This window comes from Desmodus rotundus, chromosome 6 (genome assembly GCF_022682495.2).
Source record: "Desmodus rotundus isolate HL8 chromosome 6, HLdesRot8A.1, whole genome shotgun sequence".
NCBI classification, from domain to species: domain Eukaryota; kingdom Metazoa; phylum Chordata; class Mammalia; order Chiroptera; family Phyllostomidae; genus Desmodus; species Desmodus rotundus.
This window is the reverse complement of record NC_071392.1, coordinates 86,019,211-86,090,811: the sequence shown is the minus strand read 5'-3', so window position 1 is coordinate 86,090,811 and position 71,601 is coordinate 86,019,211. Positions and strand designations below refer to the sequence as shown.

At 44.4% G+C, this 71,601-nt stretch overlaps 3 protein-coding genes across 7 annotated transcripts in view; 1 reads left to right on the top strand and 2 right to left on the bottom strand.

Moving 5' to 3' along the window:
• Positions 1-5,251, bottom strand: part of LOC112308388 (olfactory receptor-like protein OLF3) — an 8,822-nt gene extending 3,571 nt beyond the window's left edge. Inside the window, exon 1 of one of the 2 annotated variants that reach the window (XM_045198805.2) lies at positions 5,184-5,251. The gene's annotated coding sequence lies outside the window, so the exon portion shown is untranslated. Of the gene's footprint in view, positions 1-4,666; positions 4,883-5,183 lie in introns of those variants that run through there. The other variant, XM_024564583.3, reaches the window with a different exon arrangement.
• A 4,042-nt stretch (positions 5,252-9,293) lies between these two features.
• On the bottom strand, positions 9,294-10,247 carry LOC112308391 (olfactory receptor-like protein OLF3). The gene has a single exon (XM_024564587.2). It carries the CDS (start codon positions 10,245-10,247, stop codon positions 9,294-9,296), a length of 954 nt encoding a protein of 317 aa, XP_024420355.2.
• A 12,577-nt stretch (positions 10,248-22,824) lies between these two features.
• Positions 22,825-64,944, top strand: TCAF1 (TRPM8 channel associated factor 1). 4 transcript variants are annotated; one of them, XM_024564562.4, is made up of 9 exons: positions 22,825-22,962; positions 44,963-45,596; positions 53,899-54,893; positions 55,185-55,282; positions 56,222-56,435; positions 56,740-56,979; positions 57,763-58,100; positions 59,558-59,808; positions 62,365-64,944. In XM_024564562.4, exons 2-9 carry the CDS (start codon positions 44,977-44,979, stop codon positions 62,372-62,374), a joined length of 2,766 nt encoding a protein of 921 aa, XP_024420330.1. In that variant the 5' UTR covers positions 22,825-22,962; positions 44,963-44,976; the 3' UTR covers positions 62,375-64,944. The 4 variants fall into 4 exon arrangements, with proteins under 4 accessions (XP_024420330.1, XP_024420331.1, XP_024420329.1 ...); XM_024564563.4 differs by lacking the exon at positions 22,825-22,962 and adding an exon at positions 36,241-36,526; XM_024564561.4 differs by lacking the exon at positions 22,825-22,962 and adding an exon at positions 38,510-38,636.
• The last annotated feature ends 6,657 nt before the right edge of the window (positions 64,945-71,601 follow it).

The window sequence follows — 71,601 nt, the reverse complement described above, 5'->3', positions numbered from 1 at the left end:
TCTCTGAGCAGAAAGGAGAAGATTGCCTACACTTCAAAACTCCTATCTCACAAAGGACAAAAACCACACACACACACACACACACACACACACACACACACACACAAGGAGTTCGAGAAATGGCCATCTCTTCTTTCATGGTTCGGACACACACATTTTTTTAAATTTCTTCCCCAATTTCCTCCCCCAAACCTGACTTCCCCTTTCAACTGTCCCTCCTGTATATCTCTACACAAGATCCTTACCCCACCCTTCACTTAGCTTTCCTTCAGTCCCGGGCAGAAAGACAAAACATCCACTTGACCCAAAGATGACACTCAAATTTGACTCTAAAGCCTCAAGAAAATACTTAATTTTAAATATATGATAGCTATCCTTATATATATATATATATATATATATATATATATATATATATATATATATATACACATACACACACATCAGATCTGCAGCAGAAAGTAGACATTTCTTTTAACTTTGAAGTAAGTTATTTTTCATTTTTCAATTATAATTTACATTCAACATTACTTTGTATTTTTCTATGAGTTTGGCAAATGACTCTAGAGTCCCATCTTTGGTAGATGTTCCTGTTTTGTGGTGAATATTATACTTCCCTGTGCCCAAACCCCTGACCCATCCAAAGAAGAAAGGGCACAAAACAGACCATTACATCATTTGTTCCCATTTCATGTGTGACTTGCCTGTAGAACATGGCAGCTGATGATGTCCCATGTCCTTTTTACCCATCCGCACATCACCCCATGACAGCCTTGGCCACACTCCCAGGGAGTGGCACTGCCTCATCTTAGTGCCAGTGTGAGCTTCAGAGCTGAAGTCTCTCTGCTTTGCATCCAATCTCTTTGGCTTCCTAGGACCTGAAGCAAGGCCTTCAGAAATAACTCTTGTTCTTTGTTTAAGTCAAGTTAAATATATTTCTCATGGTGAATTCTCAGGTGGTGATTTTGGTAAAATTTGTAAATATCTGGTATTTTGGAGGTATGGCAATGGGGCATGTCCCAACTGGTCCATTACAATGGGCAGTTGATCTCCTGGAAGGGGCCCCTTCCATGCCTGGCTCCCTGCAGCTCTGCAGTTTGCCTGAGAGGAAAGGGCATCAGTAGCCCCAAGTGACAATATGGCTTCTCAACATAAGGCACCCTGTTAGCTTTCCCCACACCCTACCCACACTCCTGCTCCCGCAGTACTGGTGAGGCCTTGGAGAACGATGAGCTACTGCTCATCTAGAGAGATGAGCACCCTGACCCACAGATGAAATCGAACAAACACTGACAGAACTTCTCACACGTTGGTGCCACACAGACAGGGTCATCACTTGTGGTTCTCTGGAGATACCTTCAAATCCTGCTGCTCACATATTTAATCGGTTTTTAATCAATTTAGATTCCATTGCCACTCTGTGGAACAACACTCCAAAATATTCAATTAAACTTTGCAAGGATGGAGGTGTTCAGGGATTAACACATGGGTGCATTTTCCATTTGTAACATTCATTACCATGTTCTATTTTCTTACCCTGGTTAGTGTCTTATATTTTAAAACCAAAAAATCTTTACTTCTATTGGCTGGCTGCTTCAATACATTATCTTCTCCCCCTCCTCCTATATTACAAAGAAAGAAGTATTAATTTGAAAAGACTCAGGAAGTGTACATGTTATAGAAAGATTCCCCAGCATCTCAACTTCCAGAGTTCTGTTGTATTTCAGAATAATAATCCTTTCCACTGCTTATGCTGATTCAAAGGGTGCACGGATGGACAAAACTTTGGACCAGCTTTGAAAGTCCCATCTGGGACCACTGCCCATATTATCTCCTATTCATTACAGAGATGAAGCTCTAAGCTGAAAGTCTGTTTGTGTATCACCTTTTATAACACTCCATTGAGTCTTAATTGTATTTGCTCTTCCCATAGGAGTCCTCTGCAATCTCAGCAGAGACACACAGAAGTCCTGAACGCAGACTCAGGGCACAAAAAGTAACTCCCACAACCTAAAGGTGTTTCTGTCCTGCTGGTCAAATAAACCAGAACCAACCTTTACAGAGTTGAGTTGGCAATAAATATGTAGCTTTCAATTAAAGGAGGAGTCTTCTGACCTCCGGCTGAATACACGGATGTTGTGTACACCAAATGCCTCCAGCGTGGCCAGGAATATCTGCATCGTCCTAATGCCTGGGACAGAAAACCAAGGACCACTTCACTGGGCGATTTCCCAAAAACAGTTTTGTATCCTCAGAAAACACCTAGTTTTCTGTTTGCTCTCTGGATTTGCTTGCCTGTCTTTTCACATAATCAGCAATTTGATATGTTTCACTAGGACTTCATGTTGTAAATGCTCACCTTTTTATGCCTCGTCCACACAGGTGAGACTAGGGCAATTCACTCAGACTGCCATGCCTCCACCTACAGTGGATGCTAGAGGAACCAACCCAGAAATGAGTGTCAGGAGACCTCAGCTCTAGTCCCAGTTCCCATTCTGAGTGTCTGACTTTGAGCAATCCATTTTCTAATACTGAAAGGAAAATTCCAAGCACTTTGCATACATACCTTCAGGGAGATAATTGAGATAAGAGGGATTGACAATTTTTCCTTTTTGAAATGTAATAGTCTCCTACAGGTTCATGAATATTAATCTCTAAGTATCATTTCACAGATCTGGGCTTGCCCCTTAGCATCTCACCCAAATTACATGTAGAACTCATCTATGGAATCTCCCGTATCTGAACACTAAATCATCCTGTTCCTCACCTCCCTTCATTTCACCCTTCCTCTTTCTCTCTGCCAGCACTAAAGTTCAGAGGAGGGAACCCTTAGAACATAAACATGCCTAAGCCTGTCATTTCAGGAAAGCAGAATAAGTAGACTACATTGACCATACTATTTAGAGTGAGAAGATTTCAACATCCGTGCTTCCTATCTCTGATCCAAACTCCCTAAAGATCAGATGAACCCACCCTCTGTTGATACCCCTATTAGAACTCTCAAATATTGAATAGTGGCAGCAGAAAAATAACAAGGAGATATATACTTCAGTCTAGGTTTATGATGGTTTCTAAAGACTGCTGCCTTCCAGCGAAGTGACACCATGGAGAGGACATGACATCTCCCAGGCTCCTGGACTCCTGGGCTGAGAACTCACCGGTCAGACTAGCTGACACGGTGAAGGCCACTGCTGGGAGCAAGTTCACAGGGGCCCCGCAGTTGGCTCAGACACAGCCCTAATGAGGTGGAGCGGAGGCTGAATTAGCCATGGGGGCTGACAGATCCCCCAGAGCTCTCTGCATCAGTGTTAATTGCTGTCACCAGGCCCAATTCTCTTATGCTGCCCCCTTCTCCCTTGATAAGCTATTCTCCATCCTCCTCAGCCTACGAAAATCCACTGAAGCCTAAGGTCATTCTAAATAAAATCACAGAAGTCATTTTTCTGGGGTTTTAGAATATCCTCCTCTACGCCAATCTGGACATTTACCCTCAGGCCTTTATTCTAGTGAGCAGGGACCAGGTGTGCCTCCAAAGCTGGTGAAAAAGCAATTATCCTCCTCAGCTCCAAGGTGCCCTCACCTCTCTTTCTGGAGTCGAGTTGTTTTCATCCTCTGAGATCTGTGCAAAGGGCTGCCGTGAGCCCTGCAAGTGTGGTGGACATCTGCGTGCATGTGTCCTGGTACTACTTCAGTTCCGAAAACAACAGCCAAGTCTTGGGAGACTTTCAGGTGTATCTGATAGAATGAAATTTGAAATCTACTACAACAATTCACTCTGTGGAACACTGTCCTGTTAATCTTGCATCACCACCCCCTATTGTACCGTGACCCACTGCCAAAGACCTGCTCTGAAGTCCAACAGCTTTACTGCCCAACCTCCACAAACTCAGAGTGAAGAGTTTCAAAGTCACCCACAATTTCAGTCTTTCCCCACCCCCTGCCCCATGTGAGCCCCACCCGTCCTATAATCCCTGCTGCTCCCCAAACAGGAAATACTCTCTCTTCTGCCCAGGAGTCATCCCATTGGTGTCCACCTGAAAGTTCCATGTTCCTTCAAGAAGGCTTTGTGACAGACATGCTAATACATACTCTCAATGTGCAACCTGGGTTTGCAAGAACAGGAATATAAAGAATTATTTGCTCCAAACTCCATGCATACAGTTTGGGTACACTGCCTCCAGATAAATGGTTTGTTGTACTTAAAATTTATTTGCTTAGAAATCATTATTTGCCATTGCTATATTTTCTTTACCTGTAAAATTCACATCCCCCATTTATAATTAATTTATCTGTTAAAGCAGACCTTTAAAAGTAATTGAAAATATACCAGTCTGGTGCAGGGTGTTAACAGTGGGAAGGGTGTGACATGGACAAAGTACCTGCCCTCTTGCTTATTTTTGCTATATAAATCTAAAATCACTCTAAAAGTTAGAGTCTACTTAAAGGGAAAAAAGAAGTGATTGACCCTATTCTAGCTTCCACTGAGGTGGTAGAAAGCTGAAAAGGGCATTGTTCCACCCTGAAACAAAGTAAGGTTGATAATCTACAAAATCATAATTATTCTTGAAATCCCCAGTAAGATGAGACTGCAGGGCAACCAAATAGTGTGTAATCTCAGGAAAGACAGGTACATCCAGAGAGAGATATGATGTGAGCTCTTACTTACCTGGACCAGAGTCCGGGAGGAAAATAGGGCATCCTAACCAGTCACTGAGAATGGCTCTAACATAGGGCTGAGGTTCGAGTGTGGAATACTGTAAGTATTGAATGGCCGAGAGCTACAGCAAAAGGAAAAGTCCCCATCACTTCTCAAGATTTCTTGACAGGCTTGGCACAGTCGTCAGAAGGATGGTGAAGGGTGGACAGCCAGACCCAGCCTCCTCCATGGCGCAGGTCTAGCAAGAGCAGTCCCAGCCTCTGCAGTGAGGAGCAGGCATGCTCCCACCACCAAGCCCGCCTCCCTTATGGAACAAGAGCCTGAAGCCACTGGGGAAGGACAGCAAACGCTGTTTCCCTCAGAGACAGATGAGGACTCAGTGCTGAGGAAGAGAATGGAAAACACACACACACAGACACACGCACTCCAGCCCTGGGATTTCCGCTGGGCAGGAGACCACTCTGCTGAGACCATGATGCATCTGCTCACACTGTGGAACACCAAGATCACAAAGCCCCAACCCTACCTGAGACACATGGAGAAAGGGTCTGCCTAAGACTGAGACAGAAGCAGGACAACACAGAACAAGCCCTCACCATCCACCGAGCAGGACCTGAGGAACAAGGAACAGCAGTTAGCCCTGGCAGAGAGGCGGCATGTGGGAAGACACACTCTCTCACATGCAGTCCCACAGGGGGAGCTGGAAACTAAGGGAGGAACAGTGATGTTGGGAAAACCCTCCCCCGACTGATCACCCCACGCGGGTGATGCTAGAGGAAATGGAATTGGTTGGTGCACTGAGGATAACCACAGCCACAACAAAGCTCAAACCCAGCCCAAACCATGGCTGCATAATTCACACCCCCCACACACTCTGAGCTACAGAATAAACAGAAGAGATATACCCACTGCAAAGCACAATACTGTTTACCCTAGAGTCTGTTATTTGACACACAAAATATCCTGTGTTCAATCCAAATTGAATTTCAAAGGAAGAGCAAGAAAAATTGCTATGTCACTGAGCAAAGAAATTAACAGATGCAAAGTCACATATACTTGGGTACAGGAACTACCACACAGAGGGTTAATTTAACTCTCATAAATAAGTTTAAGGAAAATGTGGACCACATCATCATTGAGGAATTTCAATAGAGAATTGAAAACTATATTAATGGATTAAATGGAAATGCTAGAATATGAAGAACACAATTAAAGAAATAAAGATCCCTTATGTATGAGTTGACTCAAAAGAGCCAAGGAACAAAAATCAACCTGTGAGGATAAAGATAAGTCAATAAAAATTAATTAAACTACATCATACAGGGAAAAAACAATAAAGATAAAAAGAGAGGAGAGTCTCCCAGCACTGTGGGACAATATTAAAGCATCTAACATACACAAAATTGAAAAATCACAAAAGGAAAATGGAGAAAAAAGGAGTTCAAGAAATATTGGAAGAGATGATGGCTGAAAAAATAGTGAAAGAAATTAAAGCACAAAATAAATAAAGTTAGCCAAAAAGTATTTTAAAAAAGGAAAAGCCTAGACCCATCACATTCTCTGTCTAAAAGCCAAAAATGAAGAAAAAATCTTGAAGGCAGCCTGAGATAAAAAGACTCCACATACAAAAGAACAAAGGTCTAAAGCACGGCAGAATTCTTCTCAGAAACTGCAAGCCAGATGGCAATGGAGTGACATCTTTACAGCCTTGAGGGCAGAACAACTGTCCACAAAGAATTCTCCATGTACAGAAAGTACCTTTTGAGAATGCAAGGGAAATAAAGGCATTTTCAGACCAACGCAAACGGAATGAGTATGTTTCCAGCACACCTACATCACAAGGAATGTTAATGGAAGTTCTTCGGAGCTTCTTGGAAATATAATTCCCCTTATAAAGCAGTAAATGTAAAAATATGAGAAAGGGAGGAAGGTGTTGAAGTTTACTAGAGTCATATGGAAAAACTAACTGGCCAATTTGACTGGGTCCTGTGGTAAGCTAAAGAAGGACCCCCAAGAGATGTTGAGAACCTGTGAATATGCTGCCTGATATGTTGAAAGTAACTTGCACGTGTATTCAACTTATGGATTTTTTAAAAAGGGAGACTGTCCTAGACAATCTTAGGGGTCCCAATACATCAGAGCAGTGCGAGAAGCCCAGTGTCAGAAGAAACAGATGTGAACCTGGCAGTGGAGGATCAGATTCAGCGAGAGACTTCCTGTGCTGCTGACCTTGAGGTGGGGGAGGGGCGGTAAGCCATGGAGTGGAAGCCATGTGAAGGCAGAGGGATTCTGCAATGAACGGTGGAGAAGAGTCACAAGCATTTTAACCACTGGAAGAAATGAGGATCCAGCACGAACGCATATCTTCTTCCTTGAGGTGTGTATTTGCATTTTCCACCCATTTTCTTCTTTCGTCCCTTTCTCCACATTTCATATAGGGCGTGTTCATGATGGCAAGTTTTATGGTTTACTCCACAAGTTACAAAATCATGACATTTTAGAGGAGATATGAGGTCCATAGAGGAATTCCATTCCGGGAGAAGGTGAAGTGTCCTTCTGAAATCTCTGTTAAATCACAGGACTTCACATGACTTCTCTTTCCCCATTGCTACTTCTTCAGTTCTGATTCCTCTGATGACTCATGAGGCACCATGGTGCAGCCTCCTAGGTGGTCTGGTTGGTTCCAGTGTTTCTTGCTCTGATTCACTTGCAGTTAAAAAATGTGAGTTTTGTCATGCCCTACTCTGGCTTAAAAATTGTTACTCGTTCCCTGTTGCTATTAAAGGTGATATTTTGGCATCTGGTGCATGATAAGATGGGCCCATTCTTTAGCTGCCTGCTTCATCCCTACTACTTCATCTCCTCTGCCCGGCAAGGGCAACTTCAGGGCATTACTGAACTCGCACACTCTCTCCCAGCTCAGCACCCTTCACAGGTCAGCCTTTGCTCAGGCTCCCTTGTCATCTGAGTCACTTGTTCTCCTTTTCCTGGTCTCGAGCTGGACCTCTTCTTGTCCTTTCATACAGGAAGACTTCTGTGATCACCCCCAAAGGCTCACTCTCTCTCTCTCTATGACACAAGTCTGCATTTTAACTGCTTCATGGTCTCTCATTCCACTTGCAGTCCTGTCATTGGGAAAACTGTCATATTGACTCTTCTGTCTCAGGAACCACTCATTGCTACAGGCACATGGGAGACTCTCTTATAACACTCCCCCAATTGACACCACGAGAAATAAGCTAATGCGGCACTAGAATTCCTTGCCTTCTTTGGGATGCTTGCCTTTATGGCAGACTTTAGGAATCAATTATTTTAAGGTAAAATTAAAATACTAAAAGGGCTCCACATTAAATGAGCCTTCAACACCACTTGCACGCTGAGAGTCTGTGATAATGAGTCGCCAAATGGAAGAGCTGCACACCAACCAACTCAAACAAGAGACGACGGGAAGAAAGGGCTTTGAGGCTTCTTCAAAAGAGGGAGCAGATGGCTGGCACACTCTTTCTCCTGCTTCTCCTTCCTTTCCCTTGTGCAGCTATTCCTCCCCCCTCCTTTACCTTGTTTAACTCAGGCTTTCTCTCAGAGGGGCCGTCACTCTCTGGCTGTTCCAGCTCAGACATGTACAGGATGGAGTAGGGCCAGTGCTGTGTGCGGAGGAGAGTGGGGGGCAGGCTCCCTGGGCAGACAACAGGGTGCTGTCTACACAGGTGACGGAACCATCCTGATCCCCAACTCATGTGAAGATTGTCTTATCTTCATGGCCTTTCCTCAGGAATCTTTCCCTCCTTAGATAACTATATGTATGCATTACCTCATATTTTGTGTGTTTATGTTGTTTCTAAAGTCTAGGAAAAAGGGTTAATAGATATTTCAGAATTGAACAGCTTAAATGTTTAATCGGTGCACTTACACATGCAGTAAAATTCCTTTCAAACGATTTGAGTACTCAAGCAGTGCCTGAGACAGCTTTCCCTTGGCCAGTCATAGCCGCGTGTACTAACAACCTTTACTTAGCTTCCTGTCGGTGTAAAACTACACCTTCTGTGGAAATCTCTCCTGTGTTTTCACCCACACTCACACACACACGTTATGTCCCCATGATGTTGGTCCAGCACAGAAGCATTTAATCACAAGCATTTAATCAGCCTTGATGGCAACACTCTCCTCAGAAGACTGACACACAATTATTGGATGTGCTTACACATACCACACATTTAAAAAAGTGAAATGTGAAAGTGATACGTTCCCAAGGGAAACACAATAACTGTGTGCAAAATGTGGATGAATAGGAACCGGAGGCCCAAATTAAGATCCATGACGAGGTCCATGATTACAAACAATGTGACGAATCAAAACAGCAAATGTTTTTTTAAAAAATTACTCTCAGGCCACGTGAAGGGAAATTCAGTGAGGGAAGTCCTGTTTCAGCAGTGCTTGGCTCCACTAAACATGCTCCCAGGACCTAAAAATACCCCACATCAGCCCAACCCAACCGCTCAGCCTCCTACCCACATCATCAGTACACTTCTCATCACCTGCCTCCTGGTTGCCAGGGCGATGCAGTTGATGCCTGTCCTACCTGAGTTAAGTGGGAGAGCACACAAAGCTCTTCTCTCTAAATGATGCTCATGATTCTTCAAGTTGCCAGTTTCGACATTAGTCCAGATAATTGCCCTAAGAGTTCCTGCCAGGCCCCCCTCACCTCCTTATTCCTTAGACTGTAAATCATGGGGTTCAGCATGAGCATCAACATGGCATAAAAGAGAGAGATCAACTTCTCCTGAAGGACTGAGGGGCAGGAGCGGGGCTGGATGTAAGTGACAATAGCCATGCCATAGCACAGGACCACCACTGAGAGGTGAGAGGCACAGGTGTGGAAGGCTTTCTTTCTGCCCTCTGTGGACCTGATGTTTAGGATGGTGGCAATGATCTTGATGTAGGACAACAGAACCAGGCAGAATGGGGACATCAGCAGAACAATGCTAGAAACCATGATTGCGATCTCATTGGAGGAGGTATCCACACAGGCCAGTCTGACCACAGCTAGCAGTTCACAGGATATGTGATCAATGACCTTATTTGAGCACATGGGCAGCTGAAAGGTGATGGTGGTATGCATGAGAGAGTTGACAGAGCCACTGACCCAGGAGGCAATGGCCAGCCTAGTACAGAGCCCTCCATGCATGATGACCAAGTACCGCAGGGGGTCACACACAGCCACGTAGCGGTCATAGGCCATCATCGCCAGGAGAACAAACTCAATCCCACCCAATCCCAGGGAGAAAAATAACTGCGCCCCACAGCTCACGTACGGGATCACTTTCTCTTCAGCAAGGAAATGAACCAGCATCTGGGGGACGATGCTCGTGGCATAAGACACGTCGATGAGGGACAGGTTGGTGAGAAAGAAGTACATGGGCGTGTGGAGCCGGCTGTCCAGTCTGATCAGAAGAACAATGAGGAAGTTCCCCAGCACTGTCACCAGGTACATGACCATGAACAGGACAAAGAGAGACACCTGAGTGACCCAGTCCCTGGACAGGCCGAGGAGAATAAACTCTCTCACCCACGTCTCGTTGTCTGTTCCCATTTAAGAATGTGAAGATTATGAATCTGCAGAGAGTCAGAAAGAACAGAAGCTTTTAAATTAAGGAACCATAAGAATAACTTCTTAAAAGAATGCATATTTTATATGACCTGCAAGACATAAAGATTTCAGATCTTTTATGGGCCAACACAAGGCTTTTTGCCTGTATGTGTTACATCTATTCTACATAAGAGAGAGGGGCTTGCCTATCACGAGAACATGATGTGGTCCCAGGGAGTCAGTTGAATCCTGGAGATAACGCAGTGCATTTTTGGAAACTCTATCTTACTTCAGTGTCCAGGGCAGGAGGTGATGGTAGTTGACAATGGAAGGTAAAGTGATACACAGTGAAGAAAAATATTGTTCAAAGTTCAAGAACTACCCTACACATATGTGCTATGCCAATTCACACACACACACACAAAAGATTTGGAAGAGATAGATGTATACTGTAAATAAGGCTGCTGTCTCATGGAAACTTCTGGAATTAGAAAACCTTACAATGGATTCTCCTCCTATGATTACTAGATGTGTGATTGGATTAAAGATTCAAATGTTTACATACAAAGTGGAATAATGTTTCACAACTTGCTTAAACTCAAATCTAAACAGCTTATAAGGAAAGTACTTTATGAACTGTTACCTCAGATAGGACTTCAGTGGTGTGGGTATCGAGGGCAGCATGGGCGAGACAGAGTAACAAATGTGCTTCCTTCCCGTGTCCCGCCACAACTTCAGACATCGACAAAAAGAAAGCAAACCCTTTAATAGATCAGAAGTCTAAAAAGGTGGTTTCAATGCTTTGAAGATTCAGGGAAGCATGGGTCTTCTTGAGAATTTGCCATCTTCCAGTCTTTAGCATGAGAGGGAGGCGCGGAATGATTTTCTGTCATTCTTTTTATTGTTCTACCATTCCCTTTACGCGTTCTGACTTGCTCTCGTTATTTTTCCACAACTCTAGCCCTTGCCTATGATCTCAGTGAAAGATATAGTGTGAAAACGGCTGCTAAGGCTTTCCCGTATAGAAGGAGGAAGAGAAAACACATCTGCTCACTCCTGTTGCATCAGAGGTAGACATTTCATTTCCCATGAATTTAGCACATATCTTAGTGTCATCTTTGCTAGATGCTGCGATTTCAAAGGTGAAAGGTACACGTCTCTGTTCATAATGCTCAAGTAAATGCAAAAGACTCGGAACAGATTGCAGTCACAGCGTTTGTTCCTCCGGTGCCCTGTGCAAGCTGCCTGGAGACCATGCCAGCCCTTGATTCACTTACACACCTGACACATCTCTCTGCTACAGCCCTTGTCTCATTACAAACGAGTGACAGTGTCGCATCTCACCTTCAGGACCTAACTGTTCTTGCTTTAAATCTATTCTCTTTTGCTTCCTAAAATCCAGAGCAAGCTACTTAACCTCTCTGAGCTTCATATTTTTTAATCTGTGAGATATAGATAATACTGGCCAACTGAAAGGGTCACTGAAGAAATCAACATGCTCCTAGTGACTGATTTAGGGCAGGTGTATATCACTTAATGATGATAATTGGTTGACCTTTCATTTCAGGCTGTTGATCATATTCAATATCTTATTCCTTCATTTATCCCCCTCCTACCATCCTAACCCTGTTGTGACCCTGATTGATAGTCTTCCCTCATTATAAAAAAATATACAAACCCAAATTGGGGAGAGAATCTTTGTTACATAATTAGCATTCTAATTCTCTCTTCCTTTTACAACCAGAATTGTCAAATGATTGGTGGCCACCTGCTGAGTTCATTTCCTCCTGGCATTCATCCCGTAAACTGTGGGAATCTTGGTTTCCACTTTAACTAGTCTATAGAAATTATACTCTTGAAGGTTGCTGTGGCTTTCCAATCATCCAATTCAGAAACTTTTATTCTACTTTAGTTCTTTAATTATTGTTTAACCAATTTAACTATTTGTTCCTTCAAACTCTCAACTCTATGATGCTCTTCCATCTTGATTTTCTTTGTCTATACTCTTGGATAATTATTTTAAATTTTAAATTCTTTGCTCCATTACTGGGAGCATTTTCTAAGATTCTGCTCTCAGAAGTTGTACTTTTCTTTCTACAGCTTTTCCTTTAAGGACATAACGCTACTCTAGGGATTGTTATCAATTCCATGTATTAAATAGTTCACTCTCAATTCTACATTTATCTCCTAGGCTTCTCTCCAAGAGTCCCGATGCTTTCTTCAACAGCTTAATGAGTGTTTCCCAAACATCACACTATCAATGCATCAATGCAGAAGCCATGGAACAAATTTTGCCACAATACATTTCATGTCAAGATCCTGCATCAAAATGTCAGACACAATAGTTTTTGGAATCCCTAAATCAGCTTCTAGTTTTCTCACTGTCAGCCATTGATCTTTGCTGATTGCAGCCCGCACACATTCAACATTCTCCAATGTTTTGCTTGTTGCAGGCTCAGTTTCAACAGATTCTTGACCATCATTGAAGCATTTGTGCCACACTTTTATTTGCACTGCCCTCATTGCATCATCCCTAAAAGCCTTCTGAATCATCTGAATAGTTTCCATGGAGGAATGTTCAAGCTTAAAATTGATTGTTCAAGTTCAAAATTGATGCATATTTGTTGCTCTACTCACTCAGTCATTTTGAATGAGACAGCCACACAGTACACATGCTCACTCAACGGCATCTACCGCCCCCACTGACTAGTACAGTGAGGTCGTCATTGTTCACAATGTGCATTCCAGTCCACTCTCCTTGGCTGCCAGGTTACATTGATGTCTCACAAAACATTATCATTATATTAACAATGGCTTGACTTTTTCTGGACAGACCTCATATGATAAACCCACAGCTGACATTATACTCAATGGGAAAAAGCTACAAGTGTTTTCCTTAACATCAGAAACAAGACTGGAATGTCCACTCTTACCACTTTTATTCCACATAGTATTGGAAGTTATAGCCACTGCAATCAAACAAGAAAAATAAATAAATAACAGGCACCCAAATCAGAAAGGAACAAGTAAAACTGTCAATTTTTTTGCAGATGACATGACACTATAGAGAGAATTCTAAAGATTCCGCCAAAAAAAAAACCCCACTAGAACGAATACATGAATTCAATAGTTGCAGAAAATGCAAAATAAATATTCAGAAATTGGTTGCATTTTTATACACCAATAATGAACTATCAGAGAAATTAAGAAAACAATTTCATATACAATTGAAACAAAAAATACCTATAAATAAATTTAACCAAGGAGGTAAAAGACTTGTTCTCAAAATTATAAGACATTGAGGAAAGAAATCGAAGATGCAAATAAATGAAAACATATACCATGCTCATGGGTAGAAAGAACTAACATCATTAAATGTCCATACTACCCAAAGCAATTTACAGATTCCCACAGAAATGTAATTTACTGGCACTTGCTGAGAAAATGCTGCCCTGAAAAAAAAAATAAGGCTTACACAATTGAAAAAGAGAAACACAAATTTAACAGATAGACTCTGAAGCACGTAATATATATTTCTCACTCCTAATGCCCAGTCTCAAAATCTCTGCTTTCTCAGAAGGAAGGCATGAATGACCCTTTGAGTGAAGAACCCAAACAAGATGGCCAGCTGAGTAAGAACAAAAGAATCATGGGGTGGGTGGTAGAGAAGTCACAAACACTGTGACCACATGACCAGGCACAGAAACAAAGCTGTGTAGCATCTTTTACACAGTTTCCTCCTTGGTGTGCCCTGGTGTATATCTGCACTTTAGACTAATTTTCTTCTTTCATCTCCTTTCTCCGACCATTTTATACAAGGTGTGTTCATGGTGGCATAGTTTTCACATTAGTCCACAGGTTATAGACTATCCAGACAGGATTTTGACATTCTGAGAAAGAACAGAGTTTATCCAGGAATTCTAGTCTTAGAGATGAATGAATTTTTGTCACCATCTGAGAAGGCAGCTGGTGCATTCTAGTTGTGTGTCGTGTTAGATGAGAGCTTTTTAATGAGAGGAGTTGTTAACATGGAAAAAGAAAATATGTTGATTTGGGGTAGCCAGAGATGTGAAATGTAAACAACACCTCTCATGGTTTTTTTCCAGCATCTGAATCCTCCTCCTATGTTTGGGGCATCCTTACTCAGGAGAGGCTAAAATGTTCTCAGCATCCCTTGCAGAGAGGACCAGGCTTGTGATCCACCCTCTGTCACTCAGGTGCTTTCGGGTACCAGAATTTGGTACAGAGGCTAGAAATGCAAAGAGGGAGGAACTGCCCAGAAATAAATGTGGCGAGGCTGGCACTGGAGGCAGTGGTGAGTCCAGTTTCCAGAATCAGTAGAGACAGCAACGCCCCAGGGGTATGTGCAGTGCAAGCTCACTGTCTGGGCCCGGGAAAGACTGCAGTGGCGTGTCCTGCTGGAACCAGGCTACAGAGTGATTTCTGACCATGTTTCAGAACCCTGGTCAGCCTGATTCTCAGAGAGTCTGTGAGCTATCTTGTACTCCTTAATAAAAACGTTTTCTGTTTAACTTAGCCGAAGTTGACAATGATGACCACTGGATAATGATCTGGAAACCTGGCAAATAACAGACTGGTACAATTACTGGGTTTTTTTTTTTTCTTCTTTGCATTTTTCTGTTTAATTGTCCTAATAGATAATGAAAAAAAGTTTCTTTTTTTTTTTTGGTTTTGTTTGTTCATCTGACTTCTCTTTAAAACATTTGATCCAAGCTATAGCCACAGAAAAGAGACCTCAAAGAATGATTGCAAAGATTAGCCCTGAAATGTCAAGGCACCAACCCCAGCTCACTCTCCTGCCATGACCTGCTTTGCACCAAGATGACAGCCTTGCCCTATAAAAGCTTGACTCACCACAGATAATCAGGAATAAGTCCTTCAAGCTGTCTGTCAGCGATTGCATCTCTGGATGGTTTTCAAGGCCGGCCTTCTGTCCCTACCAGGGTCAGTTTTCCTAGTATTTAGAACTAATTGTAAAGATGTATTTGGTTTGCTTTTCTAGCTACCTTTATTCTCTGGGACAATTCTTAGCATTTCCCTCTCGATTTCCTTAATCTTTTTGTTCCAATCACCTGAAACACAGAGGGAAGCTTCTACAGATTTGCAAAGGCAATGCCATTCCTAAAAATCATAAAAACAGTCATGACTATTTCTTTCCAGTCCTAATGGCCTTTTGATTTTCTTCCTAGTTCTTTTTTAAAGGAATGAGATGTATCCCCTTTCTTTTGGCCACATGGGTTTTTCTGACCCTCTCTGGTGTAAAGTTCCTTGACATTTAAAATACTTCTCAAAAGCCTTTACAATTAGCAACCAATGATGTCCACAAATTTTACACACTAGCACTCCTATGAGAGATCTATCTAAAAAGCTGGATCCTTCCAATGTTTACAAATCATTTTCACATCATATTCAAACACTTTTAAAATTAACAGACTCAATTTTAGCTCCTAATTTATCTGAGAACAGAAACTCATGAAAGTGCATCTATAGACCTTAAATCAATGACCTCCACAATTACAGACAATGAAATGAAAAGCCATGGTATGCAAACTACACATCCACTCGATGGGCACCAGGGAAGTTCGTGGTGCCCACCAAGTGGGCCTGTGAGCTGGTACCTAGGATCTAAGCAGGAGTTCATTTGGTGTATGTGGGGAGGGGGCTCTGGGGACTGGGGAAGAGAACAAGATTGTCAACGCTAGTCATGGAGAGTGCCTCTATAAAGGTCCTGTTAGCCTCAATTATAAGTGGGCAAAAGTTATAATCCTATGTTGTGAGGGTGCATGTGGGCCTTGTGGTGGTCGAACTGTTCTGTATCCTGATTGTGCTGCTTACACAGATCTACACACGTGATCAGGCAGCAGAGAACCATGTATACATGCACAGAAATGAGTGCATATAAAACTGGTGAAATCTGTCTCTGACTGGTGTGGCTCTGTTGGCTGGGCATTGTCCTGCAAAGCAAAAGGTCACTGGATCAATTTCCAGTCTGGGCACATGCCTGGGTTGCAGGTTCAGTCCCTGGAGAAGCAACCTATCAATGTTTCTCTCCTTCTCTTTCTCCCTCCCTTCCCCTCTCTCTGAAAATAAATAAATAAAATCTTTTAAAAAGACAAAACTGGTAAAATCTGAATAAGCTCTGTGGATTGTACCATCGTCTGCTTCCTGGTTGTGATATTACACAATTAATTATGCAAGATGTGCTACCATTAGGGACAACTAAGTGAGGGGCACACAGGAATTTCCTGCGCATTCTTTGCAACTTCCCGTGACTCTATAATTATTTCAAAATAAAAAGTTTTTTTAATTGTTGACTGATTTAATTGCTTGAGTAAGCCCAATTTGCAGCTAGGTTTTTTAAAATAGAGATTTAAAAAGGAAAATTGTTTAAGAGTAGTTTTCTTGGATTTTGTCATAATGGGAGATTTATTTTTAATCTTTCTACCTCTATGTTTAAACTCTTCATAGAAAAATCTTAAATTTAGGTTTTAATTTTGGGTGGTTTTTCTCTTCATTTTTCTTTTAGATATCCTTCAATTCTCTTACTACAGAAGGAGACCTTCAACTAATCCTTAAAACTTAAAGATATCAACCCTCCCTCACCTCAGCCCCCTAAGCCACACCCCCAGTTAGTACTAAGGTAAGAGCAGGTCCTTGGAATTTAGTGAACCACGTGGATAATTAGCAAAGCTGCTTTGGGGTCTTCTGATACCAATGGTCTCTTTAGACGGCCTTTCTAAACTGCCTCTCTTCTGCCGCTGTAATAGTCCATTTTTCTTGCTTGGCATTTGAAACTCATTGAAAGAACAGATTTGGTGTGTGTATGTGTATGTGTGTTTAACTAATTTGCCTGAAGGCAATGCTTTCTCCTTGCCCCACCCAGTTGGACCAGGAAGAGAAGCTCAGGTGGCATGTAAGGGCACGGTGCTCTTAATGCATTGGCAAACCCATGCCCATGGCTAATTCTTTCCATTCCTAGAAGGCAGCTCAGCATTGTAGATTGTACTTTTTAAGTTATTTTAATGAAAAGCGACCCCCTTCCTTCTCCTTTATGCTTCTTTACCTAAGAGTCCCTCGGTGATCGTTTTCAAAAACTGGCTGGAACGAGAACGTCCAGCTGTGCGGAACATCTAAGAGCACTCCCTGAGAAAGCTGTGTCAGAACCAGTGCCTACGGAAGAACTTGATCCTTTAAAAGGAAGTAAAAAGTACATTTTAACAAAACTAAAAAAAAAGAATGTTAAATGATTTTATAATTTCTTTTTACTCGAAGCCGTGAATTTTCCACGCATATGAGCCCTGAGCATATGAGCCCTGAGCATATGAGCCCACGCATATGAGCTCAGAACATATAAAGCTACTGAGTCAGCCTCCACAGCAAAGCTCTGGCCCCACCAGCCCTCCGGGGAAGCCCAGAAGAAAGAAGAGAGATTGCTATGAACAATAATTCTCTTTTCGCTCTCTTTTCCTACTTTCTAAACCTCCAAACTATTTATCTCCTCATCACTTCTCTAGAGAGAAATCTCCTTGTAAGCACATTCTGAGCAGAAACCGTAACACAATTGAGGGCATTTTTACCTCTCGGACTTTCTGGAATTTGGCATCATGGATGATGGACAGATGGTTTCTGGGGCAGGGCAGGAGTAAAGCAGTCTTGAAGGTGCCTGTGGTTACAACGGCACGTCTTTGTGAATGTATGAAACCTAGGAAGCTCTGTCTGTGAGCCAGAGACACTGTGGTCCCAAAGGAGGCAAAATTTTCTTGCTGATTCTCTGTTTCTGCCTTACCCCACTAATGTTACTCTGGTGCCTTACTTCTCATCTCAGAGTTTCACAGTCCTCAGGTACGGCTTTTTTTCCCCATGACATGAAAACTGGGGTCCAGAGAAGAAAAGAGATTTATCGGCATGACACTAGGAATTAATGACAGAGCACAGGCAGAAGTCCCCAGGTTCTCTACCTTCCACCTGTTCTTTCCGCTACACAGCCCCTGGAGCAGAGCAGACAAGCTGGAGGGACAGAGGGACAGATTGGAGCCCCGCACTCAAACACAAGGCACCCAGACCTGGGTGCAGTCTCCACTCATGACGTCAGGTATTGATGCAACTTTTCCTCTCCCGTCACCTTCACTAACCCACCTCCTCCACACCCTCCCACCAACTCCTCCTCTTTTGAAAATCAAAATTGTATTTTGATTTCCCAACAACCTGATATTCCAATGAATATTCCAAATGAATAACCTAGGGGGCTGTATGAGTTGGGGTTCTCCAGAGAAAAGAACCATTAGGGTAGATAGATAAATACATAGACAGATGATTGATAGATAGATAGATAGAAGGATCAATGACTCAAAGATAGATAGAGATTTCCTATAAGGAATTGGCTCGCACAATTATGGAGGCTGGCAAGTCTCTGAACTTGCAGAGTATGAAAATGAATAAAGGAAACCACTTTACATGGGATCCAGAAGCTCTAAATGAGGAGCTGTCGGGCATTGCCACTCACCAACCTCGCAGGCTCCTCTGACAGCAAGAAGCTTCCTTTACTACTCCAGCAACAGGAACTTTACTCCTTGCCTACAACAGACACAGCCAATGAGAAACTGCGGTGACTCTGCCAATGGGAAGCCACTACACTTCTACCTCCTGTTTTCCTCCAATGGACATTATTGATAACAGCTGCTTCTTAAAAAAAAAAAAAATATATATATATATACACATATATTTGTATATATATATACATATATTTGTATATATATATACATATATATGTGTATATATAGATTTTAGAGAGAGGAAGAAGAGGGGAGAGAGACAGAAACATTGATTTGCTGTTCCACCTTTATGCCTTCACTGGTTGATTCATTTTTGTTTTTATTGATGAGAGAGAGGGGAGAGAGAGAGAGGAAGAAACAGACAAAGAGAAGGAGAGAAACTTCGACTCGCTGTTCCACTCATTCATGTGTGTACTCATGGGTTGACTGTGGTTGACTGTGTGTACTCCTGCAGGGCTCCCCCATACACCACGGATGAGAATAAGTCTACCAAGACATGATCTGCTTGGGGAGGAAAGATGGCCGATCTCTCAGAGGAGGAGGGCCATGAGCTGTTCCTCAATGGGCTTTTGTTGGGTTCAATTTGCACAGAAATACAAGTAAAGCTCATCGGTCATTGTCAGGCAGTAATGATCAAACAATAGCTAATATTCAAAGAACTATGAGGGTTTATTCTGAGTCAGGGTCAGTTAGCTAAAGGGCCAGAAAACTTTAGGAAACAAACTCACTTCATGCTTGGACCCTTATCAGAAAATTGAGGGCATTCTTAGCAAAGTAGGTTTCATAGGATTTTATGCATTCTTTCTTAGGCCTGATCACCCCCAGGGAACTGCCTGTTCCTGCCCAGGGTTCCACCACCCTCTCGCATTGTTTCAGGCTTAAGTCAGGTGGGGGAAGTAAGGCAGCCAAGAGATTAGGAGACTTGTTGCAGACAAAATGAGGACTCAGGTTATGTCAAAGCCGAGGGGTGAGGGTCCTTCACCCCCTTTTTCTATAGCCCCCCAAGTCCTTCCCTGATGGCCCCTTCATGACCGTGCCTATCTTAGGTTGTCCCTATATTGAGGCATCCTATCTGTCATTGGCTAACCAATCACCCGCCTGGAACCAAGCAGAATGGAGTAAAGAGGGCAGAGCCAACACCCCTGCCAGGGAGATAAGTTTTGTCTCCTTAGTTCTTATGGTATCTTTCCTCAGCCTTAGTCATGGGGAGGGAGGGGGTACAGCTTCTGAAACCAGGCAGGGCAGTTCCCAACAGTTGACTCCTGTATGTGCCCTGACCGGGGACTGCAACCTTGGTGTATCAGGAAGACACTGTAACCTACTGAGCACCCCACCAGCTCCTTCTAACTCCCTTTTTTTCTCTGTAAAGTAACTTTCCAGTCCTTTGTTCTCTGGACATGCCTGTGGTTTGCCATAGCTTGAATGTCCTGAATTCCAATTTCTCTGCCATTCCCTAACGAAAACATTTTTACTGGTAAAATAACCGGCTGGATTTTGTTTGTTTGTTTTTAGGATCAACGAAGCTGAGTTAGCAAGCTGGAGACTCAGGAGAGCTGATGGTGTAAATCCAGTCTGAGGGCCAACGGGTTAAAGACCCAGGAAGAACTAATATTCAGTTCCAGTCTGAGGGCAATGTCCCAGTTTAAAGGCAGAAGAATCCTCTTACTGACCAGAGGGTCTGCTTTTTTGTTCAACCACTGCTCTTTCTCCCTCATCCACTTTACTCTCAAAACCTGTAATCCTTTGCCCTTTACTCACTTCCCTGCCAAAGTCTAATCTCCCTCAGAACCACCTGTATGGCCTGGCCTGAGATTGGAGGGCAGGCATGGGGGTTCATTTTTCAGAGGTTTCTAGAAATCAGCAACCCAGCATCCCAGGCACAGAGGGGTAGTTTCTGACTACAAAGCCTTTGAGGGTGAAAGGCAAAGCCAGTGTCTGGGCAAGTTTGTGCAGTTGAGTGGGGGGTCCGGGGAAACCTGTGGAGGCATGTGGGGGGTTAGGGGTTGCAGACCGAGTGTCCCTAAAAGACTGGGGCTCCTTGGGGTGAGCATTTCCTCTTTCTCATTCCATCTGCCAGTACAGCTGATTTCCCTCCTGCCATATCCCTCCTCTTCTTAGAAACTGGGAACAAGGACACACCCCTGCCCCCCCATTCTCTCCCAGACACACCCACAGAACCCACCATTTTTAGTTGATCTTGTTCTCCCTGTGCATTTGGTCACAGTTTCAGAGCTAAAACATATCATCCAATCTCCTCCTTTAAGAAAAAGTGGAATACTGACATGCAGGCAGCAGAAAGCATTAGCACAGGCAGAGATGAGCATGACCTTGACATTCAGATGCCCACGTAAGGCTCCAGTGCTGTCAGTACAAAATCCAAGGAGCCAGAATGCTGGCGAGTCCCTAGGCTTTGCTCCGTGTGCATGCATGTGTCATGCATGTTGTATGTGTGTGTTTGGGAGGCTGGGAGGAGACAGGGCCAGAACAGACTGCAGACCTCCTCCACCCTGCCAGCACACGCAGACGACAGACCTCAGCCAGCAAATTCCCTGCCCATAGGGGCCAGGCTGTTTTGCTCAGTTCCTCTCCTCCCCTAGCTGCTTTCTCTCACCCTAGGCCCCTCGCCCCTCCTCCTCTGACGTCACCGCCCTGAACTTTGTGGACTGGCTCTGGAACTGGGGAGAAAAACATTGCCTGGGTGAGGGCCTGCGGAGGAAAAGTGGGCAGAGGGGAGCCTAGGCAGCCTGGGAACCTAGTACTGGCAGCCTCTGAGAGTTTCGAACGTCCTTTCTCACCTACTGCCTCATGTATTTCACCAACTCTGAAAAGCACCTGACTTTCCAGCAGCAGTAAGAAGACAGGGGCAAGTGTGCTGCTGATAAGGTGTTCCGCCCACTACACTTTCTACCTGTGAAGCACTAAACTATCTGGGGGATGAAGAGGAACAGAAAACAGAAGACAGAAGATGAACATAAAGACCTAAAGAAAATGAGGATAAAAGGGGAAGTGGGATTTAGAATTGAGGGAGGCCTATTGGACCCAGGACGGAAAGGTAACGAACAGGTCGAACCTGCTCAAAAATAGGTGAGCGAGGAGAAGCAGAGAATGAGACGTGACAGCCCAGCTGGCGTTGAGGCTGACGAGATTGCTGGCTTGGAACAAGGTGCCCCAAGCCAAAGCAGCTGGGAAAGGCAAGGAGTTCGATTCTCCCCCAGAAACATCAGAATGCACAAGCCCTACAACTTGATGTTAGCCAGCGAGACGCTGGCTGGACTTCTGACCTACAGAACTGTACGATAATAAAGATAAAAAATGTGTTGTTTCAAGCCACTAAGTTTGGGGTCCTTTGTTACCACAGCCACAGGAAATGCATGCGCTCCCCAGCGGGTGGGCAGAGGACGGCCACAGTGGCTTCAGAGTCCAACAGCTACACCTTTTCTCTCCCTCACGTTTAATATTTGTCACCTACTTATTGGTTAGTAGAAATTTTAATCCCCTCCTGTTTTATTTAAGTCATAAAGCAATACATGTGATATTTTTAAAATTCGGTAGTTGTGAAGATCGGTATCAGTAGCCAATTCTTCACGCTTAGCCCTGCCCTTATATAAGCGATGGACGATCTTTTTATAAGAATGTAATCATACGCTCCATTTTAATACAACTTGATTCTTTTAATTTAAAAAATATATCTAGGACCCACAGATTTTTCGCTCGTCCTTGGCAATGTTTTGTGAGTTATCTTTATAAAAATATATTATTCTTTGGCAACCTCTCACTTATTCATAAATAGCCTCTCGGGTTTAGTTTTCAACACACTGCCCTGCTGCACTCTCGGGGCGGGGGCCAGCGTCTCCATCCCGGATTTGGGGCCGCATCTTCGTGCTGAAATTGACACAAAGCGGGCCCTCTGCGGGCTGAAGGTGGCCGGCCTGGCTCCGCCCCCCACAGGCGCGGTCGCCAATCAGCTCCCAGAACTTCACCCACCTCTCCTCCCCATCCCCCTGCAATTTTCCACGTCCTAGGTTTTGTCCACCGCCCACTCCCTTCTCTGCTGAGAAGCTCTTTCCCCTTGGGAACTGCCGCCGCCTCCTCCTAGCCAGTCCTCTCTGCCCCCGAACCCGCTGCAGGGATCAACGGGGCAATCGGTGAGTCGGGGGGTCAGCGATAATTCTGGACCAGGAGTGGTGTGGAGGTGGCCCGGGCGGGAGAGGGGGAGATGTGAAAGCTCGGGAGGCTGTCTGTGGGGTCAGCAGGGGTGGGGACTTCGAATGGCGCCTCTGCGAGTCTCGGATGGGCGGGTGGCAGACGTGTTCCACGCAGCATTCCTTGCTGTTTACCTCTGGGATCCTACTCGGGTGTCTCCCTGTAGCTCAGTCTCTCTTTCTTTCTTGCCACATCGTTATTCGTTATTCACCCTTGCTCGTCAGGAGGCGAAGACCCACTCTTTCCTTGTAATTTTATTATTTATTTATTTATTTATTTATTTATTTATTTATTTATTTATTTATGGGGTTGGTGGTGCGCTCCGCAGGAGCCATTGTGATTTGAGCTCAAAGGAACCATGGAGGCGAAGTCATCTCACCTCCTAGGGCTCATTCTTGCACAATCTGCGTGCAGCCCGCTTCTGCAGAACCCTCCCTCCCCCAAGGTTAAAGTCCTCTCCTACCCTAGTGCTGTACGTGAGGCCCCGAGAGAGTCTGTGGTGGGGGAGGGAGGTGCAAGGGGCCGGCGGAGGGCGGCTGGTGAGAGTGGGTGCAGGGAATCCTGAGGAATGTTTAGTCTGGAATGCATTTGGCCTTCAGGTAAGTTACCCAGTAAACATCCCCCTAAGCTGGCCTCTGCGTTGACTCAACCTGCAATGGAGGGAGAAGGCCTTAAGTATAAGAGAAAAAGATTTACTGATGAGACAATCGTGGAAACTCCTGGAAGAAGAGCAGCTCTAACTAAAGTTAAAGGATATAGTATCTGTCTAGTCGACCATCCAACTATCCATCCATCCGTTTACACTCCAAACTATTTATTTGCCAATTGATACCATTTCAATCCAGTAGTTCCCCTTATCTGCAGTTCCGTGGTTTCAGTGACCCGTGGTCAACCACGGTCTGAAATTAGTAAATAGAAAATCCCAGAAATAAGCAATCCATAAGTGTTAAAACTGCAGGCTGTTTTGAGGATGTGATGAAGTCCGGTGTGGTCCCTAGCCGTCTCAACCAAGATGCCTCGGCCAAAAGATCCACTGCCAGCTGCCCTAGTGCTGGTGTCCAAGTAAGCCCTTACTTCACGCATCAGTTTTTTTGCCACATGGGCCTATGTATACGGACTTGCTTCCCCCAGAGTAAAGGCAGAGAGAGAGAGAGAGAGAGAGAGAGAACCTAATCTCAAAAGTGACATCCCATCAGTTGGCCATCTGTTCATTAGAAGTGAATCACTAGTTCCAGCTCACACTCAAGGGGAAGAGGTTATAAAGAGTGAATACCCAGGGGCAGGGATGACTGGGGGCCCCTGTTAAAGGCTGCCTACTACAGGGGTTGTTAACAAATAACGTGGTCCTCTAGCATTCTTGCACACGACTTCTGGCTCACATGGGCAGGGGTTACCCAGAGTACACACCAAGGTGTTGAATCACTGAGTTGTACAATCTGTGCATGTTCAACTTTATTAGGTTATTTCCAAGCAGTTTTCAAAATGTGGAGCCATTCTACACCCCGTCTAGCAATAGAGGGGAATTCCTGCATCTTGTTGCTCTACATACTTGTCATAACTTCGTTACGAAATTTCATTTTGGCCAGTCAGGCAGGCATAAGGTAGCATTCCCTTGTGATTTTGATTCGTATTTCCCTGATAAGTAATGAAGTTGATCATCTTTTCACGCATTGATAAGCTATGGTGCTTTCTCTCCGATAATTCTGGTTTGTTTGTTTTTTCTCATTTTCCTATTGGATTGTTTGTCTTGTTCTTATTGACTCTTTCTTTTAGTATAGGTGCTGCCCAAGCAAGCACTGGAATGCTTTCTTTATAAAAACCAAATGCTAATTAGTCCCTCGTAAGCTATATATGCTGCAATTATCTGCTTTCAATTGGTGCTTAGCTTTTCCTCCTCTGTCTCTTTCCATGAATCAAGTCTTGAATTTTTAATTGACCAGTACTCTTTCTTTTATAGTTTGTCTTGTTTGAGAAAATTGTTTTCTCAAGGTAGTAAATTAATTTTACTATACTTTCCTCTAAAAGCTTTTATAGTTTTGCATTTGGCAATCAGTCTTAATCTCTCTGGAATTTGATTGTTACAGTTTTTATTCCACGTGGGTGATTGTCCCATCATCAGTGATCTGCATGAATCTCATTTTTCCTATACCTGTGAATTTGTTTTGAGCTCCCTGCTCTCTTTCATTACCTATTTGTCTAACTCTGCACCGATATTAAATTATTTTTCACTGCTAGAGTTTTATAATAAGTTTTAAAACCTAGTAAGAAAGATCTTCCTCTTTATTCTTCTAGACTGTTTTAGCAATTTTGGATCTTTGATTCTCCACATAAATATTTAAATAACAAAACAAGAAACAAACACGCAAACAAACCTGCTAGAATTCTGGTTGATACTGAATTAATTCTATACACCAATTTGGGGAGAAATGGCCTCTTTAAGATGTTGACTCTTTCCACCTATGAACTTGTATATGATGCTATTTATTTAGCTTACCTTTAATGTTTTTTAAGGTTTTATAATATTTTTCATTGCTTTCCTTTTTTGTGAAACTTATTTACATAAGTAAGTTATTTTATTGCCATAAATGTTTCCTTTTATAAAAATTATATTTTGTAGCTTATTGTTGCTGGTGTGTAGAAATCCAATTGCCTTTTACATATTGATTATGTATTAAACTTGATAAACTCCATTAATAATTCTAAATTGACTATAGAATCTCTCAGGTTTGCTACACTGAAACACTCGGTCAGATTTGCTACACACGTAGTCATATCATCTGAAAAAAATGACAGTTTGTTTCTCCTTTCCAGTCTTTATAACTTTAATTTCTTTTTTATTTTATTGCATAATAAAATAAAAGGCATTGTCTAGTACCTCCAATGTAATGTGAGCAAAAGTAGGGAGGGCATTTTGTTTTATCCTTAAGATAATAAAAAGAAAGATTTGACTATATCAATTTTAAATGTTGCACTTGTTATGGTTATTTTGTAACTTTGTTACATGATAAGAAAGTTCAGTTCCTTTTCTGGTAAGCACTTTTATTATGAGATGTTTTATGGAATACTTCTATAGATATTGATTTTTACAAATAATTTTTTCCTTAAATATGTTAATATGGTAAACTATAGTATTCAGTTTGAATATTAAGTCAACATTACATCCTTGGAATAAAGCCTCTATGGTTAATATACACAACTTTTATGTAGAGATATAAAGATAAGCATTAGATATTTGCATATATATGTGAGTTCAGATTGGCCTGTAATTATTACCCTTTTTGGCACTAACCTTATCTGTGATGATATTATCTCATAAAATAAGACGGGTAGTATTTTCACTATTACTATTCTTTGGCAAAATTTGTGCAAAATTGGAATTATCTGGTCCTTGAATATTTGCTCAAATCACGAACAAAACCCTCAGCGCTTTGAGATTAGTTTGTCAGAAAATATTAAACTTACTGGTTCAATTACCTTAAGGATTATAGGACTGTTTAGGTTTTCTTATGAAGTCAGTTTTCATAAACTGTACTCTCATAGATATCTAACCATTTCATATAAATACATATATGTATATATTCAAAATCAATAGAACAAAATTGTTCATAATATCTTATTGTTATGTGTTTACATATTCCTCTCATATAGTATTATGACTGCATTCTCATTACTAATATGTGTATATATTCTTTGTCTTTCTGTTCTGATAAATTTTGTCAGAACTTGGAATACTTTATTAGCTCTTTCACATACAAAAAAACTGTCTTTTTTCATTAGTTATTTCTTTTATGATTTCTTCCTGTCTTTGAATTTTTTGTTATTTATTTCCTAAGCTCTTAAGGTATATGCTTAGCTTATTAATTTTGCACTTGTTTTCTTACATAAGCTCTTCAAGCTATACATTTGTGTCACTTTTTTTTTGCTATATTTCATGAGTTTCGATATGAATATTGTGCTGTTATACAGCTTTAATTACTTATAATTCCCATTATGCTTTCTTATTTCAGCCATGAATATTTAAGAAGTGTGTATTTTAATTTCCAGTCACTCACCTAAAGACTCTTCTATTATCTTGTAGTAAATGTTGCCTAGCTAATTTGTAACATGGTCAGAGACTGTATGATACCAATCCCTTTAGATGTATCGAAGTTAGCTTTATAACCTAGCATGTGGTCGGTTTTATTTGTTTACTTGAAGGTAATGTGTAGTCTCTAATTCAGTAACCTCCTATATAAACCTTAAAACAAGTGTGTTACTTATGCAATGCAGACCTGCCATATCTTCACCAGTTTTTTATCTGCTTGAATGATCGGTTACAAAAGAGAAGTATATTAAAATCTGTTACTATAATGGTGGATTTTGAAATTTCTCATTGTAGATCTGTATGTTTTTACTTCATATATTTTGAGGCTGCGTTATTAGTGAGTTGGAGTAAAATGAAGATTTCATCATAATGTAGGGATACAATATTACAGCTACCAATGAACACCTTTTGTTTCAAATTCTTAATTTGTTCAGAATTAAATTAAGGTTTCCTTGATTTACATCATCCTTTGACTTTAAATCTTTCTAAATCTGTGTTTTAGGTATATATATTAAGAAACTTATCTGTATTTTTCAGTCCTGGGTTTTTAAAATTATTGTTTGATCACTTATAACTTGTCATTGAATAATTTAGTTGTAAAATTTATTGTAGTTAGTAATACAATTAGATTTATTTTTACCATGTTATTATTTGCTTTTTATTTTTCTGCTCTCTTTCCTTCCTCCCCGCTCTTTTTCTCTCCTTATTTGCTTCCCCATTTTACTCCTCCTCTTACTTGGAAGTCACATGTTCTAATGTTTCAGGTTGAATGTTTTAGGATTACTGTAGTTATATAACATACTTAACTCATATAATTGACAAATAAAAATATATATAGTGTACAGTGTGATCTTTAGATATATGTATACATTGTGAAATGATTGCCACAATCAAGGTAATTAATATAGTGGTCACTTTGCACAGTTTACCCTTTTTTTGGTGAGAACAATTGAGATATACCCTATTAGCAAGTTTGAAATACATAATAACACAGTATTATTAACTGTAGTCACTGTGCTATCTATATGTCAGATATTCAGAATGATTCGTCGGACATATCTGAAACTTGGCAAACTTGGACCAATATTTCTCCATTTTCCCCGCTCCCTAGCTCCTAATAACTACAGTGCCATTCTCTGCTTTTCTGAGTTTGACTTTCAGATTCCACTTGTAATTGAGGTCATATAGTGTTTGCCTTTCTCTGTCTGAATTACTCTGAAACTTAGCATAATGTCTTCAAGTTCCATCCATCTTGTTACAAATGGCAGTTTCCTTCTTTATTACAGCTACATAGATTCCATTGTATGTACATACCACAGTTTCTTTATCCATTCATTCGATAGACACGTAGGCTGTTTCCGTATCTATGAATGATGCTGCGGTGAATATAGGAGCGCCAGTCCTATTTCCAGGTGCTGATTTTATTTCATGTGAATATAAACTCATGGGTAGCATTGCTGAATAATACGGTTCTATTTTTAACTTTTTGAGGAACCTCTATATATACTGTTTTCTATGATGACTGTTAAATGTGCATGCATGCCAGCAGTGCCAAGGGCTCTCATTCTGCCACATCCTCACCGACAATTGTTACCGCTCGTGTTTAGGAAATCAGCTCTTCTAGCGGGTGTAAGGTGGTATCTCATGGTTTAAATTTGCATTTCCCGGATGATGAGTGGATTTTTGAGGACCTTTGCATATGTCTCTTGGTTTGTCTGTATGTGTTCTTTTGAGAAATGTCTACTCAGGTCCGTTACTCATTTTGTAGTTGGGTTATTTGTTTTCTTGCTATTGAATTGTTTGAGTTCCTTATATACTTTGGATGTTAACCCCCACTGGATATATGGTTAGCAAATATTGTCTCCCATTCCATATAGGCTGTCCCTTCACTCTGTTGAGGGTTTCCTTTGACATGCAAATGCTTTTTAATTTAGTTTATTAAAGAAGATATAGCCCCACTTGTTTATTTTGCTTTTGTTGTCGATGTTTTAGGGTCATATCCAAAATTTTTATTGCCCAGACCAACATCAAGAAACTTTTCTCTATGTTTTCTTCTAGTAGCTTTATAGTTTCAGGTCAAACGTTTAAGTCTTTAATGAATTTTTGGGTTGATTTTTACATGGTGAGGTAAGAGTCCAGATGCATTTTTCTACATGTGGATATCTAGTTACTCCAACACCATTTATTGAAGAGGCTACCCTTTCCCCACTGTGTGTTCTTCACACTTTTGTTAAAGTCCAGCTGAATGTAAACGTGTGGGTTAAGTTCTGGGCTCTCTATTCTGTTCCACTGGTCTATAGGTCTGTTTCTTCCTTCCTTTCTTTTTTTTTTTTAGAGAGAGGGGAAGAAAGGGAGAAAGAGAGGGAGAGAAACATTCATATGTGAGAGATATGTCAGTTGGTTGCCTCTTGTATGCCCCCAACTGGATACCTGGCCCACAACCTAGGCATGTGCCCTGACTGGAAATCAAACTGGCGACCTTTCAGTTCTCAGGCCAGTACTCAACCCACGGAGCCACCAGCCAGGGCTACAAGTCTGTTTTTATGCAAGTGCTACACTGTTTTTGATTACTATAGCTTTGTAGTATTGTTTGAAATGTGAGGCTGTTACAGAGCAAGGGCAGGGGGTGGTTCACGATAAATTATTACAGAAAGGATTCCCCCTTTCTGTCTCTGGAGGTTCCTTCCCCCACGCCCACCTGCTAGGTTCGAAATGCCCGCCGCCAGAGGAAAGACATCTCTCAATGCCAGAGACTGGTGAAAAGGAAAGGAATTGTTTATTTAAAAGTTACACAGACTTAGAGTAATGGCTTAATGTCTTCAATAAGATACTTAAGTCCTCTAGAATACCCACAGATGCACAGTCCTTCCCTCTCCCTGTGCCCAGTCCGGGGTACCATATCTCAGGAAAGGAAGTAGAAGTCCGTGATTCAGGCTCCCGGCACCATCAGCTGTGTGGCTGCTGCAACCTCCAGTTAATCCAAAGCCATGTGACACCTTCTCATGGCCCACCAGCAAGTCCTTTCTCCCCTTTTCTTCCCGGCAGTCTCTCCTGCTGCCTAAGCCACGTGGCAAAAAGAAGCACTCCAAAACCACATGGTCCTCTCTACTCTCCTTCAGAACCGCGTGGTCCTTTTCCCCATTTCAGAACCTCGTGGTTCTCTCTCTTTTTACTTCAGAACCACATGGCCCTCTTCCTTTTCCCTCAGAACCTCGTGGTTCCTTCTTTACTTCAGAGCCGCGTGGTCTCCTATTTACTTCAGAGCTGCATGGTCTACTCCCTCTTTACTTCAGAGCCACGTGGTCTACTCCTTTCTCCCCCAAAACCTTGTGGTCCTCCCCCTTCTGTGGCTGCCGGGCCTAGGTTTAAATCCCAGCGCCCATCTTCCTTTGCAGCCCCATTTCCGACTCCTCCTACAGTCAGCTACACCTGCCAGCATCCCCGTATTCTTCCAGCTTTACTGGGCTGCCATAGTAAGTCTGGGCAGGTGTGGCCCCATGGCATGGAGCCAATCATCTCCACATTCTCACGCAGGCCCTGTAACCAGGGGGAGTTGCTTCCCAGTCCCACCTTGGGTGGAAGTCACTCCCATCCCCCTGGCTCAAAGCATGGCCACAGCTACTTAACACATCCATGAAACCAGTTAAAGGTTATAGATATGTTAAATGACTGTGCCAGGCGTTAGCTGCAAAGCTCTTGCTACCCAAAACAGCTCTGAATGGCCCTGTTCCATGTGTCCCATCCCCCCTGGCTCAGGCCTGTGGGGGTGAGGACATCCTACACACATTTTTCTAATATTTCCTGGACACCCCGAGTCCTGGACCCCATCACAAATCCCTTCCTGGGGCCCTCCTCTTGGCTGCACCCTGCTTCAAGGCCTCAAATTTTATTCTTAAGTTTACCTAGGCTATTTGAATTCTTTTTGTGGTTCCATATGAATTTTAGGATTTTTTTCTATTTTTGTGGAAAATGCCATTGGAGTTTTGAGAGGGGTTTGCATTGAATCTGTAGATAGCTTTGGGTGGTACAGACACTTCAACATTATTAATTCAACTGATTCATGAACACAGAATATTTTTAATTTATTTGTGTCTTGAGTTTCTTTCACCAGTGTTTTATAGTTTTCAGTGTTCAGGACTTTTACCTCCTTGGTTAAATTTCTAAGTATTTCATTGTACTCCATTCTATTATAAATAACATTCTTTTCTTAATTTTCCTTTTAAATACTTTGTTGTTAGTGTATGGAAACCCAACTGATTTCTTATGTTAATTTTGTATTCTGCAACCATACTGAATTTGTTCTTTAGTTCCTACAGGATTTTTGGTGGAGTCTTTAAGGTTTTCAATATACAAGATGATGTCATCTGCAGAGACCATTTAACTTCTTCCTTTCCATTTGGATGCCTTTTATTTCTTTTTCTTGCCAAATTGCTCCAGGTAGAACTTCTAGTACAATGTCGAAAAGAAGTGGTGAGAGTGGGCCTTTTGTCGTGTCCCTGACCTTTCAGGAAAAGCTTTCAGCTTTTCATCTTTGAGTATGATGTCAACCATTGGTTTGTAATATATGGCCTTTATTATCCTGAGATATATTTCTTATATATCCTGTTTGTTGAGAATTTTTATCATAAAAATTGTTGTATATGTCCCAACTCTCCTTCTATATGTGCTGAGATGATTATATGATTTATACTTCCTGTTGCTTGTGTGGTATACAGCACATTTGTTGATTTGCAGGTGTAGAGCCTCCCTTGCATTTCTGGAATAAATCCCACTTAATCATGATCTGTGGTCCTTTCATATACTGTTTAATTCAGTTTGGGAATATTTGTTGAGGATTTCTACATCCATGTTCATCACAGATGTTGGCCTATAATTGTCTTTTCTTATAGTATCCTTTGTCTGTCTTTGTATCAGGGCATGGGTAAGGCTCAAACAATGCAATAAATTTAAAACCAGTGTATCTTTATTAACCCTTATCTTTCAACTGTGCTGTTACTATTATATATTTTATTTTATTTTATTTTTATATGATCTTACAGCCCATAAGACATTATATTTGTGTATTTAAACAGTCAACGTCAACATATTTGTCCATGCATTTACTCTTTTCTGTATTCTCTATTCTTTCATATGGTTACGGGCTCCTATCTGGAATACTTTTCCTAATCTCAAAGAACTCCTTTTCATAGTTCTTACACTGTATTGCCCACAAATTCTCTCAACTTCTGTTTATCTATAGTCTTCTTTTTTTTTTTTTGCCTTCATTTTTCCTGTGCATAGAATTTTAGGTTGGCAGATTTTATCTTTTTTTTTTTAAAGCAATTCCATTGTGTTTTGGTTTCCATCATTTCTTGTGAAAGGCCAGCTATATTACTGTGCCTCTGAATGGAAAGATCTTTTATGTCTGGCTGACTTTCAATTTCCTCCCTGAATCTGGTTTTTAGCAGTTTGACTATGATGTGCCTACTGTAGTTTTCTTTTGTTTTTAATCTACTTAGGGAATATAGAGGTTTTTCCATTTGAGTTTTGATGTTTTGCATCTCTTTCAAGGAATTTTCAGTCGCTAATTGTTAATATATTGCTTCTGTTTCATTCTCCCTCTCCTCTTCTGGGACTCTGCTACACGTACTCATAACCTCCTACCACGCCATACTGCTCCATGGCGGCCTGTGTATTATACCCCTTTTCCTCTCTTTGTGCATCATCATTTCTTCCCTGTGTTGTTTTCAAATATTTTCAACTCAGCGTTGTTACACTTCCCCTATTCTCTGGTCATTTGTGTCTAATACGCAATTAAAGTCAACTACTGAATTCCTGATTCCAATTATTATTTTTTTTAAGTTTCCATTTTGCCTTTTTATGAGTTTTACATCAACACTGAAGTTCTCCAGTCTTGTCTCTGTCACACGTGAACATACTGTTCCCAGTTATTACAAAGCCAGTCCCTGATGACAACTCAGATGTCTGAACTACCTGTGAGTCTGTTCCTATTATCTGTTGTTTTCCTGAGTTCTTGGCGATTTAGCCTGATTTTTAGCCTCCCTCTAAATTTGTCATTGGATGCAGGACATTGGCAATGAAAAGTTATAGGCTGATGTTGTTATTTTTCAAGCAGAATTTTTTTCAGGGGTGGGGGACAGATAAAGTACCAGCAGATTACTTTCATACTATCAAAGGCTAGTTTAAAGCTTTCTTAGAACTGGTCTGTTTTCGGTTTTTCCTTTATCCAAGAACAGAGTCCTTACTCCTAAGGCATCATTCTTATTCATAGGCAATGGAATTTCTTGTATCTCAGCTGAAAGCAGAGTGTGTTGACAAGAATCATTTACTTCGGTAGGAGTTGACTTTCACTGCTTATCCCTGGACAGTGCATCTATTGAAATGTCTGCTCAATTGTTATAGCATTTTAGCCATTATTTTCTGCAGTTTTGCAGAAGTGAGGGTGGGGGACGAGTCTCCTTGTACCTGCATAGCTTAGGAGTCAGCCAGTGACTTAAGGGGAATTCGGATGTCGATTTTTACATTCACCTCTCTGAGATTTCTTCTTTGATGTTTTGCTCTCCTGGTTCCTGTGGTTTGGCAGTCTGAAGCCTATGAAGCTGACCCTTTCCATTTGGCCTCGGTTACCCTGCACCGGGAACTGGAAAACGCCCTGAAGGAAAAGGCCATAGGATGCAGGGCGCTCCAGGCCGGTTCGCCTTCCCTCAGGATCTGAGCTTTTCAGGCCCTGCTTGTTTTCTTGGCTCTTCAGAGTCTTCCATTGTTCCTGGTGTTTTGTCCAACTTTTATTGCTGTGTTCCGTGGGAGGGTTGTTCCGAACAAGGTATTCTCTCAGTGCCAGAACTGGAAGTCTCTCGCTATTTTGTCTGACATCTCAGATTATCAAAGACTATTTTATTTCTTCTTGTGATACATCCTTTAGAATTTCTGCAAAGCAGATCTTTTATAATAACCCCTCGGTATTTGTTGGTCTGAGAATAAATGTTTAAGAATCTTGTAATAGAAGGTGAGGCCAGGGTGGCGCTATAGGCGGAAAGCAGGGAGGGCCACACCTGGGTAACGTCCGGTTTTCGACCACATGGATGGCGCTGCGTAGAACCCTGCGGCACTGTGTCTTTTGCTGGCATGTGTCTGCATTTCTATGGGGTATAATATACCTAAGGGTAGTATTACTGAATAGCCCTATTTTTTTTATTTTAAAATGACTTTTGTAACGTTTTAAAAGTACAAAGTGTCTAAAGAAAAAAAGTTACTGGTCAATTCTCCTCACTTCCTGAAGTCACCAAATATGGCTTTATTTTTTCTGTTAGATAAGCATTAAAAAGTAGAATCATAAATTTTTCATTGACAATTAGATTGAAAGCATTCTTCAGGTATGATGAGTTCATTTTTTAAGAACCTCATAATGTTTTGTAGTATGGGTTTTTAATAAATTGTGCATTCATTCCTATGTTTCTGAGTATTTACAGAACTTAATATCTCAAAAGTTATTTCAGCTCTTTAATGATTTCATGGAAGTCTCTATTACTCAGGGCAAACACTGGAAAGAAAAACAGAAACTCAAGCGGAATTAGAAATAGGGAAGGATATAGGATTTATTTCTTTTTTAAGATTTTATTTATTTATGTTTAGAGAGGAGAAGGGAGGGAGAAGGAGAGGGAAACATCAATGTATGGTTGCCTCTCACGAGCCGCCCCCCCCCCCCACCAGGGGACCTGGCCCACAACCCAGGCAGGTGCCTTGACTGGGAATTGAACTGGCGATCTTTCGGTTTAGTTCACTGAGCCACACCAGCCAGGGCAGGATATAGGATTTAAAACTGAGTTAGTAATGTGAAGTCTGAAGCAGAGAAAGAGAGGATAAACCCTGCTGAAATCTGAGGAGATATAGAAAGAAAACAAAATGGTTAAGGGAGAAAATGGAAAGCAAAGAGCACAAAGAGAAGAAAACTTACAATACAGGAAATCTATGATTTAATCAGTTGTCTACGGCAAGTTGCTGTTTGTTTTGGGGGGTTTTTTGAGGAGTGATCCTAGGCTTGCCTTCCTCAGCCCACATCTATTCTGTCTGCCAATCCATCAAGCGGACATTATGGAGCACCTGTTTATGGCCACATGAAGTGGAGAATCGAAAGGCAGCACAAAAAAAAAAAAAACCCAACCAGCCCTTGGCATATGCTTCCTCTAGTTTGGAGAATTCTAGTGAAACCCTGAAGTAATTACAGGACGTGGTGCTCCATCCCCTTTACCACTGAATCCGCATTCCCGTGCAAGGTCCGTCTGGACACTGGTTTGTGGTCAGGAGAAAGCCTTTTAATGATCTCTTCATAGGGCCCATATGGCCTGGGGATAGATACCTCCTTAGGTGCCCAGAGCTGTGAGGGATGAGGAAGCGAGAGAAAGTCCAGCAACCACACCAATCGTTGAGGGCTTTCGGGCCAACCATAAAAAGGAACAAGTGGTTTCCCCCCAGGTTCTGAAGTTCAGCTCACAAAACTAGATGAGCAGACACGGATTCAAGGCAGGACCGGGCCAGGCATTAAAGCCAGGTCCTGGCTCAAATCTCAGTGCTGGATTCCACTCTCACTGCATCAAAATGAGTCAGGACCAGGAACAAAGTTCAAGAAACCCACACAGAGGGAGACATCGTATTTATAGAGTGGTCACTACCAGCTGTCTGAGCAAGGATACTTTTCTATTTTTAGTCGATTAAATTTATTTTTATCACAAAATAATACATACTACTATTATAAGTTTTAGGAGATATATGAAGAAAAATACTTAAAAGTAAGCTACTCTTTCCTGTCTGAAGTACTGATTCTAATAGTGTGATGTATGTTTTTCAAATGCTTTACATGAGTATATAAAATATTTTTTTAATTTTCGTACAAAATGCAAGCTCTCTGTTTTACTACCACCTTAAATGTTTATTTAAACTATGATATATAAATATAGCCCAACTTCTGGCAAATACAGAGATTTAACTCGTTCTTGCAAATAGTTGTGTATTAGTTTACATAAAGATTTATCATACTTTATCATCCCTTCCCTTGTTGGTAAACAGTCTCATGGATTGATTTTTCGACAAATTGCCCTGCCGCGCCGCCCCGCCCCCGTGCAGGCGCCAGCGAGCCCATCCCAGATTTCGTGCAAAAACTGACACAAAGCCGGGCGGCCTCTGCTGTCAGCGAAGGTGGGGGCGTCCAGGCCCCGCCCCCACTGCCGCGGCTGCCAATCAGCTCCCCGGACGGCCCCCTCCCCGCCCCAATCTGCACCACAGACCACCTCCCCCTACGGGGTCCTACCGACGCCGCCACCAATTTCCAAATCCCCGGGCAGTCTGCCCCTAGTCCTTGTCACGTCTCTCCAGAGGAGCCCCTTCCCCGTCCGAAGGAGCCCGGTGTGCAAACTGCTGGACAACCGGTGAGTCTTGTTCAGTGCTGGTTTCTGGAACCGGAGCAGGCCGGGGCGCAGCGACCCAGTGCAATGGTTCCGGGTGAGAGACTGGGGGGTCCGGGCCCGCACTGGGGAAGGGGCACCTGCGGGGCCGCGGAGGGGGGTCGGGATTGGGGCCTGAGACCGCCTGGGCCTCGGGAGGCAGATGTCTTTCAAAGGTTGCCTGCCTGCGGTTTCTCCATGTCTGTTTTTGCTTTTCTCCTACCTCTGTGGCTCCTAATCATTGCGTGCTGCGTGTCTTCCCCAGGAGCCGAACCATCAGGAGTCTCATATATCCCTGTCCTTGGAAAACATTTTTTTCATGCAGAAATATTTCAAAGCTACGGATACGTGCAGAAAATAATGTAACAGATGTACGGATGTACCAGATGCTGACATTCTATCACCTTTGCTTTAGCTCTATGTGTGTGTGTGTGTGACTGTGTGTTTCTTCCTAAGACAAAACCTGACAATTAAGACCTTTTCCCCACCAAATCTCATCCCCCCTTCCTCAGAGGTAAGTCAGGTGGTAACCCTTCCCATGTGTATATTTTTAATTATTTTTAATGTAAGCAATGTGTGCATTTTTGTATTGACTTACCTTTCTTTTTTATAAAACAGTATTTTGGGTTTCTACCTTTCCTTGCTATTCGTCTTAGCATTTCAGACCCGAAAGGGACCTAGGAAGCAAGTGGCCCGCCCTTCTGGTTTATCTGAGAACTCTCAGCCCTGGGGAATATAAAGGAATATTTGCTCTGTCCTCAAGGGAACTGGATCCTGAATTCGGGTTCTCTTGATTTCTCTTCCTGGCGTTTTTTCTATGTAAAGCCTGCCACTGAACTCACCTACCCACATGCCCCTATTGAGTATTGTCCATCTGAGTCAATTTGGGGGAAAGGGGTTGAAGGGAGATGGGGAAAGAAAATATGGCATCCATTGGGACCCAAACCCTGGTCAAGATGAAAAGATACGCATTTGCCTGAAACATGAAGTGTTGATTCTTAGGACAGCCTGAAGATGTGTTTTACTTAACAGTCATACACTGCCAGACAGTGATGGAAGACCTTGCACGCACTCACCTAATTTAAACATTACCGTAGATCTGTAATATAAGTGCTCGTTTCATCCTCCCCGTTTTACAGGTAATAAATCTGAGGCACACGGGAACTAAGTCACTTCTCAAAGTCACTCAGCCCATGAAATGTAAGCCCTTAGATCTGAATCCTGACCATCTCATGGCAGTCGGGGTTTTACCCACCGTACTAGCCCGGTTTCACAGGCGAGAAGTAGCACCTGAACAGGTGAAATCGCCACACAAAGTAGGAACTTGCAAATCATAGAAGGGAGGAGGAGCTGTCAGCAGATCCTGAGAGAGGACTTACGGAAAAGAAATAGGGTTTGAAATGTACAGTGGAGACTAGATTTTAATTACCTGTTGTTCGTTTGAAATATTTTTAATTTACAAAAGTAACATAACAATGCAAAGCAAGCCACGTGGAACTGTAAATTTCCCTCTCGTATTTCTCCGGTTAAACAGTATTAATAGAGATGCATCCTTCCCCTCTCCCACCATAATACAAATATACACAGGGCTGCTTTTTATTATAAAAATGAAAGCATATTGATCAATTTCTACAGTTTTTATTTTGCCTTTGGCGATACTTAAAGCACCTTCCTCCAACCGAATGGAGATCTAAGCTCTCCATAAGAATTGAATAATATTCCATAGACTGTGACCTAGACTCTGTTCAGCCTTGTGCTTATCAGTGAATAGAGAAGTTTATGTCTTGAATAAAACGGCCGGTCCCACTGCCATCCGGATGGGGGGCGCCGCCGCAGTGGCCAGCTGACAGGGCCAGCGACACAAAGAAGCGCTGTCCGCTGCCAAGCGCCGCCCCTCGGGCTCGATCCGGCGGGGAGGAAGTGGGAAGGAGGAGACTGCTCGCGAACCCCTCCTCCGCTCCCGCCCAGTCTCCGCGCTCCCGCTCGCCGCGCGGGCGCTGGCTGCAAGGAAGCCTTTTCCCCGCCGCTCCGTGCGTCCCCACTGCGCCCAGCCCTGCCGCACCAGCTGTGCCCTAGGAAGCTTCAGGGCAACCAGGTGAGCTGCCCTCTCCTAATGCCGCGCAGACTGCAGAAAGGCTGGTGGCGGCGGATCAGCCCGGAGCGGAGAGCGGGGGGGCGGTGCCGGAGGCCGAGGGGGACGCTGTCGGAACTGCGGGGGCCCAAACCTGGGATAGATTCCCTCGCTGTTTGTGTCGCAGCTGCTGGCGATCGGGCTCTGCGTGGCGCCTGCAGCAGCACTTCTCTCGGGGCCCTGCCTGTGATATTTGTTTGCCTGCTTTGTGTCGTCGAGTTGTGCACAGGCCTGACTTAGAGGAACAGCATCTAATCTGCAGCCTTAGGGGATGAGAATACCGTGGCCCAGGGAGGAGGACGGGCTGGCTCAGGGTCACACAGGTGGCTGGTGACGGAGCATCCCTATGTCCTACTGCCCTTTGATCTTTGCAACACCGTGTCTGGGACCAAAATCCCTCCCGCTCGCACTGGTCCCTCCCAAACCTCCGTGCCAGCAGGCCTGCAGAAATCCCTGCCCACCCCAGCTTTTCCGCTCCGCGCCCTTCCTCTCCTAGCTGTCCCACCACCCCCAACCTACGCCCCCTCCACTCCTCCTCTGACGTCACCGACTTGCTCTTTGTGAACAGGCTCTGGGTCTGGGTGAGGGCCTGCAGAGGAAAGCGGGGACAGGGAGCCCACACCAGAACTTAGTAGTGACAGCCCTTCGGAATGTAGACCGTCCCTTCTCCATCACTGCCTCTGGTGGAACACCCCTGAGGCAGCCTGATCAACAGCTAGTAAGAGGCAGCCCCTGGATTTTTTAGAAAACAAAGCAGGCCTCACTCCTGGGCTGGTGGTCCTCCATTTTGCTGTTCTTCTGGAAGTTACACAGAGAGAGAAGTGAGCAAATAAGAGCTAGAGGAAGACAGAGAGCCCCCGGGGGGGTGGGCGGGGTGCTCAGGAATGAAGAAGGGGGGGTGGTAAGATCAAAATGGGGGGAACAGGAAAAGCAAAGTTTTGAATCGTGCTTGCTTTTATGGGAATGGGGGAGGGAATGATTCCGGAAAGCTACAAGCAGACCTTCAAAGATAACAAGTAATGGTCTGTTTTTTAAGCTGGGCAGTAGTATATGGGAGTCTGTTTAATTTTTAAAATTGTTTTATTATTATTTTACTGCCTATATCCTTTCACGTCCATTACATACTCTTTTAAATGTATGAATTAAACCATTTTAAGTAAAAAAATTAAATAAGACTGAGCAGGGACTATTTCAGACAGAATGCAAAAGAGGAGGTTGGACCCACCCTAACTCTGGCTTAAGAAAAGTTGATAGACATTGGACGTATAAGGAAAAAGAAAAAGCGTTCGTGGAAGAAAACGGCATGAAGAGGAGAAGACTTATAGAATTGGATGCCTCTGACAGGTACCAGTTTTCAAGGCCAGGGTAGCTGTTTGCTGAAGAAGTCCTCCTAGGTTGGCCCTTACACCCACACCTTGCAGCCGTCCTTCAGTCGTCGCCTGCAGAGTAGCCATAGTTCTCCCAGGAAATCCGAAGGACCTCACCGCAGAGACTCACCCTACTTTGAGGATTTGAAATCAAGACTTAATGCAGGATGCAGTGCAGTGAGCAGCACGGCCCATGGCCCTCCTTTGTGTCCACCTAACATCTCTTAAGGGAAACCCCACTTAGGTGCTGCGGGGCTGCTTTGTGGCAGGCGTAAGAGACCTGTAAAGCTCTCTCCCCGAGTTATAAGCGGTGCCTGCCGTACCTCCTGCTTGAGAGGTGCTTTGGGTTCCAGAAAATTGGGGGAGAAAAAGCAGGATCCATGGAAGTAGAACTGAGGAGGAGGAACTTCAGGGGAGAAATAAAAGGGATTTCTCCAGGTTGTGTCTGAGCTCACCCAGCAAACGGATTCAGGCGCAGAGAGGAGGAATTTGGTTCGAAAGTGTCCCTCCCCGTTACCCATAGCTGGTTGAAGTGGGAACAGAACCAGCAGCAAAGCTCAAGGAACACCCACAGTGGAGTAAAATCGACTTTATTGGTGGGCAGATGTGGACCTTGTTGGGAGGTGAAGGAAGACATTTTAGGGCTTGTAAGATGGGATCAGTTAATCAATCTAATCATTTGTACTCTGTCTACTCAGTCATTCCACGTGTTTACTTGGTTCAGTGAATTGGTATTACCTGTGCTATTTTTAATTGTAACAGTAATACAGAAAGCAATTCAAAGGATGCAAGCTTGTATAAAGAGGAAGAATACTGTTCGCCTTACCCCTTCCTAATGTTAGTATGTTGAAATGTGGCCTCATAGGCTTTCTATGTATATAAGAAACAGGTGCTTATGAGGCTTGTCTATTTCTGGTACTTAAGAATGTGGACTCCAGGACTAGGTTTCCTGGGATTGGCCGCTGGATCCACCGTGACCACCTGTGTGACTTAAGCAAGTGACAAATTCTCTGGCCGCCAGGCTTTTTTGTTTTGTGTTTCTGCCCATGTATAAATGGGGAGAGGGAGAATGCATACCTCAAAGGCTTACTGTCAAGATTAAATAATTTATGTAAAGCACTGAACAATAGTGCTGGGAACCTGGTAGGCACTGTTTCGTCTTTACTGCTACTCAAATACTAGTTCTACCAGCGTTATCTCCATCCATACAAAAATGGATTTGTGTCCTGTGTAGCATGATGCTTGAAATTTTCACTTAAAATACTATCTAGGACATTCGTCTAGGTAGGTGCAAAGTAGATGGAACTCGTCCTTTGTAATAGCTGCGTGATACTTTGTAGTGTAATCTATCGTGGTTGACTCATTCTCCCTCTCAAATGTCGTCTGGCCACACACGCAGCATGGGTGTCAGACCAGGGCTGACCCTGCAGCCTCACTCACGGTGCAGGAAAGGGGCACAGTGGCAGAAAGGTAGCCTGGGCATTCCCAGCCAAACCCCACTGACCTCGGGCCAGCAGACCAGCCCAGGAGAAAGGCGGGAGGAGACTCATCTGCAAAAACCCTCCTCATTTCCCTGGTCCCTGCTTTTCAGATCTCCCCTTGTCACTGCAGAGATTTCTTCTCCCAGGAACTAGCTCAGAGTACAACCAGAGGGACAAAAATGTGAGTTCCCAGCTCCAGGTGCATTTGGAGTTTCAACACCAGCAGCGACATAGGCCCAGGGAGAAGGGGTGTGAAGGGCAGCTCTTCATGGGGCACGGTGGTGGGGTGGGGAGCTAGGCCCTAGGGTTGTATGTCGCGGTACAGTGGGCCATGGGAGCAGAATATGCGGCTTTGGGTTAGAGATCCTCCAACCACAGGAGCCGAACTGCTCCCAAAAAACATCTCGTGTCATTTATCTCTCTCCGTGTCTGGGTCTGTCTTCATGGCACTGGGCATCCTTGTTTGTACATCTTTAGTGCTGCTGCTCTTACTTCTGAGAACAGTTATTAGAAGGGCATCGCTAAGGAGCGGCACACGATGAAACTGAGTTGCCACCGTCAGATGGTTGTCAGGTTCTCAGTCCTTCCAGCAGATGTGACTGTCCCCAAAGCCTTTTGGACTTTGGACATTATTAGCTGCCTTTGTCTGCTTCACCTTCTTCTCCACCTTTTCCTCTTCTCCGCCTTCACCACCTTCTTTTTTGACAACATGAGCAACATACATTATATTTTTATTCCTCTGACTAGTGAGATTGGGCTTATTTGCATAGACTAATTGGCCATATACATTTCCTCTTCTGTAAATACCTTCTCAGGAGGATAGGGTTTCAGTAGGTAGAAAGATGTGGGAGAGGGAGCAGGAAGGCACGAGGACAGGAAGAGAATCTAACATGAAAGGAGAGCATGTCCAGGGATGCCAGGTGTTCTGGAAGCTGCGGAGAGGCTGGAAAAAGTAAGGAGCCCCCAGCCCTGGCGGCCTGCCACCACCCCCAGCCCCCACCTCTTCCCTGTGGAGTGCTCACATTTTCCCCTGTGGGCCGCCGGGTGAGGTCTGGGGTTCTTTTCTGGAAATGACACCATGGTGGTAAAAGGGTAGAGGTGAGAACAGATACTGGTGGCTGAGAAACTGGATCAGTTTCATCAAGGAATGAGTTACCGCGGACCTGAATGAGGCTAATGGCAGGCAGTGTGGCTGGAAGTCGTGAACGAAGACACTTGACAGGACATGGAGCAGGCATGAGAAGGGACACAACTGTGACTCTGTGGCTTGCTCTCCTGGTTATTTGTGGACTGCGGGAGGAGCAGGGAGGGCAGAAGCTCTTATTAACCAGTTGTTTGCTGATCATATTTTCTCCGTAGTTCTCTGAGGTGGAGGTTACCCTCAGTAACATCCAGGGACATCAAGCTCAGGTCATTTACCTACGAGGAGCCCCTATGGAGGGAAAAGAATAAATGGGAGACTTTTTCGGTTGCAGAGATTGCTACCCATCGGGGAGGGGTGCTTTCAGGAGGGGCCTTGGGCTCACCAGCTGCATCAGGAGCAGGGCCTTTCCATCGTGGCCGGGAAGGCACATGCCTGTGTCAAGGGCTTTTTCAGGGGCCCGTGGAAATCCCTGAGGACTCAGTACTAATTATTGTTAATTTTGGCTCCAAAGTTGTGAAAACTATAAAGTCAGAATCAGTAAATGCTTAATCCAGTGTGTATACAATCTAACATTAGGTTAGGTTTTTTGTTTATAAGAATTCTCTATTATGCACATACTTAGTTTACACTTGACAGAATAATTATAAGCACATATACATAGATATGTGCGTATATCGCTATGTATATGCATATATATAATAAACAATTGAATGCTCATAAACATAATGAATAATTGAAAGACACTGAGCCTGTGTTATTTCCTTCAGTCCTCAGGACGACCAGACGTGGCAGATCCTATCATCGCTCCTTACTGAGTGAGGGAGCCAGGTGTGGGGTGAGGTGCCTGGTTTCGCTGTTAGTAACAACAAAGCTGAGATTCAGGGCCAGCCAGCCTAACTCCAGAGCCGAACTTGTAATCACTGTGCTGTATAACCTTGAGAATGAGCGTGTGCTCTGACGAGGGAAATAGAGAAGAGGTAAGGGCCGAAGATAAAATCATAAGGAATACCTGTGTTTTCAGCGGCGGTAAGAGAAGGATAGAAATAGTGGTTCAAGAGGTGGCAGATGATGTTGGCTGGGGTCATAAGGTTGGAGGTGGTGAGAGAGCCTCAGGGCCCAGGACAGCAGTACTGTCAGGGGCCCCCGAGTAGAGTGGCCGGTGAGGATGACAAGCCCTGACTGTCCCGAATGTGAAAACACATCTGCCCTTTGGGAACTGTTTGAGCAAAGTGCGTACGGCGGAGGTCAGACTACAGAGTGTCCTTGAGTGGGGAGCTCATGGTGAAGAACCAGAGGGTTTTTGTGAGTACACATCCGCAGGTGTACACACCTTCCTCTACCTGGACAGGTGCAAGTAAGAATCTGCCGTGATGTCATAACTAGTTACCTTCTGCTGTCGGGCACCTGGATTCAAGCCACAGATGACTTCTTTCCTCTTACCCAGCCTGTGTCTGTGACAAAGCACCTTCTCTGAGGATGCAGACTTTGCAGACTGGGATTCCCCAGGCTGGGATTGATAAGATGAGCGTGGGAGCCGAGTGGGATGGAATAGGGCTGGGGGGCAGCAGGCTGAAGCATTGTACTAGTTTGGAAGGGCTGCCAGAACAAATTAGGAGAAACTCGGTGGCTTAAACAATAGCACATTAATTACCCTCTCACCGTTCTGGAGGCCTAAGGGTTTCCAACCCAGGTGTTGGCAAGGCTGGTTGTTTCTAGAAGTTCTGGAGAGGAAGCAATTCTGTGCCTCTTCCTAGCTCCTGGTGTCTGCCAGCAATCTCTGGCATCCGTTGGCCTGTACATGCATCACTCCAGTCCCCGTCTGTCCTCTCATCGCCTTCTCCCCTGTCTCTCTGTGTCTGTGTCCAAATTTTCTCTTCTTAGGACACCAGTCATTGGGTTAGGGCCCCTCAAATCCAGTGTGACCTCATCTTAACTTGATCACATCTGCAAAGACCCTATTTCCAATAAGGTCACATTCACAGGAGCTGGGGCTTACTACTTAAGCATAACTCTTTGGGGTTACATTCTTCACTTCTGTGTGTTTCCTTTGGTGATGGAAAAGCATCAAGCCCTTTTAGTCTGACCCCAAGAGTTTAAGGAGTCAGGGTGCAATGCGGTCTCCTAGATTGGAGACACTGCCACCCCTGGTGAGGGCTTGAGTCAGTTCGCGAGGTCGGCCTCATCTACGGAATGGGAAGAATTCGCCAGCTAGCGGAGGAATGAACTGCTTGGCCTGTTGGTTTGTTCATTTATCCATCCATTCTTCACTAAGCTGAGCCTTTGCTTTCCTCTCTGCAGACACCCATCCAGCCATGGCGACACCCTCGGCTGCCTTTGAGGCCCTTATGAACGGGGTGACCAGCTGGGATCTCCCTGAAGATGCTGTCCCGTGTGAACTGCTTCTTATTGGAGAGGCCACCTTCCCAGTGATGGTAAATGACATGGGCCAGGTCCTCATTGCAGCGTCCTCCTATGGCCGAGGCCGCCTGGTGGTAGCAGCCCACGAGGACTACTTGGTGGAATCCCAGCTCACTCCCTTTCTCCTCAATGCAGTGGGGTGGCTTTGTTCTTCCCCTGGGGCTCCTGTAGGTGTACACCCATCCCTGGCACCTCTAGCCAAAATCCTCGAGGGCTCTGGGGTGGAGGCGAAGCTTGAGCCAGAAGTGGAAGACTCCTTGGGGGTTTACTGCATTGATGCCTACAACGAAACCATGACCGAAAAGTTGGTCAAGTTTATGAAACGTGGAGGAGGCTTGCTCATTGGAGGCCAGGCCTGGGATTGGGCCAACCAGGGCGACGATGAAAGGGTTCTGTTCACGTTCCCTGGGAACCTCGTGACCAGCGTGGCGGGCGTGTACTTCACTGACAACAAAGGAGACACGAGTTTCTTTAAAGTGTCTAAGAAGATGCCCAAGATCCCGGTCTTAGTGAGGTGAGTGCGTTCATCACCCACCCCGGGGTGGGGGCGGGGGATGGGCCCAGGTTAAAAAGCAGACACCATTCTTGTGTTCAGGTTAGTCCCAGGCTAATGGAATTGAATTTGGCCTTCAGACGTGGATTCACCATAAATCAACCCGATTTTAAAAATACCGTGAGTCACAGGAGGGGCAGGGTCTCTGTTGCTGCCACCTCCTCAGACCAAATCACTTAGCTCTTGGAGGGGAGAGATGTCTTAGTGCCCCACAGCATCTAGCTTAACAAAATGCACTGCTGAATCCCAGAGTTGGCACGACTGCTTCGGGGAGGTTCACAGCAGAAGGCTGCTTGCAGCCGAAATGTGAGGAAAGGGAAAACAGACAGGAGGGACCCCAGAGCAGTCTAGAGAGCTGTGGCAAGGAGTTGAAATGTCCGGCCAGATGGGGTTGGGATGGCAGTAAGAGGCAGAGATAGCAGAAAAGATGGCACAAACTACTTATGCCAAATCTAGGAGTTAGGAGAGGATTTTATCTCTGGGGCACAGAAGACCTGGTGGTGGAGAATGGCGGAGGCAGGTGATAAGTACAGAGACAGATGCACTGAATGAAAGTCTTTGACAGCATTGCCCAGCCCTTTCTGTTCACACTGTGCTCCCACACCTGCAACGGAGCTGAACGTAGAGCAGTTTGGTCGGTGCTCAGTAAACGTGTATCGAATGGCTGACTGGATGAATGGATGAAAGAGATGAGAAGCTGGAAGTCCCGGGAGTAGGAAGGGTGTACCGGGCCACGCCCTATATTGTACATTAAAAGTCTCAGCAGTTTTTTTCAGACTGATGGGTAGAGTAAGGTAGGACTGGGTGAGGAGGGCACACCAGGGTTAGTAGAGAGACGGAATGAATGAGTGGTGGCCTCTCCTTGGCATGGGACCCCGCAGCTCCGTTCTCACAGGGGCAGTGAGGAGACACAGTCAGAGGCAGAGTGGTTGATCAGATTGATCAAACTTCTGCGCACCGATGATCTTGACTCTGAAGCATGGGAAAGTACGACCTGGCCGCAGTGCTATATCGCTATACCCTACCAGCCTAATCATCCTTAGTTGCCTTAAAAGATGTTTTTATCACTGCCAGAGTGTACTGTTAGTTATTTTTAAACCTTCATTTTTACATAAGTGCAAATTAACCTTTAATCTCATTACTCGCACATTTCTTACTAAATTAAATTTTAAACAAGATCTTGGGATTCTCTCAAACTTCTAAAATTAGAGTCCATGGTTCTTATTTTTTAAAGAATTTTTTAAAAATTAAGTTTATTTATTTTAGAGAGAGAGAAAGGGAGAGAGAAACATCTTTCGGTTGCCTCCTGTACACACCCCAACCAGGGATCGAACCCAAAACCTAGGTATGTGCCCTGACTGGAAATCAAATACACAACATTTTTGGTGTATGGGATGATACTCCAATCAACTGCACCATACTGGCCAGGGCACACAGGTGTTATTAAGATGAATCAAATTTTATCAGAAGAAGTTACTACTCTTATGATCAGAAAAACCAAGCCATGGGCTCTACTGTTAGCCTGGTGGGAACAGCCGCAGATGTCAGGACGTGAGCCTCTCGGGCACCCACCGCCCCACCTTCCCGCCCGGAAAGCATCTAGTCCGCAGTTAGACACTAGCCTCTGTGTCCCCCTGAGCCTGTTCCTGAGCACTTTGTCCAGGTGCGGAACTTGTCCCACCTCCTTTTTGATGAAGTATTGATGCTTCATGTGGACGAACACTGGGTCCATTGTTCTAAAGTTCTCGCAGGGAGCACAGCACCGAGCCCACCGCAGGGCTCGGACCCTAGTAAAGGATTTCACTGCCCTGGAAAGAGCACAGGCTTTAGACTTAGAGAAGGCAGGCATTAGTAGGTTGCCCGGTCTGCCTGGGACTTGCTCTAAAACCTGGGGCCTCAGCTCACCTCTCTAAGCCTCGTCTCTCAAGTGGGGTGAGTAATGACTACCTCTCGGTGGTTGTGAGAGTCAAATGAAGCGAGACACACGCTCAGAGTACCTAGAACACTAATTACTTTGACATCTCCGTGCTGTGTATGTAAGCGTGTGATGTCATGAAGTTCATTCCCAGCCACTGAAAATTGCCCTCATTCACTGTTATGCTGCTTGGCCCCAAATCGTGTGCGCTGTCCCAGTTGTATTAGGTGTTGAGACTTTAACTGATATTTTTACCTACTTCCTCCACCAACCTGAGACAGCGCCATCGTGACTGATCGCCTCATTTTACCCTCTTTGTACGTTTAACAAAACAGGTGCTCCACACCGGTAAAATAGCTGATGCAGATTAAACATAGCATTAGATAATCAATCTTACGGAGGTTTCAGGAGAGTCAACCACCGTGTTTTGTCTCCTTTGTCTTTCAGATAAAAAGGCTCTTGTTTCAATTTAACCCAAATCTCAGGCTTCTCCTAAAGAGTTCTAATTCTGCGTTTGTTCATTTGTACATTCATTTAGAGCCAGTGTTTTTCGAGTATATTCTATATCCCAGGCATTATTTCTTATTTCAAGGAAATGATTGCCAGAGATCTGAGAATCAGGAGCCAGAAACATCTTCAATAACCAGACCCAGAAGAAATCGCAAAACCCAAGTGACTGCTGTAGGAAGAGCTCTGTGGTGTCATGTGTCAGTGGAACATGGAACCCAGGTCTACTGCCGGCAACTGTGCAGTGTGACCTTGGCATGTCCTTCCAACTCCTTCTTTCCCTTTTAAGTGGACAGTGTTGGAATAGAGGGTCCTTGTCCCGATTTTAGCCTTTACGCCGTTGCTACTGTTTTCAGTCTTCAGCGATGCCTGTATAGTCAGAGCCACTGGAAATGCATAGGAGAGATTGGGGCACAGATGCTCCAGGTGCTTTAGCTGGAAAACACCCCTGTGAAACCTGAATTGCCAAACACTATAAATAGATGCTACATATGAATTCAGCATTTGCTTTATATATTTCAGAGCTATATTTTGGGTTTCTAGAAACATGAACTTTTTATGGTTTATATACTTTTGTCAGTATAAAATATCCTTCTTTCTTGCAACTAATATTTTCACATTGAACTCTGTTGTGTCTAACATTATATTTACTATTCCTATCTCATCTGGGTCTTTTGTTGTTGTTGATCCTTTTGGAAAGGGTTTATTTTTTTAGCATCAGCCTGATTATCTCAGAGAGCCTCTGTCACTTACAAGAGAAAAATTCATTTATATAATCAAGAAAATTGGTGTTTGTTCTAGTTGCTATCATCTTGCTCATTGTTTTCTGTTATACTTTCTTGTTGCTTGTTTTTAAATTTTTTCTCCATTATTTGAATTTCTTTTTCCCGTCTCACCATTTGGAAATTACAGGTTTTCCGTTCTTTGAAAGTCATCTTGAACTTTTTTCCCCAGCTCTTTATTTAAAATTTTTCACACTTATGGGAAAGTTGCAAGAATAGCATAATGACAACCACCCCCTTCACCTAGACTCACCAGTGGTCAGATTTGGTCACATGACTACGTATGCACGCAGGGTCAGATTCTTTGCCTCGCCATTAGAGAGTAACCTCCAGACCTGACACTTCACACCTGAATGCTTCAGCACAGGTCTCCTAAAGACAAGGGGCTCTGTGACAGAACCACAACACAATTATCTCACTCAAAAAAAGGTCGCGCCGACACAATACTGCTACCCGATATCCATATTTACATGTCTCCAATCGTCCTCACAATGCCTTTTTAATAAATAAAGGAGCCAACCAAAACAGTTCCCAGCTTTTCTTGTCTTTCAGGACATTAGCATTTTTGAAGCGTCCGGCCCAGTTGGTTTATGGAATTACCCCCCAGTGTGGATTTGTCTAATTGTCTTCTCATGAGAACACTCAGTTCGAACATTTTTGGCAAGAATACTACACAGGTGACATTGTGCTTACCACAATATATCAAATTGGGAAGATGTGAGGTCGCTGTGTCTGTTAGTGGTGATGTTTGGTCATTTTAGTTAAATTGGAGATTGCCAGATTTTCCTGTTATAATAGTGCCTTTCCCCATTTAACTAATTTAGTCTGTGGTGCGACAAGAGACCGTTAATGTCGTGGTCAACAGCCTTTCACCCAGGGGTTTTATCTTCCTTGATGATCTGTGCCGTAGTCAGTATTTACCAAAGCGGTTACTTCTACCACTCGGGTAGCTGCTGTGCTGCCTGCCGAAAGATCCAAGGCAAGTATCACCTCCCCCACGCACAGCCCCCTCCTCCCCGAACCCACACAGATGCCTCTCTCCTGGAACCCGCACAGCCGACACTGCACCACCCACCCCGCAGCAGGCAGGTCTGCTGGTAGGTTTCTCCCAGAATCGGCTGCAGGCTTCTCTCCAGGGGAACTCTCCCTCTCCCCAGCCTCATGCTTGTTGTTGGTCCTGTGGTGGTTTTTAAATTTCATTTGCTTTAATATCGCTCTGTACTCCTGGACTCCATTTTGGAAAAAAGCAAACGTATTATAACTCATTTATAGTTGGTATTTTGTAAAGGTCCAGTAAGCGGACTCCTGAGTCCTTTGACAGGCCCCATCAGATTTTAGTGCTTAATTTCTGACACAGATGCTGCAGGTTTACCTTGTCCTTTTCCTGTCCAAAACCTGGGGTCAGCCATGGCCTCCAGGAAGCCTGGTCCTTTCCGTGGTGTGTGGTGTTTAGACAGCAAGCTCATCTAAGTGAGCCCACTGCTGTGGGACTGTCACAATTTCCGGGCCCCTGAGAAGACAGAGCCAAGAAGTATATATGTTTTAATCCTAAATCCATACCGATACCCCCAATTTTAATCCCAAACCACAGAATTCTTCTTCTCCTCCACCACTCCATACTTGTGTCTTCCTTCTCCCACAGTGGGAATACTGGTTTCCAGCACCTTCGGTGAGGACTCACTTGCTCAGTCCTACCGAGCACACAGTACCTTCATGATTACTATTCCCATACTGGTTCCCACAGCAAACTCACTGAGTTAAGTTCAAGATTTTTGTTGTCATTTTTTGTTGTTGTTCTCGGAATAGACTGCACAGAACACAGAAAATTTAAGTACTTGGATTTCTCGGATTGTTTTTTCATTTGGTCCTATTGTTGTTTAAAGTGAGTTCTCCCTCATATTTGTTGATTCAGTTTCGATTTTTGAATGTGTCGACACGAACAAGGCTACAACAGCAGAGTGCACACATATCATCATTCACGAAGCAAGACCCTGTGTTACGCCATAAAATGTCTCAACAAGATTAGAAGGATTTAAATCACGCATAATATGTTCTAATCACAAGTGTATTCAATTAGAAATCAATAGCATAAACCTATCCGGAAGACCTAAATGTTTGTAAGTTAAAAAACACAAATACTCTGTCAGTCAAAGAAGAAACTGCAAAGGAAATTAGGAAATATTTTGAACTGGATAAAAATGAAAACAAAGCCTGTTGAAATTGGTGGGTTGCAGTAGAGAAATTTGAATGCTTTCATTAGAAAAGTGAAACATTTAAACTCAGTGGCCTAAGTTTCTACATCAAAAAGCAAAAAATCAAATTAAACCCAAAATATGTGGAAAAAATAAGAAAGTAATAAAGATGAGAGCAGAAATCAGTGAAACAGGAAATAGAAAAACAATAGAGAGAACAATAAAACCAAAAGTTGATTAGTGGAAAAAAACAATGACAGGGAGAAGTCTCTAGCTGTACTGGTTATGACCATCTGAGGGAGAACGTCAGTTGTAAATGCCAGGAGGAGAGTAAGGGACATTAATACAGACCCTGCACACATCGAAAGGTTAACAAGGGAATATTGTAACAACTTCATGCCCATGAGCTGCACAACGTAGATGAAATGGGAAATCTCCCTGGCAGACAAAAACTGCTAAACTTGACATCTTGAATGAGTTGAACTTTAATTAAAGACATTTCAATGCTAAATGCAATGTGGTAGCCTGGATTGGATCCTAAGAAAACATTAGTGGGAAAACTGGTAAAATTTGTATAAAGCCTAGAGTTTAGGTAATAGTATTTTACCAATGTTAACTTCTTAGTTTTGACAAATATGTTAACATGAGGAAAACTGGGTGGAGGCTATATAGGAACTCTATATTGTCAACTTTTACATTTTTGTTATAAAATAAAAATTTTATTTAAAATCAATGACAATGTAACCACCCCCCTAAAAAAAACCCTTCAGACCCAGAGAGCATCACTGATGAATTGTATCAAACACTCATGGAACAAATAATACTAACCCTACATGAACTCTCCCAGAAAAATAAGAGAGGAGGACAGTTTTTGCAACTTGACTTATTAAACCAGTATTTCTCTGGTACCAAAACCAGAGAAAAACATTGCAAGAAAAGAAACTACAGAACAATATCCCTCATGCACATAAAAGATGCAAACATTTTTTTCAAAATATTGTAAATAGAATGTAGCAACATATGAAAAGGATAATACATCATGACCAAGTAGGGCTTATCTCAGGAATGCATGGCTGGTTGAATGTTCAAACATCAAATTAATTCACCATATTAATAGCATGAATGAGAAAACCATATAATTGAACCCATGCACACACAAAGCACTCGACAAACCTTAATACCCAATCGTGATAAAATCTCAGCGAAGCAGAAATAAAAAGGAACTTCTTCACTGTGTTAGGAGTCATCTTTTGAAAAACTTATAGCTAAAAATGTACTTAATGGTGAAACACCCTAAGATTGAGAACAAGACAAGAATATCTGCTCTCACTGCTTTTAGTCAACACTGCACTAAAACAATTAAAAGAAGGCATATAGATTGCAAATTAGGAAGTAAGCCAATGTTTATTTGCAGAAAGCACGATCTTCTGTGTAAAAAAAATTTTGCTCTACAAAAAAATCACTATAATTGAGTTGAGTGAGGTTTCAGAATACAAGGCCAACATACAAAAATCAATTATATTTTTATGTACTAGCAGCCAAAAAATAGTAATTGAAATTAAAAATAGAGTATCAATTAAAACAGGACCCAAAATTGTGAAATGCTAATTGACAAATTTAACAAAATATGTTACTAGACCTGTATGTTGAAAACTATAAAACATGGAGAGAAATTTAATAAAACCTAAAGAAATAGAAAAATACACCATGTTGATGGATCAGAACACTCAGTATTTTTAAGATGTCAATTTTTCCCTAAATGACACGTAGATTCAATGCAATCCCAAGCATAGTTAAAACTGATTCTAAAATTATATGCAAATAAAAGGACCTAACATAACCTACTATCAAAATTTACTAGAAAGCTGAACTAGTCAAACCACTGTGGTTTGGGCACAAGGATAAACATACAGATGAATGAAACAGACGAGGCAGTTCAATAATAGACCCACAGTTTTAAGCTTAATTATTTTTTGGCAAAGGTGCTAAGGTAATTCAATGGGGAAAAGTGAATCTTGAAATTTATCCCACTCCATACAAAATAATTAAAAATAGATCTAGACTTAAATGCAGACGCTAAAATTCACTGTTTTTCAGGGTTTCCTCGCAGCTGCCTTGTGAGCATACAGGTGCCCCACCGCCTTACCTAACTCAGGTGGCACCACCAGCTCTGGCCTCTGCAGCTGATAGAGGGCATCCGGCCCCTTACCCCAGTAATCGCACTGGATAGCCAGGCCTCCCTCTCCACTTTGGACAGGAACAGAGGGTGCTCAGCAGAACCGTAGGGCATGGATAGGCCTCACTCCTGCGGGCGGCAACGAATGGGTGGGCAGTTGGGTGACACAGTCAATCTTAGGTTCAGGTAATGGGACGGTCGCACTAGAGTTGAGGCCAGTCAGCCCCCGGGCTCACATTTTGACATAATGGTGATTCTAATAGTACCATGAACTCAGCTGTCCACTGAGTTTATTTGCAGAAAATTAATTGCATGACATTTGTAAACAAGAATCCTTATATGGACAAAAATAGGATTTCCCATTGAGTTCTTTATATAATGCGTAAAGGGCACTTTTAACCCTTAAATCCAGAATACTTAACAGATAGTGTTGGATAGACACAGCAAGGCATCCTTGGAGATCTCCTTTGGAGGTTTTGTACGCAGAGAATAAAGCAGAGCAGAATTACTCCTGGGTCCCTCTGTCTGCCCTCCATACCCACTGAGGCCAGATCTGCCCACTCGGTTCTCCAGCTCCCTGGAAGAGCTCAAAAGGGTGATAGTGGTAAAGCTGATGCTTGCTATGTCCTGGGCGCTGTTCTGAGAACTATATGCCAAGTCTCTCCTTTAAGTGCACACGTGTCTCTTGCAGTTGTGAAGACGATCTCTCCGAGGACAGAGAGGAGCTTCTGCACGGGATTTCGGAGCTGGACATCAGCAACTCGGATTGTTTCCCGTCCCAGCTGCTAGTGCACGGGGCTTTAGCCTTTCCCCTGGGGTTAGATACCTACCACGGCTGTGTGATAGCGGCTGCCCGCTATGGCCGGGGCCGGGTGGTCGTGATGGGCCACAAGGCCTTATTCACTGTGAGTAAGCTGGGCCCCTTTCTGCTCAATGCCGTGCGCTGGCTGGACGCTGGACGCCGAGGCAAGATCGTGGTGCAGACAGAACTGAGGACAATGAGCGGCCTGCTCGCAGTGGGGGGCATAGACACCAGCGTCGAGCCCCATTTGACCAGTGACGCCAGTGTCTACTGCTTCGAGCCCATGAATGACGTGGGAGTCAAGGAGCTGCAGGAGTTCGTAGCCGAGGGCGGCGGACTGTTTGTTGCAGCCCAAGCCTGGTGGTGGGCCTTCAAGAACCCCGGAGTGTCCCCTCTGGCTAGGTTCCCAGGAAACCTCCTCCTCAACCCCTTTGGCATCAGCATCACAAGCCAAAGCCTCAACCCAGGGCCCTTCCGTACTCCAAAAGCCGGGATAAGGACCTACCACTTCCGCTCCACCCTGGCCGAGTTCCAGGTTATAATGGGCAGGAAGAGGGGGAACGTGGAAAAGGGGTGGCTGGCGAAGCTGGGGCCGGACGGCGCCGCCTTCCTGCAGATCCCTGCAGAGGAGGTCCCTGCCTACATGTCTGTGCATCGGCTCCTGCGGAAGCTGCTGAGCCGGTACCGGCTCCCAGTGGCCACCCGAGAGAACCCAGTCATCAATGACTGCTGCAGGGGTGCCATGCTGTCCCTGGCCACGGGTCTGGCCCACTCTGGAAGTGACCTCTCTCTGTTGGTCCCAGAAATTGAAGACGTGTACAGCAGCCCCTATCTGCGCCCCTTGGAATCTCCTATCACTGTTGAAGTCAACTGCAACAATCCAGGTATGGAATGAGGGGTGGGAGCTCAGTGTTCGGGAGTCTGGGGGCCTCAGGAGTGATTACTTAGTTCATTCAGGGACCTGACCACCTCCAGAAGGCCACCTGCACCCTTTGCTGTGCGCTTTTAAGGACAGAGGGGTTGGGACATTAAGTAACGTTTACGAGAGTTGAGTCAGGGCAGTGTGGAGGGGGAAGGGTGTGCCGAGCTCATGAAGGTCGTGGTGGAGATGCTGGAGGAGATGGAATCATGGAGACGGAGGAAGGGTGACGTCTGTCCTTCTGTGCTTCTGACAGGCACCCGGTATTGCTGGATGAGCACCGGGCTCTACATACCTTCAAGGCAAATTATAGAGGTCTCGCTGCCTGAAGCTGCTGCCTCTGCAGACCTGAAGGTAAGTCCCTGTCCCCCTCCCCGGGAAACAGGGGACCCAAACGTTCTTGCTCTCACAGCGGGCATCTTCCTTGATCCTCATAAAAACCCTACTGGCAACCTGGGGCGTGTACTTGTACCCCCATTTTAAGAGTCAGGCAGCTGAGGTGCAAAACAGCTAACTGATTGATTAAAATGTATAGATCTGATACATTTCCGAGCCCAGGACTCAAACCTAACCGCCTCCTGCTGAAGTTTTATGCGTCTTACTGAGGGCATGGGGTAGGGAATAGGAAAGGGGCCACAGGACGGTGCCCTCGCTCACAGTGGGGTTCAGTAAACGTTAGTTCACTCTCCATCCCATTCACATCTCCCACTGTAGCATGGCCCTTTCTGACTCTGGCGTCTTCCTGGGACGCCAAAGACTGTTCCTTGCTGGCCCCGTGCCCCTTCGGCTCTGTCACTTGCACATACACACACACCCTAGTCACAAATTAGGACTCAGGAAGGCTCAGGAAGGGGACCTTGGAGATCAGAGAAACTGAATCAACACTCCACGACACCAGCTGCTCACACAGCCCCCCACCGGGCCTCCTCTCGAGTCACCTAAAGGCTGGATGCCCTCCACGCCATTACTAACACCAGAGTCCCCACTGTGGGACAGGCACGCTGGGATTCTGTTATGGACACACTCAGGGACGCTCAGAATTAGCCTCTGGTTCCACCTGGTGCCCCTCACACGAGCATGTCAACACCACCCTCGTGGAGCTGTTTGGTGCCCCTGGCGGTATTTACACACCATTCGGTCCATGCCACCTGAGGAATGGTGCAGTTCCACAGGTTTAGCTCGCACGGTTTGCAGACGGGAGGAAGGCTGGGGTCACAGGCCCAGCACCCTTCCTCTCCCCACCTCATGGTGCACACCCCGAGGTGACTCCATGGGGGGACCTCTCCGCTCCAGGTACAGATTGGCTGCCACACTGACGACCTGACCAGGGCCAGCAAGCTGTTCCGAGGCCCACTGGTGATCAACCGGTGCTGCCTGGATAAGCCCACGAAATCCATCACCTGCCTCTGGGGCGGCCTCCTCTACATCATCGTGCCTCAGAGCAGCAAGCTGGGTTCCGTGCCCATCACGGTGAAAGGGGCTGTGCATGCTCCGTGCTACAAGCTGGGTGAGTGGGAGCTGTGGATGAACCCTGGGGCCGGGACAGCGGGGAGAGGAAGCTACTGGGGCTGTTGGGTGCAGGAGGAGAGAGATTCGGATTGGAGGCGGGGAGGGAGGTAAACCACCTTAGATTCAGCTTTGGGGCCAAGGAGACAGACTAAACCACATCTATGGGGACATCACAGATGAAGGGTAGAGAGGGGGACATGGTTGTTCATGACCTTGGTGTTTCTCTCCCGGGGTTCATATTAACGTGTTTTGACTCAAGAAAAATGAAAAGGTCATTTCAAGCCCACGGCCTCTCTCCCCAGGGGAGACAACCCACGCGGAGTGGAAGAGGCGTGTCCAGGAGAACCCAGGCCCCTGGGGGGAGCTGGCTACGGACAACATCATCCTGACCGTGCCAACTGCCAACCTCCGCACCCTGGACAACCCCGAGCCACTGCTCCGCCTCTGGGATGAGGTGATGCAGGCTGTGGCCCGGCTGGGGGCTGAGCCCTTCCCCTTACGGCTGCCACAGAGGATCGTGGCCGACGTGCAGATCTCAGTAGGTGGGTGCCCTGGGCATGTCGTTGGTGCACACTGCCCCTTCCCCTCAACAGCCATGCAGTAGGCAGCCAGCAGGGTGAAAATGCTTTTCTAGCAAGGCAGAAGGTGTAATCCTTGCTATTTAAGTGGAAAGGAAAAAGTATATTAAAAAAAAAAAAAGATTCGTCAACTTCCTTTCACAAAAAATTGGAAATTACCTGAATGTCCAACAATTATGGAACAGTTAAGTAACGTATTGTGTGTACCCTCGATAGACATTGAGAGACAGATTTTGATGGCATCTTGCCAGTGGGCCAAGAGGCCTAAAAAATTGGGGGAAAGGGACACCTATGGAAATAAAGGAACCACAGACCTCACTCTAGACCCTCGTTTTCTTGGCTGACATAGGTGATCACTATAAAGTAATGTCAATGTGGGCAACTCCACGTCTAAATAACGAGAGGGGAACACGCTAGTGAGTTCTCCATTTTGAGAAAGCACATAACAACACAGGCCCACAAGGACAGGGCACTCTCATAAAAACGGACAAAGGGAGTGACTTGCAATGCCACACCCTCCCGTGAGCAAGCGCGCCCTCTTGGGTCAGAGTGGGGATGAAGGCGTTAGAATGAGAGGATGAGGAGGAGTGCCCGGGAGGACCTGGGTTTGGATTGGCCTTCTGAGCAGCATAGGGCTCTGGAAGTCGTCGGGGCCACTGGCTGTTTTGGGAGAGAACGCAGAGAAGGATTCCATAAGGTGTGTGCAGAGCTCACTAACCCTCTCTCCTTCCCTGCTCTGGTTTGCAGGCTGGATGCACGCAGGGTACCCCATCATGTGCCACCTGGAGTCAGTGCAGGAGCTCATCAACGAGAAACTCATCCGAACCAAGGGGCTGTGGGGCCCTGTCCACGAGCTCGGCCGCAACCAGCAGCGGCAGGAGTGGGAGTTCCCCCCACACACCACCGAGGCCACCTGCAACCTGTGGTGTGTTTACGTGCACGAGACGGTCTTGGGCATTCCTCGAAGCCGTGCCAACATCGCCCTGTGGCCCCCTGTTCGGGAGAAGAGAGTCAGAATCTACCTGAGCAAGGGTCCCAATGTGAAGAACTGGAATGCGTGGACAGCACTGGAAACATACTTACAGGTAGATCGGCAAAAATGGAGGGTGATGGGAGCCCCCTACTGTGGGGATGCCAGAGTATCGCTGTTAGGTGACAGTCTTGTAACCCACTAGACCTGTCTCCCACACTAGGCCTCAGGAGCCCCTGACAGAGCCCAACTGTGACAGTCCCATTAGATGACTCCTCTCAGTGCATCACCTTGCATGACCCTAAGCGGATTTCACCGCCTCGGCCCCACCCCACCCTCACCCCCTGATCTTGAAGAGATGCATGAGGAGAGAGAAAGCACCGAGGAAGGTGAAAACCTGGCAGAGGCATAGTAGTGCTATGAATACCGTTGCTCTCACTGGCATTGGACCCTCACGTAACTGAGACTGAAGCCAAACTATGCTGTGTAATAGCTATCTAAAACCAGACAGCCCCCGACCCCCCGCACACACACAATATGGGACCTATTTGGTTTTTCCTCAGGTGAGTGCACCATCTTCTCGTTATGACTTGGCTGCGCCTCTGTTCCCCCCTTGCAGGCAATCCAGGGTCCCCCCAGCCTGGACATGGAGGTTGCCTTTGCCTCACGTTATCGTTCAGACCCCCCCGGTTCTCCCAAGTCCCTGCATTAGTTCCCAGCTCACTGTGTGGAGCGTCATCCCCTCGGGTCCTGGAACTTAATTGCAGGCCAAGCCCACTGCATTCCAGTTCTTCCACCTGCTTGAGTCCCTGTGTTCATTCCCATGGCCCTGGGAAGGGCAGTGGCACTGCCAGGGGACTCTACTGAATCTTGTCATTGGAGCCACTTCACCCCAGGGACAGAAGTTCCTCATCTGTGGAATAAAGCTGAGGCTGATCTAGGGACCCACTAATGTCCCTTTTAAAGCTAAAGCTCTATAACCCAGCTGAACACAGACTGTTTCCAACGGCCTAAAATTATGTTTTACTCTTAATCCCAGCTGCCTAGACTATGATATATATAGTCTTCTGCTTCTACCAGACTCGCTTTTTTCCCCAAAGGCCATTTCAGTGGCCTTGCAAATTGACAGAGACCTATGGTTACTGAGGATTATGTCAGGTTAGGCCTAGGCGTTCCCCTAGGGGTTTAACGTTACCACTATGAAAGGTAGAAGAATTTTTTCACTTCAGTGCATTTTAAATCCTTGTGTAGTTCTTGTCACCACTTTCCCGGTCTAGTGAGATACACGCATCATGATACTGCTGGTAAATGCTGGCAGTGGTCACTGCCGCTATTACCACGGCCATCACTTACGGAGCGTCCGCTTTGTGCCGAGCACTGTGCTCGCCGAGAGGCCCTTTTTAAGATCAGAATGTGAGAGAGTAGGGCTCGAGGCCAGCGGACAAACAGGAGAGCGGGTCTGTCTTAGCTGGGAAACTGGTATGTTTAAGGGGTTCGGTGAATTAAGTTCATTTATTAGAGTGTTTTGGCGTAGACCAGTTGTCTCATCCTGCCCCGTCTTTCTCTTTCCAGCTACAGGAAGCCTTTGGTTGGGAGCCATTCATCCGTCTCTTCGCCGAGTACCGGAACCAGACCAACTTGCCCACAGACAACGTTGACAAAATGAATCTGTGGGTGAAGATGTTCTCCCATCAAGTGCAGAAGAATCTGGCTCCCTTCTTCGAGGCCTGGGCCTGGCCGATCCAGAAGGAAGTGGCTACCAGCCTGGCTTATCTGCCCGAATGGAAGGAAAATATTATGAAATTGTACCTCCTCACACAGATGTAAGGAGTGCCCAGCGAGGTGGCAGGTAGAGAGGTTTGGGGAGGTAGGCAGAGACGGGGATTCACTCCTCGACCTCTGTCTCTTAGGGCTCTAGCCTTGTCCTTTGGGCTCACGGCCCCTGTATCTTATAACCTAGTTCTCTCTCTAGAAAGTGGGTTAAGAACATAGTAAGAAAGTGCAATCAGGGGCAGGCCTTCTGTGTGTACGTCTTCTTCCTCAGCCCTCAGCTCTCAGATTTCCCCCCGACCCTGTTGGGGCCCGTTCTGAGAGCTGTGGCCCTCGGGGCTGTGCCAGCCCTTGGCTCACCATCATGGCTGGTAGACCAGAGAGAGTGCTTCTCATCCTGGCATCCTGAGGACCCTCTAGGCTTTTATGTTTGATGAGTTATTCCAGAAACCCCAACCACAGGACCCAGCTGAAACACAAATTTACCATGAGCTCCCTGATGACTCCATAGTTTGTGTCTTGGGTAGTTTCCCAAGAGCTTGAAAAGCAATCTGGCAAAATGGAGCCCATAGCTAGGGAAAATGGCAGTATTGCAGTACTGCCTTTTCTCTGTCTATGAGATAAGGATAAAAATTCTTGCCCCATGGAGCTGTTGTGGAGACTCAGATGGGTAGTTCCAAAGAGGTTTGTGAATACAGTGCCTGCTATCTGAGGCACTGCTTTATTTTATGCTGGTTCACAAGGCAGTGAGTGACTACTTCCCACAGCCGAGAGGTTAAGATCATCACCTCTCTCCGTTGCTTCCCTGTGTCCAAATCCTGGTTCTTTCACCTATTAGCTATATGACTCTGGGCAAGTTCCTTGGCTTCTCCGTGACTGGATTTCTCCATCTCTAAAACGGGATCTGTTTCATAGGGTTATTGTGACGATTACTTTGTCGTACTTCTAAGTGCAATTAGAACAGTAGGCACAGAAAGCATGTCTGCTGCCATTGCTAATATATAATTAACTCACTGCCGTTGGAGAGCTAGACTTCACTTTTAGATGGCTTTTACAGATGCCGTGTGGTGTCTCGTATGCTGTCCCACACCCCCTACACCGGCCTCTGGAAGGAGCCGGGTAGGCTGCTTTACGATCTAAAGGCAGGGCTCTAAATTCACAGGGTTTTCAAAGCTTCTTAGGGTTTGGTCTCTTTATTCAATTCCATTGTTGAGGTAGGATTTCTTCTTTGATTAAGTCAAGAGTGGAGGTCACTTGAAAACCCAGAACAATTAATTCCACAGGGGTGCTTGTCGTTAGCAAACAGTGGACATCTGGCTCAGTAACAGTGTCTGTATTTCTACCACTGTCAAGAGTTACTTACTAAGTTGGGCAGAGAAAGTTCACACACATTTAGAAATCTTTACCTTGGAGCAGGAAAACTAGATATAGATGACTCGAATTTCATTTAATTACAACACATTCAAAGATTTTCTTAAATTTTCTTCTAATCACTTCCAGAAGCTCCCATTTCTTTGTAGTTTCAACGAGAGTAGGAGTCCAGGGTTAATGTTGTGTACACCTGGCCAGTTCCCTTTCAGTTCACTTCTTTTTATTTAGTTGTTTTAATATAGCATTATTGGAAATCGGGTGAGGGCAGAGACAATAAGATTAGACCGAGATAATGTTTTTCTTTGGATTTTTTGACCTTCCATTTCTCAATCATAGAATTATTTCCCCTTATTTCATAAATATCTTTCAGCTAGGTGCTTTAAACATAGATGTTGAATATTCATTAAGCCTTTAAAGTAATTGCTGTCAATTAGTGGGGTGTTGAGTACGTGCCAAGCACTGGACTGGTTCCTTTTTATAGACTGTTTCTTTTAATCTTCACAATAATTTTATGAGATGGAAACTTACAGCTCCCCTTTAGGCAATGAGCTGACTGATTTTTTGTGGAGGGCAAGTGGAGTGCCTGAGGCTACATTGCTGACAAGGGGTAGAGCTGGGACTTGAACCTGGTCACTATGATTACAGTAGGGGTGTTAGTAACTATAGCTCTTTGGATAACCAAATATATGAGTAAATGAAGAGACCACCAGCGAATAGAAGGGCCTTTATGTTCCTACTTGCCAGCACTTTGGCCGCCTGTCCTTAGCCCTCATCTAATTTTATCAGAACAAAAAGCCTCTTTGTTTATTCTAAATTCCTGTTCAAAGGAAGAATTTGAGGTAGGCTCCTGAGGGCTTCCCAGCAGACAGAGCTGGGATGATCCCTTTAGCGGCATTCAAGTCCTTTCAGGTTCCAGTCATTCCCTCTAGGGCACCATGAAAGCATTCTTCTAGCTTACTGGGTTTTGAATAATGGGTTATTTGGTCAAGTGCCTGAGCCACCCCACCCCCAAAGTCCCAGACAATGTGTGTTCTCAAAGGAAATTAGATCCTCAGTCAGTTGGAGTAATATTTGTATCTATTCTTGCCCTCTTTAATCCATTTGCAGCAGTATAGCCCTGGGGATGGTTTAAAAATGTAAAGCTATCCATGGCACCTCCCTGTTGAAAAGCTTCTAGCAGTACTTTGAATTTAAGATGATGAACTGACCATATAAGTTTACCTCCCCTCCCTCTCCAGGCCCCACTGAAACTGAAGTCAAGAAATGCAAAAGAAACAGCTCAGCAAAGAAGACGGAAGGCATTTGGTTATGAGTGAAGAAGACCTCAGCACCTTTCTGGAAGAGGGAAAGTGGATGAAGTGGGAAGAATAATGAAAGAGTGAAGGTACCTTTCAGACAGAGTATAAGCTGATCTGCACAACCTAACCCAGAGACTGGGGCATCTGAACAACCTGTCTGCTAAAGAATCATACCAGTTGTAGAAGTGAACCCCATCCCGCTCCACCCCATCCCCTTGTGCATAGAATACAGGCAGTCAATTACTGGTTCCAGTGAAAAATCTGTTGTTGCTGTTGTTGTTGTTATTGTTGTTGTTTCTATAAAGGAATTGAACAAACTGCCCAGGGAGAGGGAGGAGTTGGGGCTCCAGAATGAAATTTCTCTTTTTGTGGAAATAAGTGGCCCCTTAGCCTATCAGCTAATTCTCTGATGGTTGAAGTAACCCCTACTCAAGTAACCAAGTGTTTGCAATCATAGAAGAGACTTAATGGAAAAACACACCAAACCATACAGTGGCAGAGGAAACCTGTAGCAACTCCTATAAAAGTCAACAGTTAATATTGATGCTCAAATGCAAATGGCCAGCTAGGAATTCCCAGACATTGAGCACTGCGGGGGAGGGACGGGGGAGTGGGAGGGAGGACCTGGGGAGAAGCATGTAAGAGAAGGAATTAGAATTGCCAGTTAGAATTAGGAGATTTGAAAACTACAACAAATTCTGGAGGAAACTTAGTTAAAATGGAAAAAGTAACTTCAAAATCTAGCTGTATCTTCAGAGAAAGCTGAGGTATATTTGTAAGATGAAAATAGGATGCTACAAAGAAAAGAAAAACTCTGAGAACAAGGAGAGGCCTTTGAAAGTGAAGTAAGACTGTCAAAAATACTCTGTAGGTAGGCTAGAAAATAAGTTGAGGGTATCTCCCTAGATACAGAGCAAAAAGAAAGTGTAGACAATATGAAGAAAGGAAAGACCTAGACAATCAATATCTAACCATTAGGAATTTCTGGAAGAGAAAACAGAAAATACAGGTGAAGGGAAAAAATGATTGAAAACCAGAAGGAACTAAGTTTCCAGATCCAAGGGGCCTCCCAAGAACCCACATGGAGGCACAGTCTTGTGAAATTTTGGAATTAAGGATAGAAGGAAGATACTAAAAGTGCCCAGAGAGAAAATAAAATTAGGTCATCGGAACTAGCTCCGCTGAAAAGGGATGAGAAATAGACTGGCAGCAGATTTTTCATTGGCAACACTGAAAGCTAGAGGCCAATGGAGCAAAGTCTTCGCCCATCTTCTGAAAAATGTTATCCCCAGAATTCCATGGCCAACTCTCCGGTCAAGTCAAAACAAAGATATTTCCTGACATGCAAGTTTTCAGAAAATCTAGCTTCTTTGCACCCTTACTGAGAAAGTACCTTGAGGAAGTTCTCCAGCAAAATGAGGATGAGAACTAGGAAAGAAGAAGAAACAGAATCCAGAAAATGATGTACCTCACCCAGGATATGTCGCTCCAGAGTGACACTTACCCAACAGGATGTCTCACTCTTGAGTGACAGTCGTCCAGCAGACTGACCCAGTTCAGCTGTGAGTACATAGTCTCAGGCACACTGGGAGGAGTACGTATTCTGTGCCACAGATAGTATCATTGAGAAGCTGGAATGTTTGAGAATATGGACAACGTACACTATTTAGTCAACAGAAAACAAAACACAAATATGTCAAGAAATGTAAGTCCATGTATGAAAAGACAACAAAAATACTCATGGAATCTAAGAAGAGACTCGATTTGACATTGGCGGTAGGTATATTTCCTTTCAAGTGCCCCAGCCTGACATTGGATGTATGTGGAAAAAAATGTTCTGCTTTCTAGTTGGCCCTCAGTAAACAGTATTTGCATAGCCAGAGTAATGTAGATGCTATTTATTGGGCCTTAGTGTTCTGATCAGCCTACAGACAAAACATGAAAGGTTTAATTTTTTACTCAGAAAAGGAAAGTAATTAATCCTGACAAGTTAAGGAAAAAGAGCAGAAAGAGGTTGAGAGCTAGCTGTGGGACGAGAGGTGAAAGGACTACTTTCATACATAGGGCTACTTATGTATTTAAAGTGGGGATGCAAAAAGAACATCTACAGTTAATGGAATAAGAGCTGGAGGATGGGTATGCTGTTCAAAGCTAAAAGTTAAACCAATACACGTGTCAAAAGTAATATCTATCAAAACTTTCGGGAAGGATAGGCAAAGGAAAGGAGGAGATGGTGTAAGTTAAATCCTTATCTTTTGTAATGGTGTATTATTAAAGACTGTCTAAAGTTAATATGCCAAGAAATTATTGTTCAAACATACTATTTAAAGTTAGGAAGTTAGTTAACAGAACATCTAAAAATAGAAACTGTCAAATGTATTGCCTCTAGGGAATGGGACTAGGGTTAAAAAGGGTGGGGTGGGGAACTGTGCTTTTCATTTCAAGTTCTCTGTACTATTTAATTTTTTACCTTGTGCATGCATTACTTGGAAAAATTTTTAATAAACTCAAATAAAAATCCTTCAGTGGCTTCATATCGACTAAGACACTGCCCAACCAAAACCCTTAAAATGGTTGTTGAGGCCCTTTCATGTTGGGAGCCCCCTGCTATGTCCAGTCTCATCGGACCTCACCATCACACTCTAGGTCTCACCTCACGAACCTCCTCCAACTATTCGAACGCATTTCACCTTGCTCCTGAAGGTGTTCCCTAGGAAATGAGGCCTGCCCCAGATCTCACTGTGTGTCTGGTGGTACAGCTCACTGCCCAGCAGGCTTCCCATGTTTGTTGAGTGAATGAATGCACACAATGTTTGTCCCTATTACAATACCATTTCAAGACCATAAGGAGCTGTAGGCTTTCTTGCCCTCCAGTTCATTGGACAGTGTCATTAACTTTTACACGGTCCTACAGGAGGCCATCTGGTGTCAGAGGAGTTCTGTCCATCTGTCAGTCTGCCTGGTATGTTCTCTGCCACTTTGCCTGAGCATCATGATCTGTTTTTAGCTATTCTTTCCTGTACTGGGGAGAAACAGTCAATTATCTAGTGGAAATATGCAGGCTCTCAAGTTCCTTGTGTCCTGCTATTCCTTGGTGGCTCTTTCTTCTCCATCAGTTCGCTGTCTTCTGATATCTGACTCCCCAAGCCAACTACAGCTCTCTAATGAGTATTAGCTTGACAGCTACTCTTCAACTGTTGCACTGATTGGAATTCCTTCTGATCTCTTCTTCATAAGATTAATCTCTGATATATCTCATTCTTAAACTAATGTCCCTACATGGGGTCACAGCCTCACCTAATGTTTTTACTTAATAGGGTAGCAGCTAACCAGATATGAACTTATATGTTGACTATTTTTGCTGACAAAAGTAACAGCCTTCTTTCAAGACTACTTCATGCCCATGTGCTTTACTCCTTTAAAGCTTTTGGATCCTACTTGGCTTCCACCCTGCAATGGATTTCTTTCTTTGACCCAGATCGTTGGAGTCTGTCTTCCAAGTGTGGTAGAGAAGGGTGGGGGGTGATCCTCAGCTTGTCAGGGATCTTCTGTCTACACGTGCACACAAACAGTTCCACATCGAATTCAGGAGAGCTACAGAAATGCTACTTAAGCACTTGAGATTCTTGTGCATTTAAATGCCATAGAGAAGAAGCATTTCTTTGATAGGAAAACTTTGATAAGGCAGTTTCAATTACTACTACTCTTCTGGCCCTGTGTCAGGTGGTAGATTTCATAGGTGTTCATTATATGAGGAATAGAATAAATGAATGAGTAACTCAAAACAACCCTACATTGACAAGTGATGAGGGTCAAGAATCAATGGTGATATTAATACAAATATGTGCACCTGAGGGCCATTAAAAAGTTCCTTTCGTTCATCTGCACTATATAGGAACTCACATAATTATTTAAAAAATACATACATGTATGCACTAAAAACTTTGCATGAAATACCTTTGTTAATATAAAACTCATTTTCACGTATTGCCACAATTACCTAGTATAATTTGAGAGCTGAGATAGTGAACAGATGGGAGGGGGGAGGCAAAATAATCAAATGTTCAATATAAAACAAGCCTGGGGGCCAGAAGAGGCCCTGCAGATAGAAAGAGAAGACCCTCCCCCTTCCTCAACACAACCTGTGGTCCAAGAGCCAAGTGGGTAAAGCAGCCTATACCTGTGCCTAGTCCTGTGACCTGCAAAGTGTCTGTGCTTTGAACAGGAGCCAAAGACCGTAAATCCCGTCCTCACCCTCCATCAAGGTAAGTAGAGATGGGAGAAGCAACTCTAGTGTCTTTTTTTCTTTTTTTCTTTTTTTTTTTTACATAGAGTTTCTCCTTTTGTTCTTGCTATCTATGTGGTCACCTAAAAATTCATTCAACAAACATTTACTGAGCACCGACAACAACGCTAGTTACTGTTACACACACAAGATAAACATAATAAAGCTCCCACCCTCATAGTGTTTACGTTGCAGTTTGCACATAAAAATGAACAAGTAAACATGTATCGGGTAGGGTAAGTCCTGTGAAGGAATATCAAGCTAAGTAAGGGTGGGGTAGGGAGCTGCACAATGGGTGTGTTTCCTGTTTTATATAGTGAGGTCCAGGAAAGCCTCCCTGATAATGGGACATTTTGAGCAGATTCTTGAAAGAGACGATGGAACAAACCATGCGGATAACTCACCACAAAAAGAGGTATGACTATATTCGACATATTGAAAGCAGCAAGACAGACATGCATTTCATCCCTCTAATGGTCAAGAGCTACTGTCTCAGACGTAAGTTTTTTTAAGATTTTATTTATTTATTTTAGAGGGGGGGAAGGGAGGGAGAAAAAGAGTGAGAGAAACACCAATGTGTGGCTGCCTCTCACGGGCCCCATACCGGGGGCCCTGGCCCACAACCCAGGCTGGCCCACGTGCCCTGACTGGGAATCGAACCGGCGACCCTTTGATTCTCAGGTTGGCACTCAGTCCACAGAGCCACACCAGCCAGGGCTCAGATGTAAGTCTTGATCAGAGATTTCTGACCTTCACATCATGATAGGAGCCATTGATCTAAAAGAAATTCGCAACTTTGAGTATCTGCCCTCAAACTTCTAAGCCAAGCAAGGCACATGTCACTGTGAATTCTGCAGCTTGTCCCCTCTGAGATTTCTCTGTGACTAAGGAGAAAGGGGGGCTCCTATCACTGGTTGCTATGGCCTCTGCCAAAGGTATTAAGTGGAGACACAACTCTATCCTTTTAAATACTAAGTTCTGGGTCCCAGGCAATGGCCTGATGGGTCCAGCAACAAGTGGAATTTGGAACCAAATTCATATGAAGAAAATTGATCTGGAAACAACGGAATAAATTTGCATAGCAATGAAAGTTCTAGTCTTACATTTTGATGTGTAGAGTAGTGGAAAAGTTAGACTCAGTTATTCTTGGCTCCTCATTTTATATCCTACCCCCTCCCCCGCCAAGCTGAATGATGTTCATTTGACCTCAGTTAAAATTAAAAAACACTTTGGATCACAATTCTCGGTGATAATGAAAAGCCTTGTGAAGGAGGACCTTAATGTTACAGGGACTTTGGAATAAGTCAATTTGGTAAGAACTGTTTACATTTGCAGGGGGCAAAAAATGTTGCTGGTGCCATAAGGCTAGGAAACTTGACACATTATTTCTCTGCAGGAATTTTGTCATAGAGACATTTAACCTTCCGTGACTCCCAGCCCCCAACACTAGCACCTCTGGCATCCTGATATCTGCAACCCTTACAGGGTTACGTGCGAAGACATATATGCCACACTGGCGTGGGTGCCGCTGTAGGAAACTGGGTCTGCTGTGTGCCTACCCAATGGGTCTGATTTTTCAGAGCCAGAGGGAAAACGTCCACTCTCAGCCTTGGGCCAGGTCAGTTCCACCGGCTTCCAGATGACTGAAGTCTTCAGTACAAAACCAAACTTTGTGTGTAACCTGGGGATGGGAGGAGTTCAGGAATATAAGAAGACCGCACCCTTATTCCACTTTGGAGGAAGAGTTTCAGCACAGTCTCTCTGGACAGACAGTGACAGGCTCCCAGACATCCCTGTGACTGGGAGAGTGTTGGCTCCTAGCATGTATGTTCCCCATACTTGTGATCCCCGAAGAAAACACAGGCCCAGGTTAATTTCACAAATACGCCAAAGGAGAATATGAAAGTTTTTATAACTCTGAATCAGGGTGGGCCGTCTGTCAAGAGAAGCAGCAACTTCAGCTTCATTGTTTTATATAACTAAGCAGACAGGAACTGGCCCTTAAAGAGGGCCCGTGATATAATTTGAATAAAGGTTATCAGACATATATTGGAGAATGAAAAGTGTAGTTAATAATTCATAAGCATTCTCAGGTTAATGACTTTGCTCTGTATTTCTATTACAACACAAGTTTAATAAATACACACCTGAGCATTCTAATGCTAGGAGATATAACTATAGCAGTACTTGCGTTAGCCCCGCCCTCGGGTTCAGCTCTCGAGAGGGAGTGGGCAAAGGAAGGAAAGGCTCGCACTGCGGTGCGGGCCTCAGGAAATACGGTCAAGGCCAATGGGGAGTCCTTGAGCTAAGGTCACCCATCAAAAGAGTCCCATGTCTCCCAGGAATGGGCCACCTTAGCACCCCCACCACACTTAATCACTGGGCCCCTGGGCAGCTTGGCCTTGGCACCCAGGATTCCAGAACCACCAGCTGGGGCCATCTGTCAATTGCAAACCCACCCCCTGCAGTGGGAGATCTGAGTGCACCGTTCTCATACTTATTCCAAAAACAGCTGTAGACACCTGCTCTGGGATATCGTAAATAGTGACTTAGTCAATCCCCCCAGTGCCTCGTGCCAGGAAATGCACGCAGGTGGATTCATCCATCTCTGTTCCTAAATTAGAGTGCGGCTAATCCTTTCCAGGTCCTCGAGGGCCTTCGGGGAAAGAACGTAGGGGCACAAAGGCTTAACTCCTAACCAAAAATAAGTGAAGAAGGAGGCCCGTGATTCTCCGTGTCAGCCCATAGTTGGAAAGTAGATATGAATTGACTCCCACACTTGGCTCAGTGAGAATGCCTGAAGGGATTTTCTTCTATCTGACCCAAATCGACAGATTTACAACAACAATCCTGATTTGTGTGAGCCTCTTGCATCGGCTGCACAATCAAGTATCATATTATTTATGTACATTTATGAATGATCACCCAGAAAGGGCAGCCATTGCTGTGGAAAGGGTGTGTGTTTGCATGTGTGGCAGAGGTCAAGTCCCATCCAGCCTTGAACCTGGAAGTGGCTTTATTTCTGCCTGAATCCTGCAGGGAGAGGTGGGTTATCTGGAGAGCTGGGGTGTGGTTAGAAAGGACATAAGGGTGGAGTAGGGAACAGAGTATCACTTCCCACGTGACACTTCTTAAGACCCTTTCTCCTGAAGGCAGACCACCATCCAGACCCCTCAGTGTGCCCTCGAACCCGGGCCCAAGGCCCCCTCAGAGCCAGCACCCCACGAGTCCTGTTCACGAGTTTCAGTCCCCAGGAGCTCCCAGTCTTCCCAAACCAAGCCTTTCACTCCTGCACGCCACACTGTGATGATGCCACAGCCTTCCGGTGTGTCGTGCCCTCCCTGCCCACAAAGGCCACGTGGATTTTGTCAAGGCTAAGTTTCAGGGTCACCTTCTCTGTAACTTCTTCTCTGAGAGCGTGATTGAGAGATAACTGCTTCTTCCTTCCTGTTCCCGCGGACGTACTTTACGACCAATTCTGGCATCTGCATCCATCGATCTGACACAGTTGTCGTCTGCTCTCCTGTCCAGAGTGAACACTAACTGCAGCGTCGAGAATGGGTTAGAAACGGCACTGGGGGCGGGGGTGGGGGCAGGGGCCAGTGAGGGGGCACTGCAGCAGGAGAGGCCTGGCAGAAGGCGGGGTGCGGAGATGGAGAGGAGGGACAAGAGGTTTTCCGGAGGTAGACAGTTCGGTAGTGACAAGGACTGACTGAGGAAGGGACAGTGCAGCCCAGGGAGGGCTGGGACGTGGGACGTCCCGTGGGCGTAGACTGGCTCTATGTCACAGCCCTCACTGTGCTGCTTCTTAGTCGTACTGTAGCAGCTACAGTCAAATTTTGGTCACTTTAACTAGCAATGTTATTCACTTCTCCCTATTGTCACAAACCCCTGAAAATTCTCACAAGTCTAATTATGACGCTCCAATGGCCTAAGTTGTAGGCGACCATTGCTTCCCCAAAACACATATTTCTCTTTGTTCTTAATGGTGTAAATAACATGAGTTTAGGTATAAAATGAGAAGGGAAAGTGTAGTCCCCATTCGCAAATGCTCTGGAATCACTTACCAGAGATAACCACGGTTACCATGTTCTGAAATCCTTGAAAACATTTCAAGACATTTTCTACACATTTATATACATAGAGAGAGGGAGAAGGAGATGGGCTGTGTAAAGTCTTTTCCTATATTAACAAAATCTTACACACACACTCAGCCACACATTTTACATGTTAAACTTGCAAACATTTCCACATTAGTATTTGCAAAGATATTTGATTCCTTTTAACAGTTGGAAAGTTCCATTGTATGTTTCATCTTAAGTGCAAACTATCAATGATAGTGGCTAAATTATTGATTACGTAATTTTGAATTGTCTCTGGCTTAAATAACAGAAATTAATTTTCTCACAGTTCTGAAGGCTGGAAGTTCAAGGTCCAAGTTTCCCTGAGGCTTTCTGTCCTTGACTTAGGAAGAGTTGCCTTGCCCCGTCCTCACATGGCTTTTCCTCTGTGTGCAGGCATCCTGGGCGTTCCTCCCTCTTATCATAGGTACACCAGTCACAGTGGATTAGGGCCCCACCTCACTGCTCTCGTTTTTGATTTAATCACCTTTTTACAGACCTCTCCAAATATAGTTACATTCTGAGGTATTGAGGGTTGGGACTTCAACATACGAATCTGAGGGAAGGCAGAACACAATTCAGTCCATAACAAGCAGCATTACAAGATGCACTAAAATGTGGCTCAGTGGATGGAGTGCCAGCCTGCCAACCGAGGGGTCTCTGGTTTGATTCCCAGTCAGGGCCATGCCTGGGTTTGGCCCAGGTCCCCACTTGGGAGAGAGCGAGAGGCAACCAATCCATGTATCTCTTGTGTATTGGTGTTTCTCTTCC

What these genes read in the sequence shown, in the direction of transcription:
- LOC112308391 (XM_024564587.2), bottom strand. Translation starts at nt 10,247, where the DNA reads ATGGGAACAGACAACGAGACGTGGGTGAGAGAGTTTATTCTCCTCGGC.
- TCAF1 (XM_024564562.4), top strand. Translation starts at nt 44,977, where the DNA reads ATGGCGACACCCTCGGCTGCCTTTGAGGCCCTTATGAACGGGGTGACC. An exon ending in AAGATCCCGGTCTTAGTGAG is followed by an intron (nt 45,597 to 53,898) that starts GTGAGTGCGTTC and finishes TGTCTCTTGCAG; the next exon opens with TTGTGAAGACGATCTCTCCG. An exon ending in TGCTCCGTGCTACAAGCTGG is followed by an intron (nt 56,436 to 56,739) that starts GTGAGTGGGAGC and finishes CTCTCTCCCCAG; the next exon opens with GGGAGACAACCCACGCGGAG.